The sequence below is a fragment of the Ambystoma mexicanum genome, chromosome 3p, assembly GCF_040938575.1.
Source record: "Ambystoma mexicanum isolate Mex_15411 chromosome 3p, UKY_AmexF1_1, whole genome shotgun sequence".
NCBI classification, from domain to species: Eukaryota; Metazoa; Chordata; class Amphibia; order Caudata; family Ambystomatidae; genus Ambystoma; species Ambystoma mexicanum.
The window spans coordinates 255612795-255684883 of NC_090925.1; the positions used below are offsets into that span (position 1 = coordinate 255612795).

The 72089-nt window shown below is 48.1% G+C and overlaps 1 long non-coding RNA gene, 1 other non-coding gene and 1 pseudogene across 2 annotated transcripts; 2 read left to right on the plus strand and 1 right to left on the minus strand.

Annotated features, from left to right (window-relative positions):
• Nucleotides 1–12248: 12248 nt before the first annotated feature.
• Nucleotides 12249–27102, minus strand: LOC138579526 (uncharacterized). Its single transcript, XR_011304039.1, has 3 exons — nucleotides 27022–27102; nucleotides 26029–26092; nucleotides 12249–12547 (listed from the first exon to the last, which is right to left on the minus strand). It is a non-coding gene; the product is annotated as an uncharacterized lncRNA (long non-coding RNA).
• A 22374-nt stretch (nucleotides 27103–49476) lies between these two features.
• Nucleotides 49477–49629, plus strand: LOC138581501 (5.8S ribosomal RNA). Its single transcript, XR_011304587.1, has one exon. It is a non-coding gene; the product is annotated as a 5.8S ribosomal RNA (ribosomal RNA).
• Nucleotides 49630–50069: 440 nt separating this feature from the next.
• On the plus strand, nucleotides 50070–55715 carry LOC138581768 (28S ribosomal RNA; annotated as a pseudogene).
• The last annotated feature ends 16374 nt before the right edge of the window (nucleotides 55716–72089 follow it).

Sequence of the window (72089 nt, forward strand, 5' to 3'; positions counted from 1 at the left end):
GGAGGGACATTCAGCTTTTTTTTCCTTTCTAACTTGGCAACACTGATGGAGGTAATGCCGGGGAACATCAGCTCAAGCATAGTGCATCCCCGCTGTTTACTCCAGCTCCTGTGCTTCCTCGCTGAATCACTTGGGTTGACAAGTTGCTAGGTTGATTTCCCTAAAGAGATCTATTTATGACTGCATGCGTCCTTTTTTCTACGAAGACACACACCATTGGCACGTGTCGCTTACGCTAAACTCTTTGCCACCGGAAGCTGTTCCCCTACATACTGCCTCTTGACACGAGAACACATCCGGGGCACGGTTTCCTCCTTTTCTCTTCAGCCATTTGTTGCAGGCGGAGGAGAGCTGAACGCGTGGAAGGGAGAGCGTGTACGTTGGGGGGCTGCGGTGGTACCTGGAGATGATCAGGGGACCGAGCAAGATTTGTGGAATAAGGGACTTTGTGATGTGTAGGAAACAGCTGGAGTGCTGGGAAACATTGGCCCCATGTCGCCTCCTCCCCCCCCCATCATGTTTGTATAGCTGAGAACCCTCCCATGAGCCTAGGCTCTGACCTGTCATTGAGTTTCGTGCACACCGACCACCGATGCTCCTTGCACCTGTGGAGTGCCCCCTCTTTAACCGACTCAGTCTTAAGGGCGCTTCGAGAGAAACTGGCACAGTTTGGGAACAATGCCGTTATGAATTAAACACTCCCTCCCCCTTAAACTACCGTCTTGCCGTCCTTTTCTTTTCTTGACATTTTGGGCCTCATTACACGGAAGGCGGTAAGGGTTAACGGTCACCGGTAATGGTGCCGGTGACCGTTAACCCTTCCCGCTTTACTACGAGGTCCCTTAGCGGGTTGGTACTTTAACGCCTGCTTTTAGCAGGTGTTAAAAACCAACCCGCTAAGGGACCTTGGTGCCAATTACGGCACCGCAAATTTGCGGTACCGTAATTAGCACCTTCCCCATTCCCGTTATGCCCTATGGGGCAAAAATGGGAATGGAGAAGGGCAATGGTGGAAGGGGGAATTACCGCCCCGCCAACCTTGGAATGGGGCGGTAATTCCCCTTTCCGCCAAGGCGGTGCCGGTATTTGGTCCACCGCCTACCATGTAATGAGGCCCTTTATCTACCATATTTGCAAAACTCCCTCTTTGCTTGGAGTTTTTTTTGTTTTGTTGCTCAGACCGTTCAGAAAAAAAAGTGCAATCGACCTGCAGGATAAAAAATGACTGATCGTTTGGTAATATGGCTTTCTGCCGTCGTTGAATGCCGCCCTCCTCTTCCGTGCCCTGAATGGGTCTGTTTTCTTCCCATAAACCTGTTAAATGTACTTGGAAGGCTGTCAATGGTTTCGCATTTGCGCTAAGTGAAGTACCGTTCAGACGTAGGGCAAAAATGGACATAGGTTTATGTCCGCATTGTCAGTAAATTGCATGACCCCTATGGCCCTTGAAAATATTGTCCACTGCATTTCATTGGGTAGTTCCCATCAATACGCTATTAGAGCACGCGTTTCTGTTTGAGTTCCCACCCCCAACTTTGTGTTGAGACACATGCGTTAGTTAACTAATGTTACGTGCTGGAACTTTGACAACAAGGCATGCTCTTGGTTTTAGCTTTAACTGGTACACGCATTTTAAAACCTGGGGCCAATAAAATGAGCCCATTGCCTTCCATTGAAATACTTGAAGCACCTCAATTATGGACGGGGGACAAGTAAATGACAGATTTTCTTGAAGGGACTTATGTACCAATTCCCCAACTATCTTATTGTCTGTTCATAGAGCAGCTTGGCTTGTTTTGGCTGAAAGTGGCCCTACTTAGCCGACATATTATATTATTGAATTGAGGTTTTATTTATATCGCGCTCATACACAAGTTTTTCTGAGCGGCAACGGAGGGGAACAAGGGAGAACAAAAACAACAATCTTACTAGGCCCGGTGACATTGAGAACGCGCAAGTGCATGGGAGAGGGACAGGGGGAAAGTGCATGGAAGGGGGAGAAGTGGAAAGTGCAGAGAGAAGGGAAAAACAGATCAATAATAAAAGGCAACAGTTGAAATGCAGCCAGCAAGTGCTGGGTTTAAGGCAGCAGACAGCGTATGTCTGATAAGTGCAGGGGGGAAAAGGTGGCGGGGACTATTTGGTCACAGATACAGACCCCATTGCAAGGGGCGGCCTGGAGGCAGTGCGGGTGGGTGGCATGGTGAGTAGGTACCTGGGCCCGGAAGACAGATGGTGGGCTAGGTGCACAGTGCCGAGAGAATGGGCGAAGGCAGGTCTCGGGAGACGGTGAGCTTCTGGGGGAAGGAGAGGAAAGGCAGAGTACCTCTGAGGAGGTGCAGTAGGAAGTGACTTTTTAGAGAATCTTTTTTATTTTTACTACGTGTAAGGATATGCAGTACTCTGGTTTACTGTAGGGCATTTAACCAGTCCATTTTGACAGTGTCCAGCATGCCCTGGATGGGTGGATACGTGTCGCGCTATTGCAGCAAAGCTACCTTTTGGGTTTTCCTTCCCTCCCCATTAACCTAACCCATCGCCCACCTTTCGTATCTGGTGGAGGTTGAGGGCATCATTGCACATGTATACTAAGTCATCGGAGTTGCCAAACTGGGCTATTTTCCGCATAGCAAGGCTGCAGAAAACCAAATGGTGCGATCAAGTGTGCACAGGTTTGCTGTTTCAAGCTACTTTTTAACATTGCTTCCATGTATAATGCTAATATCTCCAATGAACCTTGCAGTTGATGCTTAGGATGTGGAGCAGTGCGAGGAAAAGAAGTCAAGATTAGGTAGATTAGCCCTTAAACATTGGACTGCCCTGCATCATTAACACTTCTATGGCAGGTCTTGTGCTGGTTAAGAGGTGCATGGGTTAATTACCTCGGGACTGAACCTTTTTATCAAAGCATATAGATTTTTTTTAAAATCTAGAGCAGTGATAATTGGGGGTGGGGTGCATTCAAATCTAAATGGTGATTGTTCTCATTAAGTGGAACAAAGGTGTACAGTAATGCTTAGCATCAAAAATTGAGCATGTGCAGAATTCTCATCGTACCTTGTTGGAAGGATTGGCTTATTCAATCCTGGATTTTGCTGCACAATCACAGACTTTGTCGTGTGTTATTCAGAACAGTCTTGGAATGCTAGTGGATAACCAAACTTGGACTTCAATCACATGAGGTGCAGCACAATCTGAGCTCTGAATGTTGCCTGCTATTGCTTTTGGAATAAAAGGGAGCAGCTACGCCCCCCCCTTAAATATCTGTTCTGCTTATTTACTTAGGACTCCGAGAAACTAGCTTTATGCATGTTCCACTAGGGCCATGTCAATTCGTATTGTGGGCGAAGGAAATGCCAACACTGCCAGAGGGTTCTGTCTGTTTAAAACCCCAACAGTGATATGTTGGTGGTATTTCTGGAGTACTGTGTATGGTATTAAAGAATACCACTTTTAACCATTTGCCCACCCATCTTTGGTGTTAATGGGTCTGCACCACTATTTTCCCACAAAAGTCAATTTTAAACCGCTGTTTAATTACATTTCGAAGCTGGTGGGAGAATCTTACTTATCTGAGACAGTTGGCCTCATTACGAGTCCGGCGGTAACCACGGCGGTAAAACTGCCGGGTTACCGCCGGACTCGTATTAACATTCTGCCTCCGTGACTCCCGGAATTACCAGGGCATTACAGCCCCGGTGTCCCGGGAGTCACGGAGGCAGAATGGTGTTAATCCCCATTCCCATTGTGTCCCATAGGACTCAATGGGAATGGGGAAGTGGAAACACCGGCACCATCTCGTGATGGTGCTGGTGTTTCCACGTCCGCCTGCAGGCAGGAGGTATTCAACCCGCCAGGTCAGACCTGGCGGGAAGATCACCTCCCACCTGCAGGACTCGGGATCGGGCGGTCCGGAATTAGGAGTGGCGGCGGGTTTACCGCCACTGTTAATTCCGGACCGCCCGACCCGTAATGAGGCCCAGTGTTTTTAATGTACTGGCAGCGTGCTTCGTTTCTTTACAGTAAAAGAAATTGCATGACATTTTACAATTGTGGCATATATTATAGCAGAAGGCTTTTACAGCAGCAATGCTGACATACATTTTGGAATCCAGCATCACTAAAATGGTATGAAATAATATGTGCCGTATTGGTGATATGTCTGTTGTATTACAGCACTGTTTGTACATTGTATGATTTTTAACTTTCTGTATTTTATTGAAATGAAATTAATGGGTGTCGCCCTCTTACTTAGTGGTCCATTGTGCTAATTTGGGGGAAATGATCCTTTCTACTAAAATATTCACCACCTGCCACGGACCAGTAGTAATTACATGCCTGTGCTCCCTCCCATGTTTTAACACTTGTTTTAAGTTGTAGCTTTCCTCCCTCCCAGCCTCATTACATTTCTAATATCATAAGCACTCACCATTGGCTAGTTATCATACTTGGCAAATACAAAATTGTGCTGTGTATGTTCAGGTGGCGATTGACTTTATGGCTGGCTAGTAGCTTGCAACTAGAAATGTGTACCTGCCTTAATTGTACAGACTTTACCCAGTTAACATTCAAATCAATCTGTTCATTGCTTAATCTTTATCGGTGGATGTCACATGACCTTCCCTTACTAAACGGAGAAAAGATAGAAATGCGGTAATCGGGCACACTTTCCCATTTCCAGGGACACACCAAGAGCCCCACATTGAGTCAGATTGGCTTGTATCTCAAATAATTTGGGGATCACACACAGCTCACACTAGTTAACCCACATTTGTACACATGCTGTGCATGTAAGGCGTTTGTACAGTGGGTTTCCTTTCTTTCACCATTTTAGTTGCGCCGCCACCTGGCATTCCAGATTCCTTGGAATTCACATTGGTGCCTATTTAAAAGTTGCTTCGTATCAGAACGTGTCCCCCAACTTCTATTCAGTTATTCTCCCTTGCATTTGTTAATCGGTCCCCATTTGTTTTCAACATATGGCCAAGTGTCTGTGTGCGCGAACTCGAATATTTTCATTATATTTCATAGTGTGCTTCAGCAAAGTTTTTCACTCGTTTAAAACATTACACTAGTCGTCCATTTTCTAGTTCATATGAATGTATTCATGAGTAATAACATGCATGGGTAATAAAATAACTGCACACACATTCTCCAATGTGCCCCTATTACACCGTCCCATGAATATTGGACACACTTTTCTCTCAATCAAATTATCTCCCCAACCCCCAGATTTGATTGGGAGTTAGTCAACCATGCCAGAACTTCTGTGCAGTGAGCACTTAAGAATAGTCCATGTCATTTGGGTCTGTGATTAGTCGAACGTATCCTGCCTCGTGTGTTTAAGGGAGGCTTTGCTGTGCGTGTAAGCCGCCTTGCTGATCTGGAACTCTAATCACAGTGAAGTTGGTGGCCAGGACCGTGCATAAGATCTCAATCATGATTCTTTGAGAAAATTCCTCTCGACTCTACCTTGGCCAAGATAGGTGTAGTCCAGTGGGCCAAAATACCTCATTGCCCTCTTAAATATTTGCGCCTTTCCTCCAACCAGTCTCCCTTGTTTTAGTTTGATTCCTGTTAAACCAAATGCGTTTGAAATGTGTTGCCATTGTTGATTAGCCTTGCTGGTCTTGACGATTCCTTTGAGGTATCAGGCATGATAATTACTTTGTAGGACCTGGATTTAGTGTAATCTTTTATGATGGTTTGTAACCTTCAAAATAAAGATTTAGAATGCAAAATAAGGAGAGGGTCTTGCTTATGCTTAAGTTTACAAACTCTAACGTCTCCTATTAATATGATGTTGGTGCTTGAATGGCAAAATGTAGCTCAATCCTACAACAGTATGTTCAACCCTCGCAGATATTTGCTGTAAAAACTGATCCGTCTGATTCATAATTTGTGGTTTCTTGTAGGTCAACTTGACATCCTTCAAAAGAACAATGCAGAACGACGCTGGCGAATTCGTGGATCTGTACCTCCCTCGTAAATGGTAATTATCACTCAATATTTTAGTTTTTTGTTAATGCACTACAACATTATAAGGTATTTCTTATGGAGGTTTTTCATTGTCTGGATATCCTCCCTCCCTAATGTGGAATAGATGAAATCCTAACCTTTCTTTTGGATCTCTTCAGGAATGCCATGTTGCAATAGTTCTACAAAGCTCAGTGGCTCACAGGATTTTTGTTAAAATATGCCTTTTTGGTTGCTACCCACTTTATTTGTAAAAATTAAGACTGCACTGACAGTAGTGCAATTTTGTTCACAATTGGATTTTTTTGTTGTTGTTGCAAAGGGGCAGTTCATCTGAACTTTGTTTGTGTATACTTGTGTGTATACTTGTTGATTGGATGCGAGTGCAAGCTCTTGCATATGCCCTCTGCCCTGCTTCGGTATTATACACTCGATTGTACAATGCTGTAGTCCTTATATACAATTCCACTTCAGGAAAGGTTTAGGAATATGGTTTTGATTAGGATATGGATATGATGCATAACCTCTTTAATGAAATTCAGTAAGCAAAAATGTATCTGCACCCATACGAATTTGAAGATTTATAAGACAGATGTGATAACCAGTTAAGGAAGCAGGATTTAAAGGCAACAAAAATGTATATAATTAAAACTGTAACAGACCATACAACTTGTACTAGTAATTTGTTATCTAATGCTTGGCTAACATTAGGATGCTAAGGAATTATGAATGGGGAATGGCTAAATGTTATATAGCACAAATGCATTTCAATCTTCATTTCGCGTGTTAGCGCCTATGGGGTTCTTCTACTGGTTGCTTGTGAAATGCTAACCCCTGATTATGGCTTGCAGAAATTCACTGTTTTTCCTCCACAGCTCTGCGAGCAACAGAATCATTGGTGCCAAGGACCATGCATCTATCCAGATGAACATTGCAGAGGTAAAATTGAATAAAAATAAAAGCATGTTAGTCTCTCTTTAACCAAAAGCAGGTGTTAACACTCTGCTTCTCTCTTTTCGAGGCTAGGGTGGTTCTAGGTGAACTGCCATGCATAGTAGCGCTAAATGCACTTATTTTGACCTGCAGTCTGAACTTTCATGTCTTGTTTTTCCCTGCAACCGTCACCTGTGGGAATTATTTTTAGGTTGCGCTTTTAGGCGAGCCTGCTCCCTCACCCCCAATGCAGCATCGTAAGAGGCTTCGTGTGGCAGCATGTTTCGCTGCCTATATCTGCAATTTAATCTCTGGTGTTTAAGTTGGCTAGGAAGGCTGTGGTATTTCCTCTGGCTTTTTCACCCTGTGGGTGAAGTATGTGGAAGGAACGGGTGAAGTAGGTATATGGAATGAAGAAAGTGGGTAGATGGAACGGGTGAAGAATGCGTATGGAACGGACGAAGTATGGGGTCAGAACCGGTGGAGTGGGTGGAATGGATGACTTATGTCGATGAACGGATGACTTATGTGGATGGAACGGATCAAGTATGTGGATGGATGACACATGGAGAACGACGAATAACGTGGAAATGAGCAGAACTGAGCGAGTACATGCAACGGATGGACTACACGGAACAGACAGAGGGCACAAAATGGACACTTAAAAAAATGATTCCAGTTCATGGAACGATCAAAGTGCATAAAACGATCAAAGTGCCTGGAATGGTTGGAGTGCATGGAACAGTTTGGAGTGCATGGAACTACTGGAGTGTGCTCGACCTCAAGCACCTAAGGTAAACCACCATAACACATCTCCACGCTTACTCTCTTCCTTACACCACCACTCAACTAGAACACAGTGATACTATGACACCATTCGGTATAGCTGTTCTCATAACAACACTTGCCTCAAACTGCCCATCATCCTAACTGAACACAGCTGGTTACGCACCCTCTAGTCTAGGCGTTCTCCTCAGGCCTAACGCAGCCAGAATCGGTCTGGATAACAACCTGCCAGAACAAACACATACTCTTGATCTCCCAACCAGCACACCTACCGCTAATAAGCAGCTATCACACGAATGCCACACCTGCTGCACATATATATCCGGTGCTCACACGCACCTTATGACTCTCTCTGTCTCTACTGACTTGAACTTCGGTTCTCGAGGGCGTTCAACCTACCACCGCCTTGAGATCATAACAATGGTACATAAGGTGCTATATAAATGCAAAATAACATAACATAACTGTCTGGATTCGTGCTATATACATATTGCTGCTCTTTAATACATTGATTGTGGTGACTTCAGTCACCCTCTGTGTTGGGGGTGGGTATATCTTACCTTTACCGTATTTGTTCATACAATGTAAGGAAATCTGGGAACGCGGTTCAGGAAGTATTTGTTATACTACTCCTTGTTCATATGAAAAAAAGCAACCTGTTTTAAGTGCAACAATGTTCTGTGTTGACGTTTAAGTTTGGCCTGAAGTAAGTTGTGTAGTCCATTATTAGCCCAACATGGACAAGGACAGATTTGAACTGTCATGTGCGGTGTACAGCCATCTTGTATCTTTGTCTGATGGGTTAATCTAAAGAACATCCTTGCAGATGTTCAGCTTCTGCTTTAGTAGTGCTATGCCTCCCTTGAATACCAAACTGTAGTCTCTTCCCTGCTGTTTTCATTTTTTCTTTTGTCCGCCCCACTTCTGAAGATCTAATTAGGTTTAACTCTGTTAACCTTCAAGGCGCAGTGTACGTGAGGAAGGTGCTGCAGCCCAAAGACGTGTTGTGCAAGCTACATAAATATTTGCTGCTTTAGAGGGAGGTGCAATATGTATGGGCAGGTTGGCAGTCTTCTCAATTGCTGAGCAGGAGCCAAAGGCAGTTTCTGGTGTCTCACCCGGGGGTAAAACTAGCTCTGGGGAACTGGGGCCTACTACATGGCACGGCCCCAAGTCTCACTTCAAATGAGATGACTTTCTTTACTTTTTGTCCATTATGTTATGTTGATTTGAAAGACACACCACTGCTATATATGAGCCTTTGTTATAAATGTCCTCACATATATTCCCAATCACATAGAGTTAAAGTTGCTTAAGTATGTTTCTATGGTATGAATTTGGCATGGAGAGTCTCTAGGTAGCTGTTGCTGTGCTGATAACCAGGCTCTGCTAGGCTCCAGGCAAGAGATAATAGCCTCCAGCAATTACTAACCCTGGGATGGTCACGAAGGGCCGCCAGGGAGTATATAAGGAAAATTAGGGTTCTCTTTGGCAAGGTTTTAAAAAAAAACATTTATTTTTGGGCTTCAGGGGCTCTGTGGGGTGGAAGTCAAGAAGTAGCTTAAGGGAGGAAGCAAAGTATTGAGTGTGCCAGTGGGCCTTTAAATTAGCACGGTGAGGCTGTGGGAGCTAGTGGTAACCGGATTGGCAGAGTGGGGGTGGACGGCTGGTGCCTGTGCACATGTTTGGCTCCATGCTGTGGACTATAATCCATCTGAGTGCATACGTCTAATCTGATACATGCTGGGTCCCGGTGGAAGGGAGTGTTGCCAGTGGTTTGTGGTGTAAGATTGAGGTCCTTCCTGACTTTTATGGGTGGTTAGATTTCTACCTAGTTTAGAACCGTGGCAATTATTTAAAATATCATAAATGCATTTGTATTAGATAGCGCTATGTGAAGGGCGGCACTCACGGTGCAATGTCGTAACTAATAAACTTTGTGTAGCTCAGCCTCCCTAACAATTTGCAAACATATTAGCAATTCTTTGCTGGGGCCCCTGTAATTGAGAACCTTATGTGCATGGCATCAGTAATTTGTAAGATGAAAATGCTGGTTACTCAAGCGCTTGGACTCTTGAGGAGGTGGAAGTGACTGGGAGAGGAGGCAATTTGGGGGGGACATACTCCCCTCAGACATTCAGGTCAGTGTACTCTCCAAAGCCCCCAAATGTATTCATGCACTTAGGTCGCCACAAGCAAAGTAATAGTCTATGGGCCTCATTACGACCCTGGCGGAGTGGGTTTACGCCAGCGTTATTCGCGGCGGACCCGTCCGCCCTACTACGAGTTCCCGTAGCGCCATGGAACGTTTTCCGCCTGGTTTTTCCGGGCAGAGAAATCCATGGCGCTACGGGACCTTGATGTTAATTACGCCACCGTATTTTGCGGTGGCGCAATTAACGCCTTCCCCACTCCCATTATACCCTATGGGGCAAAAATGGGAATGGGGAAGGGTAAAATGGGGGATGGGGATTTACCGCCCCGCCAAGGTCGGCATGGGGCGGAAAATCCGCCATCCTCCATGGCGCTATCGGCAGCTTTCCGCCGTGCTCCGCGGTGCATTTAGCACCGCGATTTCCGCCAGGGTCGTAATGAGGCCCTATGTGTGCTACTTAACTTTGAGAGACCATTTAACATAACCTGGAATATCCCCATTCATGTGACCATTCAAAATGGAAATATCCTGTTCTTCTAACTCGGACCCATAGTGCTGTGTTTTTTTTTACATGGACGACGTTTGTAGATTTACCCCACTCTTATCCAAACAGCATATATTTAGATCAGCAAAAATCAGTATGTGTGGATCTTTAATTTCCATCCACCTGCATTTAATTGATTAAGGTGATAACTGAGTCCACAAAGATGTTGTCGCTCAACCCCGTCACCCATGGTGTATTTAAAGAAAAAAATAGGCAATTCTCAATTAAATATCACCATCTGTATATAAGGATTGGGATTTTTTCGTTTCCATAATTTTAAAGTTGCGCCCCAGCTTTCTGAAGATGGTCTCCCCAACGATATGGTTAGGGCTGGATTCGAACAAACTTCGTACCCCTTACAGAGCAGTTTGGTGGACAACCATGTGTCCTGCAGACACAAGATATGAGCCAAGGTCCCCGTCATCTAAGTGTGCCAAGAACCGATACATAGGTCTGATCTACCAGATGTCAATTTTCAGATTTGTGCCAAAGACCTGGCCTGCCAGGATCAGTCTATAGAGGAGGCAGTGATAATGTCTATGTTGACAAATATTAACCTTTCTTTCTATATCCGTTACAGTCAAATGTTGCTTTAAAGTTGGCACCTTTTTTTCTGTTATCCCTCAATCAATCTTTAATCTTCTAGTACAGCAGGTCGTATTACCATAATTGGGGCCTTGCTGACCCAGAAGCCCCTCCCCGACCGCATTTTTTTATTTTAAGGAAGGCATAGGTCAAGACTGTGGAGGCGTAGGACGCACACCCTGCTCCTGTGAGGTATCTGAGGAAGTTAGTTGAAGCCTTCAATAGTGAGTTTTTCACCAAATGAAGATGGAGACTAATCCAGTCCATCCGGGATTCTTTTACAAATTCCACTATCTTGATGTCACCTGGATCATTGAATCTCGGTTTAAGCGAGCAATGCAACGACTTAAACCATTTGTCCTGTTCAAAATTAAGCCATCAGACTCAGGGATCAGTCTTTCAATTGTGACTTGGATTTTGCGAGTAACTGTGTCTGGATGGTCTTGTGATATAGCCCTTTTGAGACCTGTACTTCCAAAAGATGTGAATGAGGAGTTGGTTAATAAGTCGCTGGATTTGATTATCTATGGCGATGAGTCCTTTTTATTTTTTTATATACTTTTTTTTTTTTTCTTGTTTGGTCGCTCTCACTCCTGGTTGTTCCAAATGTTTAGGGGCCGGGATTAGGGGGTGATCCAGTCACCATCTTGGCATTCAACTTTAGAGGAGTGTTGTCGATCAATTCGTAGACTGGGCCCCTCCGATCCTCATCTGCCGCGTTCTCAATGGAGTAGGTAGATTCATTAAAGGAATGGTTCGTTCAGAAATATTATTGTCCCTATGGTTCGGCCATGTGTTTTCAACCATAAATTGATCAATCGTACAACATTTCCTATGCACCTTACCGGAGTTTTCGTCTTTTGAACACAAGCGAAATCAGGCAGCAAGGTGCGGCCATCTTGTGATAATCTCATCAGTTGCTGCATCGCCCTGGGTGGACTGCCTTTGCGGCACTAAATCATATCCCCTGCCCCTGAGCCTGACATCACCAAATCATTGATATTCTCTGCCTCTCTGTGAAGTTACTGGGTAGCATAGCGAAGCGCGCACAGTCGTCACCTACGCGACTTGACGCAGAACCCGGAAAACAATACACATGGCTCACAACACAGCGCGTCACAATTCAAAATATGAAACTGTACTTTAAAAGGAAACAGCAAGACTGTACAATTGCTAAATTACATTTATTTCACATTAAATGCTTCGAGAACATTCGGCGATTGACATATTCAATCAAAACGGAACTTTTTTTCTTTGCTCTCGATCCGCAAATGTTTATCGTGAGTCACACGCTGTTCCTTTTGGGTACACAGTGTGTTTGTTTTGGGTAAAAGAAGCACTTTGGTCGCAGGTGAATTGCAAGGCTGGTGCATCAACTTAGCACTAGACCACCGAAAAGGTTGTTATGTTGCTCCTTATCGGTGGTACAGCATAAGGGCATATCGGCCCTTGGCGATTGTCCCAAAAAAGAGTCATATCCAGTGATTGACATGTAGCTGCAGCTGGCGGTTGAAGAAACCAGCGGTTGGTGTCTGGAATAGATGATATTGCAGAATGGCAGGATGTACCTGTTTGCAAAACATAAAAATAGAAATGTGTCTCAGCCGATCTTTATTACAAATAATCATTTTACTTATTAGCACAGATTTGACACAACGTGAACCGAGAGAACAAAATGTGGAAAGTACTCCGCTATTTGCTTCCGAGGATAGTGCAATGGAGTATGTTCAGCTCTAAACGTAATGCGTAAACTGAGGCAACAATTCAAGGTGCACAACGAGTGGTGGTCTACATGCGTGTCGCTGCTGGACTGCCCACTTGCATGGTAGAAAGACCAGCACACAAATGTTGTACTTGCACTTCATTGCAATATGCCACACAGAAAGTACGAGAATAATGTAACCCAGCAATAAGGGACAGCTTTTGATATTTGAACCAGTTCTGATATAAAATCGTCTAAAGTGAAAATTACATTATATTCAGCATTTCCATTCTCTTGGCGTAATGCAGACCGTAACGCGGACTCCGTTCGTGTCAATGATTTTTCATAAAGTGAACTTACATGTAACTAAGTCCAGTTTTGCAATGGACAACCTTATCATATCTTACGTTATTACACCCCTCCTTCAATTCAATCCCTTTCGGAATGGTCCCTGTCTCTCAAGGTAAAAAAACAATAGAACCTTATACTGTGTGTTTGATGCGTGGGCCTCCTCAGCTCCCAAGCAAAAATTCAAAGCTGGTGACCTTCACTCACAATGAACATACATTCTTAGTTTGCAACATCTCGTGTCAACGCATTCATGAGAACTGGAATTGTGAAGCACAGGCCCGCTGTTCTTGGCGCTGCTGAGGGGTAGGGGAAACTTGCCAATGACAGAATGCGCCCTACTCCAAAATTGTAGTCGAGGAATGGGAGTCAAAGTGTGTCTAGTAATAGCACCACCTCTGATTATCTCACGGCCTCCTACCCCATGGCATGTTTTCACAGTCAGTACTTCTTGCGTGCCTAGTATCTTATGTAGCCTAGGTCTCATCCCTTTTCTGTGACGAGCAGTTATTTAGCTGTTTGGGGAACTGGATGGTAAGGCAACTGCTGAAACCCAAAGATTCTTACAGATTGTTATCTATCGGGCCTTGTCACGATAAATGAAGGTCCCACAGTAGCTCGACGAAACTGTGAAATGTGAAAGCACAGTGTTACATTGTATGGCAATCGTAAAAGTTGTACTATTTTTAAAAGAAAAGGATATAGAGGATAGATTTTAAAAGAGAAATTGCATACTTTATTAGAACACTTTATAGAAACATTTTTGGCAAAAATGAAAACAGATGGTAATCATTTGTAGCAGGATTTGAAATGTTCAACGGGCACTGCTTTGGGTGGACATGGCACGTTGGCAATGTTTTGTGACAATGTATGTGTGCTCTGAACAGATTTGGGTGCAATTCCATGAGTATGCATCTCTACGACATTAATAAGATATTTAACAATCGAATTCCATTTCCTCATATACTAGTTTGACCACCCATTTTTTTGCTTATTTTCATAAAAGGCCATAGTGCAGCGAAGCATCCCTACGTTTCCTGCAGTTCTAGATTGTTCACGTCCCACATTCTCGTTATGCGCTATTACCACTAGTAATGTCCTATATTTCATCCCTCCTTTGTGTGGAGGTGGAGGTGAAAATGGGATCAACCACTTCTTCTTCCGTGCCTGCTCCGGGGCCAAGGGCCATGTCCACATTGGTGGAAATGTTGGTTGTCCTGTCCAGTGGTGAACGTTGGAACAGTGGTGCATTAGTGACCGCCATTTTTCCAGTAGAATTTGCACAGACCCATCACATGTTTTGGAGCTCCACCAAAGATGGTTGCTGAAAGACTGGGACCACTGTGAAATACTTTCCAAACCTTCTTTTTTATTTTTTCCCTGCAGCCAATATTTTTTTGTTGATTGATTTGGCAACTTGCCATACATCAATTTGATGTTTAATATTTGGAAAATGCTCTCTCATTGTCTTGGCTATTGGACCGTGTCTGTCCGTGGCTATGAGGTCGATTTGCATTCCCCTCGATTGTAGATCTTTCAGTGATTTTATAAAACCAAGTTTCTCCATGGCCACTGAGGATTTACATCCGGACACCTGCATGACCACTGAACTCACAATTTCTTTACTTTCCATGTCCTGAAAGTGTTATGTGCAGTACTTAGCAGAAAATCCGGGGCTGTCACACTGTCCATTGTCGGCTAGCCTGAACCGTTTGTCGGAGAATGTAATTTGAACAGACAATTGTTCAATTTTCCAAGCTTCACTAATGGCAGGGAATAGATAATCACGTTGATATTGGTAGTACTGCGTTTTAGAAATGAAATGGAGTCCCACAAACTGACAAATTGGATAACTTCCTGAAACTAGAACCACTGAAAAGTAAATCTGCTGCATACAGTAGATTGCCAGCTGACAGTTTCCCCAGCATTGGTTGAGCGGACCATGAAAATGTTTTATGTAACATGTATTTTGAGGTTACTGCCTTGTGTTAGACGAGTCACATTCACCAATGGCTTCCCACATACTTACCCTCTCACTGAATGCACACATTTCAGCATCTTTATAATCTCCATCAAGCTGCTGTAGAATACTATGTATTTGGCCTCCTTTATTAGACTGTCATCCTGCATTAATATGGTTTCGGACTGGACCGTTGTGGACATGTCAGCCAAACTGGACATACAATAGTTGAGATCTTTGTCTAGTTCGTCAGTCAATTGTGTTGATGCTTCAGTCTCGGTCATTTAAAAATCTGTTACTTGACCGTGAATAGGAGAAAACGTCAATGTCGACTGCTTTTTGGGTGGCATTTTTTTGGCGGGTGTCGATTATGTCAAGTTCTCTGAGACTAATTCAAAAGTATCTTCAATACATTGTTTCATCTTCTGTTGGTGCAGTCGCATTGTAGCAATGGTCCAAAAACCCTTTGCTGGATTCGCCGGTAACATTAAATTCATTTTCTAGCCTTTGGACAAAGGCATCTCGAGTCTGAACACGTCACGCCTCAATTAATATTTACTCCATGGTGAAAACAGTTTGGCAAGCAGCATCTCTCATTTGTGTCGCTGTCTGTGTTTGCATAGTCTGTAGTCCATCGGGCAACTACAGGACAGATGGGAGAAAGGATGTTCAATGTAAATCCAACATACAGTGTCATACAATTTACATTAAAAAAAGCATAGAATGAAGGCCTCAGCACAAAACAATTGCTAAAAATAGAAACTGTTTATAAATAACCTTATTTTTCTTTCTTTTCGTTGAAACCTTCTTTACTCTAACATCACCCACAGCAAGCTGGTGCACCGACTCGATCCACGTGCCTCCCGTTCAATATACGGATCTTGTATACATCCCTAGAAAAGAGTATCCATTTAAAATAAGTCATTTGTATTACAAATAAAATTAGACTGACTTTCTTTCATTAGAGGGTACTGTCAGTAGGCATACGTCTGGCTCCGGATCGACTACAAGGGATGATGTAATTGTAGAGGAAGCTCCAGCAACTCCCTGAAACACAGTACTTGCAGTAATATGGTGAAAATAATGGAAACTGAACACACACTTTGGGACGACAAAGGTACGTATAAATATTAAACCATGAATGAAACGTGTAAAAGAATTACACGATATGTAAATATGATCGGGTTATCGCATTCGATGGAACTGTCAGTACGCATACCTCTGGCTCTGGATCAACTACAAGGGATGATGTAATTGTAGTGGACGCTTCAGCATCTCCCTGAAACACAGTACTTACACTAGTAAGGATGAAAATATTGGAAATTGAACACACACATTGGGGGGGACGACAAAGGTACATATCAATAGCAAGCCACGAATGAAACACAATGCTGTTTAAACATTGTGTAAACAAATGACACGGTATGTAAATATGATCAGATTATCTCAAATTCCATGCATAAAACAATTCTGGAACTAAATAGCTAAGTAAGACTACCTGATACGCGCTCAAAGTGGTTGTTGACTCCAGGCAAGACATGGATGCTGACTCTTGCTCCTTCATATTCAGTGCATAGTCATGAAGTTGTAAAGGGAAAATATTATTTGCTTTAGAAATGCTAATCTTAAAAATTGGCATGTAAGTAGACAGATTACGAAAACATTATGCCTATTTCAAAGGACACTATAGCATAGTTATTAGTGACATTTACACCAAAAATGCCAATCAATCCATTTGGTTACTTGCACACTACCGCAAGGCCTAAAGCTAAATCCGGAAGCGTGACTCACGTGTGGCGGCATGTGAATGATCAAAGTCGGAATAGCGTTTGGGAGCAATTTTCGAGCTGTTCTCAGTTGATTCTTCTTTGTGTACATGGATGTGTCGTACATATTCGGGGTAAAGTGCAGGCTGCAGATGCGGTATCGATCACCCCTCTTGTCCTCCAAGACTTTTTTACTCTACTTTCAAGCTCTGCCGGTGCATATCCGCAATATCTGACCCATTCTCTAATTCGATCTACTGTCTATACATGCATTGTAGTGCCTTCAGATTTGTCGTGGGTCTTCGAAGGGCAACCGAAAATCGAACATGCAGGCATTGTTCTAAATTCTGCAAAGAAAAGGTCAACATTATTCAAATTTTACTTTGCATAAAAATGTGAGAAAGAAGGAATTAGACCATACATTCTTCAATGCAAGCTTTGCTTTGGTCACCAGAGCGAAACCAGTGCAGCGTGGGCGGCTGTATTATAGGATATGTTTCATAAACAATTCATTGATGTGACGAAAATCAGAACATGTTACTCGTCCCTTGAATGTACTATCGTGCATGAAAAGGAAACGTGCTTATATTATAGACACGGTCCGCGAAGGATGCAATTCGATGCCAATTGACACTGATGAAAATTGATATATCGATAACATAACAAATGAAACTCAAGTCAATAGCAATGAGAAGAATGAACATAGCACAACTGAGTACGTTAGTTCAAAATAGATAGAAATTTACAGATGAAGCAGATATGATTAGGATACATGCCCTTACCTTGACCAACAATTAGATTCAGCAAGCAGAGTAGTTAGTGGCAGGAGAACAGGGAGATATTCACAGGTAGCACACTGACGAGTTGACTCGCAGCGGTCACAGAAGTTCACAGATAGCACGTCTAGCAGATTAGCATCCGTCACCGGGGTTCTCAGGTAGCACGTTCACGAGTTGACTTGCAGTGCTCAAAGATGTTCTCATGATAAATATCCAGTGGTTTATAAAGAATTACAAAAAGGGGTGTGTATGTGAATGAATGACATGTATATGTTGTCGTATTACTTGGATTGCGGGGGCGTGGCATGCTTCAAGGGGAGCCCACGCATCAAACACACAGTATAAGGTTCTATTGTTTTCTTACCTTGAGAGACAGGGACCATTCCGAAAGGGATTGAATTGAAGGAGGGGTGTAATAATGTAAGATATGATAAGGTTGTCCATTGCAAAACTGGACTTAGTTACATGTAAGTTCAGTTCATGAAAAATCGTTGACACGAACGGAGTCCGTGTTACGGTCTGCATTACGCCAAGAGAATGGAAATGCTGAATATAACGTAAGTTTCACTTTAGACGATTTTATACCAGAACTGTCCAAATATCAATAGCTGACCCTTGTTGCTGGGTTACATTGTACTTGTTCTTTCTGTGTGGCATATTGCAATGAAGCGCAAGTACAACCTTTGTGTGCTGGTCTTTCTACCAGGCAAGTGGGCAGTCCAGAATCGACACGCATGTAGACCACCACTCGTTGTGCACCTTGAATTGTTGCCTCAGTTTACGCATTACGTTTAGAGCTGAACATACTCCATTGCACTATCCTCGGAAGCAAATAGCGGAGTACTTTCCACATTTTGTTCTCTCGGTTCACATTGTGTCAAATCTGTGCTAATAAGTAAAATTATTATTTGTAATAAAGATCGGCTGAGACACATTTCTATTTTTATGTTTTGCAAACAGGTACATCCTGCCATTCTGTGTTGTCATCTATTCCAGACACCAACCACTGGTTTCTTCAACCGCCAGCTGCAGCTACATGTCAATCACTGGATTTTACTCTTTTTTGGGACGATCGCCAAGGGTCGATATGCCCTTACGCTGTACCAGCGATTAGGAGCAACATAACACCCTTTACGGTGGTCTAGTGCCAAGTTGATGCACCAGCCTTGCAATTCACCCTGCGACCAAAACGAACACCCTGTGTACCCAAAAGGAACAGCGCGTGACTCACGATAAACATTTGTGAATTGAGAGCAAAGAAAAAAAGTTCCGTTTTGATTGAATATGTCAATCGCCAAATGTTCTCGAAGCATTTAATGTGAAATAAATGTACTTTAGCAATTGTACAGTCTTGCTGTTTCCTTTTAAAGTACAGTTTCATATTCCGAATAGTGACACGCTGTGTTGTGAGACCATGTGTGTTATTTTCCGGGTTCTGCGTCAAGTCGCGTAGGTGACGACTGTGCGCGCTGCGCTATGCTACCCAGTAACGTCACGGAGAGGCAGAGAATATCAATGATTTGGTGATGTCAGGCTCAGGGGCAGGGGATATGATTTAGTGCCGCAAAGGCAGTCCACCCAGGGCAATGCAGTAACTGATGAGATTATCACAAGATGGCCGCGCCCTTCTGCCTGATTTCGCTTGTGTTCAAAAGACGAAAACTCTGGTAAGGTGCATAGGAAATGTTTATACGATTGATCAACTTATGGTTGAAAACACATGGCCGAACCATAGGGACAATAATATTTCTGACGAACCATTCCTTTAATGAATCTACCTACTCCATTGAGAATGAGGCAGATGAGGATCGGAGGGGCCCAGTCTACGAATTGATCGACGACTGTTAAGTGACTTCAATTCAGCAATCCCACTGAGTCAGTGCCTCGTCTGGGATGCCCAAGGGAAGCCCTTATTTATATATTTTTATGACAAGTTATACTCTGGATGATAAACCCTTATATAACGCCCCTCTCTTTGAATCCCCCTGACCTCACTGAGCCAAGAAGTAGGTTTGTTTTGCAATTTAAAAGATTTATTGGAAAAATTAAACAATATATATATATCACACTTTTATAATAAATTAATATTTGATATCACACTTAAGAATTTGACAGTGATCAACAATGGATAATATTACAATTGTATGCTTGTTTAATTACTTAGGAGTCGGTATAGGAAGGAAAAGGTAACTGAGAATGCTTTTATGGTTTCAAGGAAAACAATGATGGAAAGAATGCAGTATAGAAATAACTGATAGGGTTTCACAAGAGATAATATGTTCACTTTTACCCTGGTGGCAATTCACTCCCCCCCCCCATGCAATATAAGGAGATGGAAGTGAAGCACACGGTTTTCAGGAATACAATCACAATACAATACGAATTTCAGTTCCACCTAGCAAGTTTAGAGAACAGGGATGATTTTAAAACACAGGCAAAATACTTTAAATGTGGTATGCAAAGAAGGGAAAAATATGCTAAAATGATTTTAATTCCCTGTAGGAGGTTCAGGGTAGGTGATAGCTATTTAAGATTAGTTCACGTCACACTGGCAATGCTCAATGAGGGATTAGCAGGTTGAAAACGAATTTTAGCAGTTCAAGCAAAAGCGGCTATTTTGACAGGAGCTAATTGGACCAAATCGCAAATCGCTGCACTTTTTCCGAGTGGGTCGAGCGCGATTACGGAACAACTATAATGAATAGAAAGTTTTTAGGCTTGCTGGAAAGCACAGAATCTTAGCTTTAAAATGAAAGTTAAATCTCGTTCCTAGCAGACGCTGTCCCAGAGATACAGACGATTTTGTGGAGATAGTTTTTCGAAATGAAAGTAAACTTCAGAATGACAAAATGACACTTTTACAGCTTTGAAATGACAGAATGAACACACGATTCCTATGATGCAGTTCTGGACAGGTTAAAATGGTTTGAATCAGATTATTTTAGACTAAGAGATTGGTTCTGGCACAGTTCTAGCTGAGTACTCACACTATAAATTTGAAATAGGCCGTCAAGGTCTGGTCAGGTTGGCTGGTTCTCTCGCCACGGACGGTCTTTAGTACCGGTTCTGCTCACAGCGATCTGGTCTGGGTCTGGTCTCTGGTTCTGGCAAAAGTTCTTGGTACTGCAGAGCGGTCTGGTCTCTGGTCTCTTGAATTGGATCTGACGGTTCTGGATACACAAGATTCTTAGCAAGCAGCAAACCACGCAGCCCGGCGGTTGAATAGTTTGCAAAGGATTTTGAGGCCTGCTGAAGAGAACTCAGCTTGTGAGTTAGGCCTTTGCTTTAAGTTCTGGAGTCTGAGTTCAAAGTTCTGGTCTCTGTCTGGATTTGAAGTCTAAGTGCTGGATCTGGTGTCTTCTGGCAAAGTGCTCCGCAAGAAATCAGCTTGAAGTGGGAAGTGAATGTCCCTGTCTGGCTTTCAGTTGCTCTTTTTATGTCTTTTGAAAGTGGGTGGGTCGGCTCATTCTGCATGCCCAACCCTCTCGTGATTTGATAGGTCAAGGATTCTCTGTGACCTGATTTGAGAAGGGATAGTGTGTCAGAGTGAGTCATCATTTTACAATCTATTGAAGAAACGCCCCTTTGTGTCCGTGCAACATATCTTCTTTTTCATAAAACCCATATTTGCCATATACCCCACTTGTTAATATTACCTAAATTGCATGACGGATTGCTCAAGGTATATTCTTGCCTAACCCTGATCTTCCTAAGAACTAGGGTTCAAAAATGGCAACATTTTTCGTTTTTTGGTTGGTTTACCAATATTGGATTTTTACCAAAAATTACACAGATGTACACCGCCTCTCTACACCTATTCCAGTATATTTTCATTTTTCTAGCATAAACCCTGTGTCTCCAATCTCCATAATTCATGTGGTTTTGCCTCAGAACATGGTACAGAGTTGAGTCTGGTCTCAAATTGTGGGTACATTTCTCAGATTAAGGCTCTCCAAATTGTACATTTTTGTAAGCTTAATACAATATTTCAGAAACATTTAACTTAAACATATATTTGCTGCAATATGAATCCACTATCCAGTCTGCCCCCCCCCCAGAAGCTTGGTGAGTCAGAGATCACAGACCTCTCCTTTCTCCAGAAGACTGTTTACAGTCCACATCCAAAATCAGCATACCCCATTCAATTGAAAGGGTCTTTTGTGTTGTGCCCTGCAGGCTGCAGGGGAAACTCCTCCCTCTCAATCAACAGGGCCATGTGATATCCTGGGCTGTTGTGTGTGTCTCTGAGGTGTTAATGGTTCTCAGGAAAAGCAAGACTTTGAACTTTTAATTACATAAGACCCCCTTCTGTTCACTGCACAGTTCTGCAAGACAGCTCTCCTGTCAGGATTTATAGAGCGCCAGCGCCGGTCGCTGTCCAATGCCAGTACTGCACCTATTTTTGACAGCTGTCTTTAATTAATACATTTAAAAAAGTAAGGATTTTACTTGATAGTATATGATCCTTGCTTGACATGGCATTGATGTGGATCTGCAGTAGAGTAAAGTAGAACACTCAACCAGAGTTGGATTTTTGTTTGGTGGTTTCTGGGCCATGATCTTAGCAATTTTTGACATTAATAAAAACAGATTTTGAACAGAACCATCTTTCTTTGCACTGGTGGGTGGCAGGTCAGGGGACCATTTTGGTGTGCGCAAAACTGCGCGGTTCTCCTGGATTCTGGCGCAAATGTGGGCTTTTCCGCCATCTTGGATTTTCTAAGCCCACAGCACCAAATGTTGCAGCATAATAACTTGAATGTGGGTCAAGACACCCAACACGACATGCCTCTAAAGTTGAATGCCAAGATGGTGACTGGATCACCCTCTGATCCCGGCCCCTAAACATTTGGAACAACCAGGAGTGAGGGCGACCAAACAAGAAAAAAAAAAAGTATACAAAAAAATAAAAAAGACTCATTGCCAGAGAAAATTAAAACCGGCAACTTATTAACCAACTCCCCACTCATATCCTTAGGAAGTACAGGTCTCAAAAGGGCTATATCACAAGACCATCCAGACACAGTCTCTCCAAAAATCCAAGTCACAATTGAAAGACTGATCCCAGAGTCTGATGGCTTAATTTTGAACAGGACAAATGGTTTAAGTCATTGCATTGCTTGCCTAAACCGAGATTCATTGATCCAGGTAACATCAAGATAGTGGAATTTGTAAAAGAATCTCGGATGAACTGGATTAGTCTCCATCTTCATTTGGTGAAGAACTCACAATTGGAGGCTTCAACTAACTTCCTCAGATACCTCACAGGAGCAGGGTGTGCGGCCTACGCCGCCACAGTCTAGACCTATGCCTTCCTTAAAATAAAAAAATGCGGTCGGGAGGGGCTACTGGGTCAGCAAGGCCCCAATTATGGTAATACGACCTGCTGTACTAGAAGATTAAAGATTGACTGAGGGAGAACAGAAAAAAACTTTAAAACTTTAAAACAACATTTGACTGTAACGGATGTAGAAAGAAAGGTTAATGTTTGTCAACATAGACATTATCACTGCCTCCTCTATAGACTGATCCTGGCAGGCCAGGTCGTTGGCACAGATCTGAAAATTGACATCTGGTAGATCAGACCTATGCATGGGTTCTTGGCACACTTTGATGAGGGGGACCTTGGCTCATATCTTGTGTCTGCAGGAGACATGGTTGTCCTCCAAACCGCTCTGTGAGGGGTACGAAGTTTGTTTGAATCCAGCCCTAACCAGATCTGTGGGGAAAGCTGGGGCGCAACTTTAAAATTATGAAAATGAAAAATCCCAATCCTTATATCCAGATGGTGATATTTAATTGAGAATTGCCTCTTTTTTTCTTTAAATACACAATGGGTGACGGGGTTGAGCGACAACATCTTTGTGGACTCAGTTATTGCCTTAATCGATTAAATGCAGGTGGATGGAAATTAAAGATCCACACAAACTGATTTGTGCTGATCTAAATATATGCTGTTTAGATAAGAGTGGGGTAAATCTACAGACGTCATCCATGTAAAAAAAAAAAACAGCACTATTGATCTGAGTTAGAAGAACGGGATATTTCCATTTTGAATGGTCAGATGAATGGGGGTATTCCAGGTTATGTCAAATGGTCTCTCGTAGGCAAGTAGCACTCCTAGACTATTACTTTGCTTCTGGTGACTTAAGTGCATGAATACATTGGGGGGAGAGGGGGCAGGGGCTTTGGAGAGTACACTGACCTGAATGTCTGAGGGGAGTATGTCCCCCTCAAATTGCCTCCTCTCCCAGTCACTTCCACCTCCTCAAGAGTGCAAGCGCTTGAGTAACCAGCATTTTCAGCTTACAAATTACTGATGCTGTGCACATAAGGTTCTCAATTACAGGGGCCCCAGCAAAGAATTGCTAATATGTTTGCAAATTGTTAGGGAGGCTGAGCTACACAAAGTTTAGTAGTTACGACATTGCGCCGTGAGTGCCGCGCTTCACATAGCGCTATCTAATACAAATGCATTTATAAGATTTAAAATAATAGCCACGGTTCTAAACTAGGTAGAAAACGAACCACCCATAAAAGTCAGGAAGGAGCTCACTCTTACACCAAGAACCACTGGCAACACACCCTTCCACCGGGAGCTGTGCCAGAATTAAACTTGACCCAGCATGTATCAGATTAGACGTGTGCACTCAGATGGATTATAGTCCACAGCATGGAGCCAAACATGTGCACAGGCACCAGCCGTCCACCGCCACTCTGCCAATCCTTTGAATTTACGGTTACCACTAGCTCCCACAGCCTCACCGTGCTAATTTAAAGGCCCACTGGCACACTCAATACTTTGCTGCCTCCCTTACGCTACTTCTTGACTTCCACCCCACAGAGCCCCTGAAGCCCAAAAATAAACGTTTTTTTTTAAAAAAAACCTTGCCAAAGAGAACCCTAATTTTCCTTATATACTCCCCGGCGGCCCTTCATGACCATCCCAGGGTTAGTAATTTCTGGAGGCTACATCTCCTGCCTGGAGCCTAGCAGAGTCTGGTTATCAGCACAGCAACAGCTACCTAGAGACTCTCCATGCCAAATGCATGCCATAGAAACATACTTAAGCAACTTTAACTCAATACGATTGGGAATATACGTGAGGACATTTATAACAAAGGTTCATATATAGCAGTGGTGTGCCGTTCAAATCAACATAACAATGGACAAAAAGTAAAGAAAGTCCTCTCATTTGAAGTGAGACTTGGGGGCGTGCTATTAGTAGGTCCCAGAGCTAGTTTTACCCCCGGGTGAGACAACCAGAAACTGCCTTTGGCTCCTGCTCAGCAAATCTCAATTGAGAAGACTGCCAACCTGCCCATACATATTGCATCTCCCTCTAAAGCACCAAATATTTAAGTAGCTTGCACAACACGTCTTTGGGCTGCAGCACCTTCCTCATGTACACCGCGCCTTGAAGATTAACAGAGTTAAACATAATTAGATCTTCAGATGTGGGGCGAACAAAAGAAAAAATATAAAGAAAATAGCAGGAAGGAGACTACAGCTCGGTATTCAAGGCAGGCATAGCACTACTAAAGCAGAAGCTGCACATCTGCAAGGATGTTCTTTAGATCAACCCATCAGACAACGATACAAGATGGCTGTTGCCAAAAGAAAGTGGCATGCATTTAAAATGTACACCACACATGACAGTTTAAATCTGTCCGTGTCGGGCTAATAATGGACTACACAACTTACTTCAGGCCAAACTTAAACGTCAACACAGAACATTGTTGTGCTTGAAACAGGTTCTCGCTGTTTTTTTTTCGTATAAACAATGAGTATGACAACAAATACTTCCTGAACCACGTTCCCAGATTTCCTTACATTGTATGAACAAATACGGTAAAGGTAAGATATACCCACCGGCAACACAGAGGGTGACTGAAGTCACCACAATCAATGTATTAACCCCTTAAGTGCCAAGGACGAGGTATCTCGTCCTTGGGATTACCTCCCCAGTACCAAGGACGAGATAGCTCGTCCTTGGCACTTAAGGGGTTAATGGAGGAGAAAATGTTAGAAGGCTTTGAATGGTGAAATACCGAAATCATCAAAAAAGGCCTTGGCACTGGCGGGAAAACCCATGGCTTAAAGAGCAGCAATATGTATATAGCACAAATCCACACAGGGTGAAAAAGCCGGAGAAAATACCACAGCCTTCCTAGCCAAGTTAAACACTAGAGATTACATCGCAGATATAGGGAGCGAAACATGCTGCCACACGAAGAAGCCTCTTGCGATGCTGCATTGGGGGTGAGGGAGCAGGCCCGCCTAAAAGCGCAACCTAAAAATAATTCCCACAGCTGACGGTCGCAGGGAAAAACAAGATATGTTCTGACTGCATGTCAAAATAAGTGCATTTAGCGTTAGTACGCATGGCAGTTCACTTAGAACCACCCTAGCCTCGAAAAGAAAAAAGCAGAGCGTGAACACCTGCTTTTGGTTAAAGAGAGACTAACATGCTTTTATTTTTATTCAATCTTACCTCTGCAATGTTCATCTGGATAGATGCATGGTCCTTGGCACCAATGATTCGGTTGCTCGGAGAGCTGTGGAGGAAAAACAGACAATGAATTTCTGCAAGCCTTAATCAGGGGTTAGCATTGAAGATTGAAATGCATTTGTGCTATATAACATTTAGCCATTCCCTATTCATAATTCCTTAGCATCCTATTGTTAGCCAAGCATTAGATAACAAATTACTAGTACAAGTTGTATGGTCCGTTACAGTTTTAAGTATATGCAATGTTGTTGTCTTTAAATCCTGCTTCCTTAACTGGTTATCACATCTGTCTTATAAATCTTCAAATTTGTATGGATGCAGATACATTTTTGCTTACTGAATTTCATTAAAGAGGTTATGCATCCTATCCATATCCCAATCAAAATCATATTTGTAAACCTTTCCTGAAGTGGAATCGTATATAAGGACTACAGCATTGTACAATCGAGTGTATAATACCAAAGCAGGGCAGAGGGCATAAGCAAGAGCTTGCTCTCGCATCCAATCAACAAGTATACACACAAGTATACACAAACAAAGTTTAGATGAACGGCCCCTTTGCAACAACAAACAAAAAAGTCCCAGTGTGGACACAATTACACTACTGTCAGTGCAGTCTTAAGTCTTACAAATAAGGTGGGTAGCAACCAAAAAGGCATATTTTAACAGAAATCCTGTGAGCCACCGAGCTTTGTAGAACTATTGCATCATGGCATTCCTGAAGAGATCCAAAAGAAAGGTTAGGATTTAATCTCTTCCACATTAGGGAGGGAGGATATGCAGACAATGAAAAACCTCCATAAGAAATACCTTGTAATGTTGTAGTGCATTAACAAAAAGCTAAACTATTGAGTGATAATTACCATTTACGAGGGACGTACAAATCCACAAATTCACCAGCGTCGTTCTGCATGGTCTCATTTGAAGGATGTCAAGTTGACCGACAAGAAACCACAAATTATGAGTGATAATTACCATTTACGAGGGACGTACAGATCCACAAATTCACCAGCGTCGTTCTGCATGGTCTCATTTGAAGGATGTCAAGTTGACCGACAAGAAACCACAAATTATGAATCAGACGGATCAGTTTTTACAGCAAATATCTGCGAGGGTTGAAAAAGTACTGTTGTAGGATTGAGCTACATTTTGCCATTCATGCACCAACATCATATTAATAGGAGACGTTTAATGTTTATAAACGTAAGCATAAGCAAGACCCTCTCCTTTTTTTGCATTCTGAATCTTTATTTTGAAGGTTACAAACCATCATAAAAGATTACACTAAATCCAGGTCCTAAAAATTAATTATGATGCCCGATACCCCAAAGGAATCGTCAAGACCAGAAAGGCTATATCAACAATGGCAACACATTTCAAAACTCATTTGGTTTAACAGGAATCAAACTAAAACAAGGGAGACTGGTTGGAGGAAAGGTGCAAATATTTAAGAGGGCAATTACATTTAAGCAAAATGGTGATAAGATAGAGGTATTTGGCCCACTGGAGTTCACCTATCTTGGCCAAGGTAGAGTCGAGAGGAATTTTCTCAAAGAATCATGATTGAGATCTTATGCACGATCCTGGCCACCAACTGCCCCGTGATTAGAGTTCCAGATCAGCAAGGCGGCTTACACGCACAGCAAAGCCTCCCTTAAAACACACAAGGCAAGATACGTTTGACTAATCACAGACCCAATTGACAAGTCATGGACTAGTCTTCAGTGCTCACTGCACAGCAGTTCTGGCATGGTTGACTAACTCCCAATCAAATCTGGGGGTTGGGGAGATAATTTGATTGAGAGAAAAGAGTGTCCAATATTCATGGGACGGTGTAATAGGGGCACATTGGAGAATGTTTGTGCAGTTATTGTATTACCCATGCATGTTATAACTCATGAACACATTCATATGAACTATAAAAATGGACGACTATTGTAATGTTTTAAACGAGTGAAAAGCTTTGCTGAAGCACACTATCAAATATAGTGAAAATATTAGAGTTTGTGCACACAGACACTTGGAAATATGTTGAAGTCAAATGGGGACCGATTAACAACTGCAGGGGAGAATAACTGAATAGAAGTTGGAGGACACGTTCTGATATTAATTGACTTAAAAAAAAAATAGGCACCAATGTGAATTCCAAGGAATCTGGAATGCCTGGTGGCGTTGCAACTAAAAATGGTGAAAGAAAGGAAACCCACTGTACAAACGCCTTACATGCACAGCATATGTACAAATGTGAGTTACCTAGTGTGAGCTGTGTGTGATACCCAAATTATTTGAGATACAAGCCAATCTGACTCCATGTGGGGCTCTTGGTGTGTCCCCGGAAATGGGAAAGTGTGCCCGAGTACCGAATTTCTATCTTTTCTCCGTTTAGTTAGGGAAGGTCACTGACATCCACCGATAAAGATTATTAAACAAGGGCAATGAACAGATTGATTTGAGTGTTAACTGGGTAAATAAAGTCTGTACAGCTAAGGCAGGTACACACTTCTAGTTGCAAGCTACTAGCCAGCCATAAAGTCAATCGCCACCTGAACATACACAGCACAATTTTGTATTTGCCAAGTATGATAACTAGCCAATGGTGAGTGCTTATGATATTAGAAATGTAATGAGGCTGGGAGGGAGGAAAGCTACAACTTAAAACAAGTGTTAAAACATGGGAGGGAGCACAGGCATTTAATTACTCCTGGTCCGTGGCAGCTGGTGAACATTTTAGTAGAAAGGATTATTTCCCCCAAATTAGCACAATGGACCACTAAGTAAGAGGGCGACACCCATTAATTTAATTTCAATAATAGGTGAAAATACTGAAAGTTAAAAATCATACAATGTACAAACAGTGCTGCAATACAACAGACATATCACCAATACGGCACAGAATTATTTCATACCATTTTAGTGATGCTGGATTCCAAAATGTATGTCAGCATTGCTGCTGTAAAAGCCTTCTGCTGTAATATATGCCACAATTGTAAAATGTCATGCAATTTCTTTTACTGTAAAGAAACGAAGCACGCTGCCAGTACATTAAAAACACTCTCAGAAAAGTAAGATTCTCCCACCAGCGTCGAAATGTAATTAAAAAGTGGTTTAAAATTGACTTTTGTGGGAAAATAGTGGTGCAGACCCATTAACACCAAAGATGGGTGGGCAAATGGTTAAAAGTGGTATTCTTTAATACCATACACAGTACTCCAGAAATACCACCAACATATCACTGTTGGGGTTTTAAACAGACAGAACCCTCTGGCAGTGTTGGCATTTCCTTCGCCTAAAAACCAAATTGACATGGCCCTAGTGGAACATGCATAAAGCTAGTTTCTCGGAGTCCTAAGTAAATAAGCAGAACAGATATTTAAGGGGGGTTAGGGGGGACGACATAGCTGCTCCCTTTTATTCCAAAAGCAATAGCAGGCAACATTCAGAGCTCAGAATGTTCTGCACCTCATGTGATTGAAGTCCATCCATTACAGTTTGGTTATCCACTGGCATTCCAAGACTGTTCTAAATAGCACACGGCAAAGTCCCTGATTGCGCAGCAAAATCCAGGATTGAATAAGCCAATCCTTCCGACAAGGTACGATGAGAATTCTGCACATGCTCAATTTTTGATGCTAAGCATTACTGTACACCTTTGTTCCACTTAATGAGAACAATCACCATTTAGATTTGAATGCACCCCACCCCCAATCATCACTGCTCTAGATTTAAAAAAAATCTATATTCTTTGATAAAAAGGTTCAGTCCCGAGGTAATTAACCCATGCACCTCTTAACCAGCATAAGACCTGCCATAGAAGTGTTAATGCTGCAGGGCAGTCCAATGTTTAAGGGCTAATCTGCCTACTCTTTACTTCTTTTCCTCGCACTGCTCAACACCCTAAGCATCAACTGCAAGGTTCATTGGAGATATTAGCATTATACATGGAAGCAATGTTACAAAGTAGCTTGAAACAGCAAACCTGTGGACACTTGATCGCACCATTTGGTTTTCTGAAGCCTTACTATGCGGGAAATAGCCCAGTTTGGCAACTCCGATGACTTAGTATACATGTGCAATGCCGCCCTCAACCCCCACCAGAAACGAAAGGTGGGCGATGGGTTAGGTTAATGGGGAGGGAAGGAAAACCCAAAAGGTAGCTTTGCTGCAATAGCGCGACACGTATCCACCCATCAGGGCATGCTGGACACTGTCAAAATGGACTGGTTAAATGCCCTACAGTAAACTAGAGTACTGCCTATCCTTAAAGAAAGTTAAAAAAAAAGTCGAACTTCCTACTGCACCTCCTCAGAGATACTCTGCCTTTCCTCTCCTCCCTCCAGAAGCTCACCATCTCCTGAGACCTTCTGCCTTAGCCCATTCCCTCGGCACTGTGCACCTAGCCTACCATCTGTCTTCCGGGCCCAGGTACCTACTCACCATGCCACCCACCCACACTGCCTCCAGGCCTCCCCTTGCACTGGGGTCTGTATCTGTGACCAAACAGTCCCGCCCCCTGGTTTCCCCCTGCACTTATCAGCCATACCCTGTCTGCTGCCTTAAACCCAGCACTTGCTGGCTGCACTTCAACTGTTGCCTTTTATTATTGATCTGTTTTTCCCTTCACTCTGCACTTTCCACTTCTCCCCCTTTCATGCACTTTCCCCCTGTCCGTCTCCCATGCACTTGCGTGTTATCAATGTCACCGGGCGGTGGCCTGGTGCTCATGGAGTGAGGAGGCTGAAATCCCGAGCTCCGGCCGAGCCCGTAATCCGATCCCGACTAGTGAGCCCATCCACTAGCAACATCGAAACTCAAGCTGCCCACTCGAAGCCGGGACGATCCCCCCTCTTTGGCAGCTTAGCCCGACGAAAATCGGACAGCGGGGACCGAGCAGGAGCTCTGGCCCGGCGTCCCCCCCGACCCTGAGCGAGACGCGCAAGATGGCGGCCGCGGCGCACTGACGCTGCGGACCCGAGCGGCGAAGGCGGAGCGCCATCAGCAGCTACTGCCTCCCCTGCCGCCTGGAGGAGTTCGGTGGACCGGAGGAGGCGAGATCCGGCGAGACCCGGCGCAGACCTCCTGGAGCTCTCGGCGCCGACTGAGGACCGCGGCATGAGCGCCGGGGACCGTGCGAACCAGCGGCCCACACCCGGGCAGCCTCGGCGGAGGGGCCCCCAGCGCCGCCAGCGCTCTGCAACCCGGCCCATCCAGGCTGCGCAACAGCGGGCGGGACCCCCCCGCGGAGCCTCCGGAGGAAATCAATCGGAGAAGCGGCCGAGACCTGGGGCCCCCGACACACGCTGGTCTTCGGAGGCGGTGAGACGCGTCCCTGGACCGCACGGAGCACGCGTCAAGAACTGCGGCCACCGGCCGGAGCCCCGGGCCCACCTGGGTTGCTGCCTCCCCCGCCCTGGGGGCCCGCGGCTGACTGGCACACTGGGGCTGCGGGCACTGCGCGTCCCCCACCACCGCCTCCACAACCAACGGGGGTGACTCCGAGCGCCCTGCCCACCCGGACATACGGCGACGCCGCCCCTGGCCCGCCATTCCTGCAACGAACAGGCCCTAGGGCGAGGCCTTCCTGGGGGCCGCATCACGCCCCACACACCCGGGAAGGACACGGCCCTGTCCCCGGCGCCACCAAGCTCAAAATACCTGGGACCCTGAGGCAGCACGCACCCCCCAGACCTAGAGGAGCACACTGCAGACGCTCCTTACCACGACAACTTGGAACACCGCAGGCGAAACAGACTGGCGGGGCCCACGCAGCAACCCAGTTCGAAGAGGCGCAACAGCCGAGCAAATAACACCACAATGTCCACCCTGAGGAGCAAGCCCAAATCGGCTACAATGGACCCCTTCCTCACGACCAAGGCCCACCCAGCCGCCCAATCTACCCCAAAGGGGGCGGCGCCGCAGGACACTCAGGGGGAGAACCCCGCAAACAGCCAAGTACTTGAAGCAATAGCGGCCCTAAAGGAATTTATAGACACTAAGATAGGGGAGGTAAAAGTCGATATCCAGCTCATCCGTCAAGATGCTCGCAACCTGACAGAGCGTGTCACCAACATAGAATCCGCCCAGAAAGACACCATGGAGGACACGAAAGATCTTAAAGCCGAGGTGGCAGATCTCAGGAGGAAGGTGGGCATCCTAGAGGCAAGGTCGGAGGAGGCGGAGGGACGAGCCAGGCGAAATAACACCAGGATCCTTGGCGTCCCTGAGGGGACAGAGACTTCCGACCCAACCACATATGTAGAATCCCTAATCCAGCAGGAGATTGGGGCCGAGAAGCTGTCACAGGGTTTTGCCATCGAGAGAGCTCATAGATCACTCCAGAAGAAGCCTCCCCCAGGCTCGTATCCCCGACCCATCATAGCGAAGGTTCTCAACTTCCGAGACAGGGAAGTGATCCTGAGATTCTCCAGGGAGGGTGGTGCGATTGATAGAAACAACTCCAAAATCACCATCTACCCGGACTATACACAATCGGTACAGAGGGCAAGGAACTCCTTTGTCCCAATCAAGGCCAGACTGAGGCAACTAAACCTGAAGTACATGCTGCTGTACCCATCCAGACTGAAGGTGATCTATAAAGGGAGAGCGATATTTCTTGAAACCCCGGACGCGGCCACCATGTGGATGGAACACAACAACCTGGCCGTGGTCCCTGAAGAGCCCATCCCTGAGAACAGCGTCGGAGCTCGCAAAGCACGATAGCCTGGAGCCAGAGCCTTTCTCTCCCGATCCGCACATTGAACCTCAACCTAGCACAATACAACGAGCATGCTGGACACCAGCATGACATGAGAATGCAATATGATTACGGGGCCGGCCGGGCCTCCCACACATGAGCACGCAACGACGACCCCCGAAAGATCAGTGCAGGCCCGTTGCCAGCACGAACCTGCTCGCGCCGGAAACCCTGATGGGGCCAGATAGCGCGAGAGCACCTGAGCACTGCACTTCACCGGCAGGAGCTGGGCGCACCAGTTATAGTTATTTTGTATGTGTTACTGTTGAGACCGCCCCGCTACCCGAAACAACCCAAGTAACGATTGAGTACCTGACACCGAGAGAAGCATTTGGTCGACCCGCAGACGAAGAGCAAGTAACGGCACCCAGCAACACGAGATCAAGTGTTGGAGAGGCAAGGGGCCGCCTAAGACAGAAACTGTATTCAAGCAATGGCACCACAACTTAACATAATCACATGGAACGTCAGGGGGATGGGATCCTATGTAAGGAGGAACCGCGTCCACTCCTACCTGAGGCGCAAGAAGGTATCGATTGCACTGCTCCAAGAGACACACCTACTGGCGGACGCCACACACAAACTAGCAGACTACTGGGGGGGGGGCAGGGCAGTGGCGCATCTTACTCCAAATATGCACGGGGTGTATACACATGGATAAGCCCAGACACACCATTCCACCAAATGGGAACAGAAGTAGACAAGGACGGAAGATATGTAGTGGTGTGGGGCACGATAGAGAACAAACGGATATGTATTGTAAACTCATACTTCCCTCAGCACGGGGTCCCCTCCCACCTGAAACAACTATGCACTAGAATAGTGCACCACAGAGATGACACCTTCCTGTGGGGAGGCGACTTCAACTGTGTCATGAATGAAGAGATGGACAGGTCTAGGACGCCACAAACCAACAACTCTGTCTCAAGGGCACTTCGCAACGCAGTGGAAAACCTGGACCTGGTCGACATTTGGAGAGACCTTCATCCAGCCGATAGGTCCTATTCATTCTTCTCATCCCCGCATGGCCTCCACACCAGGATAGATTACTTCTTCATCAACGGCGAACTTATCCCACAGGTGCACTCCGCGGATTACCTGGGCAGGTCGATCTCGGACCACTCTCCTCTGCTCATGCAACTACGTCTGAAGGGCCCCAGGCCCCCCATCCCGATGTGGCGTATGCCCACGGAGACCCTGATGGATCCTTCTTTCAAGGGCACTCTAGGAGAAAAACTGGAAGAATACGTAAGAATCAACACGGGGTCAGTCGAGAAATGGAGCACGCTCTGGGAGGCAATGAAGGCAGTAACCAGAGGCGAGGTGATAGCAGAAGCAGGCGGAATCAGGAAGCAACTGAAAAGGGAACTTGAGGCCAAGGAAGAGGAGATCAGGCGACTGGAGAACAGCCCGACCCCACCCAGTGAGAGGGAACCCAAGCTAGCAGAAATCAGGGACGAATGCCGACTCGCCTGGGACAGGCTGTCCAAATTCGACTTCTCCACACGCACCGATAAGGCACACAAGGAAGCGGACAAACCGGGCAGGATATTGGCCTGGCTATGCAGGAAAGAGCAACCAAGACAAGCCCCCAAGGAAATCAAGGACGAACACGGAGTGACCCAGAGGACACAACAGGCAATCAACGATGTCTTCTCAAACTTCTATGCCAAGCTCTATGCTCATGATGAGCTGGTCCCAATAGAAGACATCCGAGACACCCTGGACGAAGTGGGTCTCCCCAAACTGAGCTCGGAGCAGCGAGAGATGCTGGGAGAAGCCATCACGAAGGAGGACATCTCGGAGGCAATCAGGTCCCTCTATACATGCAAGACCCCCGGAACCGACGGCCTCACACCAGAATTCTATAAAGCCTACGAGGAGATCTTAGCCCCGGTGTTACACAGAGTATATGTAGAGGCATATGAGACCGGCATATTACCTGGCAGCATGAGAGAGACACTCATAATACCAATGCTTAAACCTGGCAAGCCCATCGATGAGTGCGACTCGTACCGCCCCCTAGCAATGCTGAACTACGATAGCAAAATCCTTACAACCATACTGGCTAAGAGGCTGTCTAGGGTGATCGGGTCTATAATACACGAGGACCAGAACGGCTTTGTCCCGGGGCGCAACACCACAGCCAACCTGAGAAGGCTCCAGCACGTCATAGCACAATCCGCAGGGAGCAATGAAGATCTGGCTGTGCTCTCACTGGACGCCATAAAGGCGTTCGACTCAATATTCTGGGAATGGTTGATTGAGACCCTGAGGGAGTTCGGACTAGGCGAGCGCTTTATACGATGGATCAAGGTGCTCTACAACACCCCAGTGGCGAGGGTAAAGACAGGGGGTGTGGTGTCTGGATCCTGGGACATCCAAAGGGGAACAAGGCAGGGATGCCCACTGTCACCAATGCTGTACGTCCTCGGCCTGGAACCAGTAGCGATCTACTTCAGGAAGCAGTTCTTCGACGCAGGGATCAGAACGGGCGAGACGGACAACATCATCTCGCTGTATGCAGACGATGTCCTCCTCTACCTGCGCAACCCCCGAATGAATGCACCCACAGCGCTAGACATCCTTGACAACTTCGCGAAATACTCCGGGATAAAGTTCAGCAGGCAGAAATCATGCTCCTTCCCCCTGGCCGGGCTTCAAGGGAAGGAAACAGAAGAGCTACCAGACATTGGGATTCAGTGGCAGACGGCAGCGTTTCGCTATCTCGGACTCACCATCATGCACACGCCTGCTTCCACACACGAAAGCAACACGGAAGCAGCAATGCGAGGGGTACGCAAATCCACCAAATTCTGGTCCCGACTCCCACTCTCTGTGATGGGCAGAGCGGCCATCACTAAGATGATAATACTACCGAGATTCCTGTACTACTTCACCAACATAACGCACTATATACCCCCCCCCCCCTTCTTCAGAAAATTGGAATCTCTCCTCAGAGAGTTCCTGTGGGGCCCGGCCAGACATAGGCTTTCGCTGCACACCCTCACTCTCCCGTACAAGGAGGGTGGAATCCAGTTGCCTGAATTCCAAAAATACTACCTCGCAGCGCAACTGACACACGTTGTTAAGTGGTTGTCCGACGAACCAACAGCTGAGACAGGCCTTCTTCACCAACTGATAGCCCCAATGCACCCTAAAGAAGTAGTATGGAACTCACAGGTTGGGCCTCCCGACCCGCCCATGCTGGTGAGGCTGGGGAGACAAGTCTGGAACAAGGCACGCACGTCGCTCGGCCTGGGCCAACCATACATGCCTGAAATCCCCATGCTCGCTGACGTCTGTAAGACACCCATCGATTTACCAGCAATGAGGAAATGGGAGAACTTTGGCCTATACACCTGGGGGGACATGTATGAGGATGGAAGCTTCAGAGAATTTGACTCACTACAGATGAAAGAAGGGCTTGCTGCTGGACAATTCCTATGGTACCAAAGGGTGAAACAGGTCGCTAAGAAGACATGGAGCACATGGCCAGAGGAACCGGAAACCCACCCCCTTGTGCAAGAGATGCACAACTTAAGCGACGGCTGGAAACCCACGGCGAGACTGTATGCCCAACTGAACGACAGGCGCAACCCGAGGAGTGCACTCCTGAAGGAAAGGTGGGAGGCGGACCTGGAGACTGACATCACGGAGAGTGAGTGGGACAGGGCCCTGATGCACCCGAAGGAAGTGTCCCGCAACGCCAGGTTCAGGCTCATCCAGCTGAATGTCCTATATAGGACCTACATGACCCCACAAAGGGTATCCACATTCAGCAGGAAAACCCCACCAGTGTGCCCATGGTGCACCAGCGAGCACGCAGACCTAATCCACTTGTTCTGGACCTGCCCCAAAACCAAGAAACTCTGGTCCGCTGTCGAAAGGACTTGTAGGGGAGCCGGATTGGAAAGGTACGAGTGGACGCCCAAGGAGTGCCTCCTGGGCACATACCCTAGACTGAGTAAAATCAAGCATTTAGTGAAACTAATGGACATGCCGTGCATTCTAACGAAGAGAACGATAGCAATGGCCTGGAAATCCCCAGGAGGCCCTAGATACGAACCGTGGAGCAGGGAAATGGAGAGATGGACCAGCGCTGAAACCAAAGCCTGGGAGGAGGGGAACAACCGAGGAGGCGAAGACGTGAGTGCAACACTGGAGTCCTGGAAGACCCTCCTGAAGGACATGATCTTCCTGACGGACTTTAAGCCCCCTTGAGTGCATCCTCTGCCACGAACTGTCGACCTGAAGCAGGGTTAACAGTTACATCCACAACAACCCTGACCCTGTGACTTTAAGAGACAACCGGATGGTGTCTGGAGTGAGGCCCGAAGCGGGGCCGGCAGGTACCCACGCGGTGGGGGGAGGCGGGACGGTCAAGTTATTGTTTGTTTTTTGTTCTTTTGTTACTGTTCTGTAATGTTCATCGGGCGACCTTGTGACAAACCGTATGTTGCTATGCATCCATGTTTAACTGTTCTTTGTCGATATAAATGCCAATAAAAACATTTAAAAATAAATCAATGTCACCGGGCCTAGTAAGATCGTTGTTTTTGTTCTCCCTTGTTCCCCTCCGTTGCCGCTCAGAAAAACTTCTGTGTGAGCGCGATATAAATAAAACCTCAATTCAATACTATAATATAATATGTTGGCTAAGTGGGGCCACTTTCAGCCAAAACAAACCAAGCTGCTCTATGGACAGACAATAAGATAGTTGGGGAATTGGTACATAAGTCCCTTCAAGAAAATCTGTCATTTACTTGTCCCCCGTCCATCATTCAGTTGCTTCAAGTATTTCAATGGAACGGCAATGGGCTCATTTTATTGGCCCCAGGTTTTTAACTTCAAAATGCGTGTAACAGTTAAAGCTAAAACCAAAAGCATACCTTGTTGTCAAAAGTTCCGGCACCTAATATTAGTTAACTAACGCATGTGTCTCAACGCAAAGTTGGGGGGTGAGGAAACTCAAACAGAAACGCGTGCTCTAATAGCGTATTTATGGGAACTACCCAATGAAATGCAGTGGACAATATTTTCAAGGGCCATAGGGGTCGTGCAATTTACTAACAATGCGGACATAAATCGAGGGTCACTTCAGGGGCCCGATGTCCATGTTTGCCCTACGTCTGAACGGTACTTCACTTAGCGCAAATGCAAAACCATTGACAGCCTGCCAAGTACCTTTAACAGGTTATGGGAGGAAAACAGACCCATTCAGGGCACGGAAGAGGAGGGCGGCATTCAACAAAGGCTTTCAGTGGAAGCCGTATTACCAAACGATCAGATCGATTGCACTTTTTTTTAACGGTCTGAGCAACAACAACAAAAAACCAAAATAACACTCCAAGCAAAGAGGGGGTTTTGCAAATATGGTAGATGAAATGTTATCAAACGAAAAGCACGGCAAGACGGTAGCTTAAGGTGGAGGGAGTGTAAAATTAATCGCAGCATTGTACCCAAACTCTGCTACTTTCTCTCGAAGTGCCCATATGACAGAGTCGGTTAAAGAGGGGGTACTCCACGGGTGCAAGGACCATCGGCAGCAAAACTAAATGACAGGTCAGAGCCTAGGCTCATGGGAGGGTTCTCAGCTATTCAAACATGATGGGGGGTGGGCTATTGTGCCAATCTTTCCTAGCACTCCAGCTGTTTCCTACAGACCACCAAGGGGCTCTTGTTCCACAAATCTTGCTTGGCCTCCGTGTCATCTCCAGGTACCACCGCAGCCCCCAACGTACACGCTCTCCCTTCCAGGCGTTCAGCTCACCTCTCCCTGCTACAAAGGTAGCAACTAGTTCCCATCCGAGAAAAGGCCCATAGCAACGGCCCGCCCCCTCTTCTTCACGTGACTTCTGATGTCATCCGTGTGATTTCCAGAGCAGTGAAGCGCTTCCAGAACACGTTCAGTGAGCGGGCCGGGGCCGGGGCTGAGCGGGCATTCTGAACGCTCTTGCTGCCGGTGCAAGTGCAAGTGCAAGTGCAACGGGACCCTGCCAGCCTTTGGCTTGCAGCGTTTGGGGTCGGCATTTTCATTGGGACTGTGGAACGTTTCTGCGAAACCCTGGAGCGTCCTGAGCGGCAAGGCTCTGGCTGCCAGGTTGCAGGAACAGCAGCAACCCGTGTGCTCTTGGCTGGCTGTAAATACAATTGGCATTTTCTTCCGGATACCGTGAACATTCCTACAAGACAACCGATTTCGATAGGGGAGCGGGAAATTACATTTACTCTAAAAATCATGCTCAGTTTTTCAACATGAAAGTATGGAGGGCTAAGAAAAGGAACAGAGAGACAGTGTATGATGGTGTTTAAGTGATCAAAGGGGGCTAATAGAGTGATTTAATGTTTCATGAGGGTGTGATTATTAGGATGGGTGGTTTTAGAGGGGGTTGGCTGGGGCTATCTGCGTGTGATTCGGGAATGGCACACAGGCGTCTGTTACAAGGGGAAGGGGCATCTTGCTATTTGGAGGGAGGATCGGGCATTATGGTATTGAACTAGGGTTGGGAAGTGGGGCGGGGCATCTTGGTGTGGTTCTGGAGGGAGGTGGTGGGGGCACATTGGTGTGGATCTGGGCGGAGTGATGGTGCACATGGGTGTGTTTCTGGAGGGAGAGATGGGGCACAGTGGAAGTGGGTCTGGAGGGTAGCATGGGTCATCTAGGTGTGGGTTGGGAAGTTGGACGAGGCATCTGGTGTGGCTCTGGAGGGTGGTGGTGGGGGCACATTTGTGTGGCTCTGGAGGGAGGTGGTGGGGGCTCATTGGTGTGGACCTGGGTGGAGGGATGGTGCACATGGGTGTGTTTCTGGAGGGAGAGATGGGGCACAGTGGGTCTGGAGGGTGGCATGGGTCATCTAGGTGTGGGTTGGGAAGTTGGACAGGGAATCTTGGTGTGGCTCTGGAGGGAGGTGGTGGGGGCACATGGGTGTGGCTCTGGAGGGAGGTGGTGGGGGCATATTGGTGTGGATCTGGGTGGAGGGATGGTGCACGTGGGTGTGTTTCTGGAGGGAGAGATGGGGCACAGTGGGTCTGGAGGGTAGTATCGGTCATCTAGGTGTGGGTTGGGAAGTGGGACGGGGCATCTTGATGTCGCTCTGGAGGGAGGTGGTGGGGACACATTGGTGTGGGTTTGATGGGAGGGACGGGGACATTGGCCTGGGGGGATGGCTGCATATTGGTGTGGGTCTGGAAGGAGGGGGTGGGGCTGTTACGCTCACCTGGTTCCCGCAGGGGCGTTGAACGGAATTGAACAGCAGTGGTTTCCACCAGCGTGACTCATAGGGCGGAGATGGCTGACTGGACTGGCCCTCCTAGTTTTGTCTGCTTGACCCGTAGGAGTAGTTTCCTGAAAACAATAGAAGGGAGTTAGCCACCCGTGGATTGCAAGGATACCTGCACCCAATTCGTTCCCACTGAACACCTCCGATATTCCCTTTATGTCCTCACCTTAGTGCTTGAAATGATGAGCTCTCCATCCTGCGCTGATTGCAGGGGCGCGTAGAATGCCAGTTTCTCCACTGGATCGAAGGAATAGGGTGAGTTCCAGGCGAAATAGGGCTCTGGGGAATGTGGCGTGGAGCCGTAATTATATAGTTTTAAGAGGTCCAATGTCTGCTATTCACTCATTTCCCTTTTCCGTTATTTATCTTGCAGCTTGGTCCAAAAGGAATTCTCCTGATTGGCAGCAGGTCACGCTAAGATAGGAGTCTGTATTACCCAGCACTGTCCGGTAGAAAATAATGATGCTAAATGTCTCTAACCAAGTGCTTTTGTCCTTTTACAGGTGCGGCGTAAGAAGATGCTGGATGCCGAAGAATTATGCCTCGGGCGGTGTAGAAATCAGGACAGGAGCCGATGTGGAGTTTTGTAGACCTTTATTACACACTGGTTAAATGCAATGTCTTAACCACGGTAGTTGAACTCCAGGATTGACCCCACAGTTACTTCACTGTGAGTAAAAGGCACCAGGAGTCCCTCTTCTCTGGTAGTGTCTCCTATTTTCCCGGACCCGGATAGGCCCACCAGTTGCTCTCACTCTCCTCTCCTTCTCCCTGCAAAAAGCAACCAAAATGCCATTAGGCCAGTCCCTTTTATACCTGGTGCTTGGAGGGAAAAAGGGCCAATCAGGGACAACTGCCCTCCCCCCCTTTCCGATTGGTGGGGACTCTAGGCACCCACCCTCTATAAATAGAGCTGCCTCCTCCTCTCCTCCTCCTCCCTTACTCTGGCTGCCTGGTTCCGGCTCCCCCTACCCTTTGTCAGCCACGCCCTCTCCTTTGGCCCCGCCCCCTCCCCATGGCGTCTCCCCTGAGGCATGCCTCCCGGAGGCCCGTAGGGTCTGCCCTGCTTGAGGTAAGGAGGGGGCTCTATTCTGTTCCCCTTGTTGTGCTCCTGTCCAGCTGTCTGGCGCACCTCCGACGCCGAGCGGTCGGCACACGCCGGGCTCTCCAATTCCCGAGCCTCGCCGCCGCTCGCCGCCGGAGGCCGCCGAGTCCTGTCGGGTTCGCGGGTCTCCCAGCCGCAGCGCCAGTGTACCAGGTCCTCGTGGACACACGCGGCGCTGCGGCTGCGGGGACCCGCGGCGCCGCGGCCGCCACGCCGGCACTGTCGCGGGCCGCCCACAAGGCTCTCCCTTCAACAGGGACGCCTCCCCGGCGGCCGCCCCCAGCATCGCACACGCCCGCGGCATAGCGGGCTCCCTCAGCCGTGCGTCCCGCTCCTCCCCGTCCACCCTCACCTCCTCACATACCCCCACCACGGATCCAGGCCGGTCGGGCCGGATCGAACTCCTGGATAAGTAATCTGCCACCAGCTGGAAGCTGGCAGGTCTATGCAAGGTAACGAAGTCGAAGGGCTGGAGGGACAGGAACCATCGCAGAACTCGTTGGTTGGAGTCCTTGTGTCTCGCCAACCACTGCAGTGGTGCATGGTCGGTATACAACGTAAACTTCCTCCCCAGTAGGTAGTATCGCAAAGAGTCCACCGCCCATTTAATGGCGAGACATTCCTTCTCAATAGTGGAATACGCTAACTCATGTGGAAGGAGCTTCCGACTCACAAAACAGATCGGTCTTAGGAACCCGTCTACCTCCTGCGTCAGGACTGCCCCCAACCCCATGCCAGAGGCATCCGTCTGCAGGAAGAAGTGCTTCCGGAAGTCCGGGCATACCAACACCGGGTGGGACGATATACTGCGCTTCAACCCTTCGACGGCCAGTATGGCTGCGTGATTGGTTGACAGGTCCGGGGAACCCCCGATTTTCAACGCCTCGGTCAGTGGCGCAGCCAGGGAAGAAAAACCAGGAATAAAGCGCCTATAGTACCCTATAAACCCCAAGAAGGCCCTGATTTGTTTTCTGTTAGTTGGTACTGGGATCCCCTGAATAGCCTCGATTTTGGACACCTGTGGCCGAATCACGCCGCCACCGACTATATGTCCGAGGTACTTGGTTTCCTGGGTCCCTAGCACCGATTTCACTGGGTTGATGTGGAGTCCGCCCCGGGTCAGGGTGCCGACCACCTCGCGTAGATGGGTCAGGTGGTCATTCCATGATGCGCTGTATATCACGATGTCGTCCAGGTAGGCTGCAGCGTACTGGTCGTGGGGCTGTAGGAGGACGTCCATCAGCCTCTGAAAGGTGGCCGGAGCCCCATGCAACCCGAATGGTAGTACTTTATACTGAAAGAGCCCCTGGGGTGTAGCAAATGCGGTTTTTTCTTTGTCAGCTTCCCGTAGGGGGATCTGCCAGTATCCCTTGGTGAGGTCCAAGGTACTGAGGTACCGGGCAGCACCCAGCCTTTCCAGTAGTTCGTCCATCCTGGCCATGGGATAGGCTTCGTAGTGGGATATCATGTTGAGCTGCCTAAAGTCCATACAAAATCGTACAGCCCCGTCTGGCTTGGGTACGAGTACGATCGAAGAACACCACGCACTGGTTGATGGTTCAATAATATCCAACCTAATCATTTCTTCGATCTCCTTCTTAATGATCGACCTTCGGGCCTCTGGGATCCTGTAGGGTCTCAGCCGGACTGTCTGTCCGTTTAGGGTTTCGATACGATGCTCCATTAGGCCGGTCCTTCCAGGTAAATGGGAAAAGGTGTTGCTATGTGGTTTGAGGGTCTCCAGGATCTCGTTCTTCATGTGTTCAGTGAGCGTTTCACCCCATTGTACCGCATCCAATTGGCCGGTTGCGTGGATCAACCCCGTATCCTGGGTGGCTAGAATATCGACCGGGGCAGGCTCAGTCCATTTCTTCAGCAGGTTTATGTGGTAGACCTTATGTGATGGGCTCCGGTCAGGTTGGTGTATCCGGTAATTCACTGGCCCCACCACGTCCTTCACTACATAAGGACCTCTCCACCGAGCCAACATTTTGTTCGTACTGGTGGGTAGTAACACCAGTACCTTATCCCCGGTTTCTAGTTTTCTTAGGCGACAGCCCTTGTTGTATGTCTTCTCCTGACGGTCTTGGGCTATATTTAGATGGGATTCTGCTAGTCCCCTCAAAGTAGACAGATGGTTCTTAAGGTCCTCAGCGTACTCGGTGAGAGACGTTTCCTTAGTGTTTTCCCAGTCCTCCTTAACCAGATCTAGGATTGTTCTGGGCTGTCTTCCAAACAGCAGCTCGAATGGGGAGAATCCTGTTGAGGACTGGGGGGTGTCCCTTAATACCATCAGGATCAGGGGTATGACTCGGTCCCAGTCCTTCCCCTCCGGACCTGTTACCCTCTTCATCATTTTCTTTATCGTTTGGTTGTACCTCTCCACCAATCCATCCGTTTGGGGGTGGTAGACGGAGGTACGCAGCCGTCTGATTTGTAGTCTTTCACAGACTTGTCGCATAACCGCCGACATGAAGTTTGTACCCTGATCGGTGAGGATTTCGGTGGGTAGGCCTACCCGTGCGAAGTAGGGGATGAGTTGGTCACATATTTGGTTAGCCGACGTCCCCTTTAGGGGAAAGGCCTCGGGGTACCGGGTGGCATAATCCACAATGACTAGCAGGTATCGATATCCACGACTGACTGGCTCGAGCGGGCCTACCAGGTCTATACCTATCCTTTGAAAGGGTATGGTGATCAAGGGCATCCGCTGAAGAGGCGCCTTGGCTGGCTTTTCCCCACTCGTCAACTGACAGATTTTGCATTCCTTACAGAATTTCGCCACCTCCCCATAGACCCCTGGCCAGTAGAAACGTTTTAGAATGTTTTGCTGTGTCTTTAGGGAGGCCATGTGGCCGCCACACGGGTGGTTATGTGCCAACTGGAGGACGATGCCCCTGTGTGTTTTGGGGAGGAGTAGTTGTTCCCTCCGTGCTCCTCCCTCCTCTTGGTAGACCCGATAGAGCAGGCCCTGTCTAGATGTAAAACCAGCTCCCTTGGTCAGGTCGGGGTCCCCATTTGTGATGGCTCTTTCGCGGGCCAATGTTAAGGTAGGGTCCGTCAAGGTTTCTCCCCAGATGGAATCCTCATGGTCCTCTGGGTTCCAGGCTATCCGTTGGGTGGCATACATGGAGGCGCATTGAGCAAGGCGAGCTTCCCTTCTTTTTCTGGCGGGTTTCTCTCGTCTCTGGGTGTTCGGGGGGATGGGCTCCCTGGCAAAGGGTGCTTCTTCCCACCATCCCTGGTCTAGGGCTTTGATGGTCTGGTGGAAGTGGGGCAGATCGGTCCCAATCACCACTGGGGCGGGTAAGGAGGGGAGGACGGCAGCTCTTATCTCTGTAATGTTAGGGCCCACCTCTACTGTTATGGATTTCATGGGGTAGGTTCTCACATCCCCGTGTATACATCGAATTGGGATACTAACATTGGTGAGATAAGGAGAATCACTTACGGTTGGTAGCACCGCTGTTTGCCTGCTTCCACTGTCGAGTAGGGCCCTGGCTTGGTTCCCGTCTACCCGGACGTCCATCTCGTAGAGACCTTGGCATCGTGGTCCTTGCTCGGTCCGCATAAATCCGATCTCCATCGGCTCGGTGCCTCTCTTCCGGGGACAGAACCGGGCTATATGGCCCCACTCACCACAGTCATAACATTGCGGTTGCCGGTACCCTGTGGACAACGGGGTGGACCGTGGGTCGGGTCCGCTCCTCTTCTCCTCGGATCCAGAAGGGCGTCCTTCCATGGCTCTCCATTTGGAAGGCCCTACTCGCAGGCTCTTGGTTGTGAGGGGTTCCAATGGTGGTATCGGGTTGCGAATGGGAGATCCGACTCCAAAAGGTTTACCCGTTCCCTCTGCCTTTTGGTAGGCTGACGCGATGTCGACAGCCTCAGATAAGGTGGGCCTGTGATGTTGTCGGACCCATCTTTGCATCGGAGGCGGTAGGGCCTCAATGAATTGCTCGAGGGTGACCTTTTCTAAGACTTCTGGGAGGCCGGTTCCCAGTACTTGTAACCACTTCTCGGTGAGGTCCTTAACCCGGTAGAAGAGTTGTCGTGGGTTCTCCCCTGGTCTGAGTTTAGTGTCGCGCAGCCTCATTCTGTAGGCATCTTCATCAAGTCCCAACCGGTCCAATACAGCCTTTTTGATTTCAGCGTAAGGCGTGGTTCCGTTTGGGTTAACGGCCTGGTAGGCACCTTGCATGATGCCAGACAAAAGGGGAGCAACATACTGCCCCCAGCGGTCCACCGGCCACTGAGCGTTTCGGGCGATCCTCTCGAATGTGGTAAAAAAGAAAGCCGGGTCTTCGCCTTCCTTGAACTTCTGCAACACTGCGGAAGGGACCATGGGCTGGTTCCGGGTGCCGGTGACAGCATCCGTCAGGTGTTTTATCGTCTCTTGATGTTGGTCCTGAGAGGTGGACTGCAGGTTACCCTGTAATTGTATTGCCTGCTGAAAGGCTTGGCGATCAGCGGCCGCCTGCTGGGCCTGAAGTTGGAAGAGCTGCTGTAACTGTTGTTGCCCCTCGGACAATGTCTGTATTATTTTCTCCATTGCGTTCTCTTAATCCTGCCGACTACGCCAGTTGTAGAAATCAGGACAGGAGCCGATGTGGAGTTTTGTAGACCTTTATTACACACTGGTTAAATGTAATGTCTTAACCACGGTAGTTGAACTCCAGGATTGACCCCACAGTTACTTCACTGTGAGTAAAAGGCACCAGGAGTCCCTCTTCTCTGGTAGTGTCTCCTATTTTCCCGGACCCGGATAGGCCCACCAGTTGCTCTCACTCTCCTCTCCTTCTCCCTGCAAAAAGCAACCAAAATGCCATTAGGCCAGTCCCTTTTATACCTGGTGCTTGGAGGGAAAAAGGGCCAATCAGGGACAACTGCCCTCCCCCCCTTTCCGATTGGTGGGGACTCTAGGCACCCACCCTCTATAAATAGAGCTGCCTCCTCCTTTACTCCTCCTCCCTTACTCTGGCTGCCTGGTTCCGGCTCCCCCTCCCCTTTGTCAGCCACGCCCTCTCCTTTGGCCCCGCCCCCTCCCCATGGCGTCTCCCCTGAGGCATGCCTCCCGGAGGCCCGTAGGGTCTGCCCTGCTTGAGGTAAGGAGGGGGCTCTATTCTGTTCCCCTTGTTGTGCTCCTGTCCAGCTGTCTGGCGCACCTCCGACGCCGAGCGGTCGGCACACGCCGGGCTCTCCAATTCCCGAGCCTCGCCGCCGCTCGCCGCCGGAGGCCGCCGAGTCCTGTCGGGTTCGCGGGTCTCCCAGCCGCAGCGCCAGTGTACCAGGTCCTCGTGGACACACGCGGCGCTGCGGCTGCGGGGACCCGCGGCGCCGCGGCCGCCACGCCGGCACTGTCGCGGGCCGCCCACAAGGCTCTCCCTTCAACAGGGACGCCTCCCCGGCGGCCGCCCCCAGCGTCGCACACGCCCGCGGCATAGCGGGCTCCCTCAGCCGTGCGTCCCGCTCCTCCCCGTCCACCCTCACCTCCTCACAGGCGGCAAATCAAGTAAGTGCCTGGCGGTAACCAAGATTGTCTATGTTTGCTCTCGGCTCACCTTGTTTTTTCTTGTCTTCTTCTAGGTGCCGAGAATGCAGCTACGAAGAGATGTAAGCTGCGCCGGATCGTGTAGATGCTGTGAAGACTGGTAAGTATGGCGCGGCGCAGCTGCTAGCGGTGTAACACGTTTATTTTTTCAAAGTCTTTCTTCCTTGTGCAGGAATGTGGTGGATTCAGGAGCCGATGAAGATTAGAAGGTAGGTTCTTGCTCTAACCTCTTCTTCTTCCTTTCTTCCCAGGATGCGGTCCGGATTCGGAGCGGGTGTGGCAGGTAACAGGATGCTGGCTGTAGGCACGGTGAGCGTTATGCTGCTGAATGCAGAATAACGTGAAGCATGTTCTGCTCTTCGGGCATGGTTTAAATAGCTTCCAAAGTAGTCCCAGGTAAATAGTTCCAAGCACCACACCCAAGTAAAAAATAGTCCCTGAAGAAAAGTAGTCCTTCCATGGCCTCAAAAAGGCCAATGCTTGAGTTCCTTGTGGCATGGTCTGCATGAGGTAAGTTTGACTGTATGAGCTGGCGCCTACGGCGCCTGGACTGATCCCATAAATGAGCCTGGCGCCCTCGGCGCCAGGACTGAATCCATAGAGCCCCTAGCCGGGGCTTTGTGGGTTCCAATAAGGGGCTGGATGTCTGCCCTCTCGACTGATGGACTTGATCCGGAAATCCGGGGGTAGGCATCATGACAGGGGCACATTGGTGTGGGTCTGGGCGGATGGGGGCATACTAGGATGGGTGGTTTTAGAGGGGGTTGGATGGGGCTATCTGTATGTGATTCAGGATCGGCACATGGGCATCTGATGCAAGGGGAAGGGGTATCTTGCTTTGTGGAGGGAGCATGGGGCATTGTGGTATTGGTCTAGAGGGAGGGATGGGGCATCTTGGTGTGGTTCTGAGAGGGAGGGATGGGTCATATTGGTGTGGGTGTGAGAGGAGGGGATGGTGGGTGTGGGTCTGGAGGGAGGGATGGGGCATATTGGTGTGGGTGTGAGAGGAGGGGATGGTGCATATGGGTGTGGGTCTGGGGGAGGGATGGGGACATTGCTGTGGGTATGAAGGGAGGCAAAGGACACATTGGTGTGCATCTAGAGGGAATGATGGGGCACATTGGTGTGGGTCTGCAGGGAGGGATTGGGGCACATTGGTCAGAGGACAGATATGGGCATCTTTCTGTGTGGAGAGAGCATGGGCCATCATGGTATGGGTCTTGAGGAAGGCATTGGGCATCTTGATGTCTGGATCGGAGGGGGCATTGTTGATCTGGAATGGAGGGACAGGGCATATGATGGGGGCATGTCAGGGAATGGTGGAGCATGTGGGTCAGGGCTGGAGCACTCTGGTGGGAAGGAAGGAGGCATCTGGGTGTGAATGGAGGGATGGGGTATGTTTGTCTTGAGAGAAGGATGTTGGTTTATTGGAGTGGTGGGAGCATGTGTGTGTCGAAGGGATGGGGTAATCTGGTTTGGGTATAGAGAGAGGGCGAATGGCGCCATCTGAGTGTGAGAAGGGGTGGACTGGGAAGCAAAAGATGGCTTGGAAATAATTTTCAAAGTGGCCCCATTCTACACATTTTCAGCAAGCCCAGCCCTTTTCCTATAGGAAAATTCGAAAATACCACACAAAAGAGGTCCAGGGTGCAGAGGCCCACCGGGAAAACTCCAGAGTTCCCTGTGGGACAGTCCACCCCTGAGTGTGAGTCTGGAGGTAGAGGTGTAGCATATGGGTGTGGCTCTGAGGGGTGGAGCTTCTTGTGTAGGTATGGAGGGATGGATGTTGGTGTATGTGTGGGTTCGGATGGAGGGATGGTGGCATGTAGGTCAGGAGGGTGGTGGCATTTGAATCTGGAACGTGTTTGGAAGGAGAAATGGGGCATTTGAGTGTGAATGGTATCTGCTTGTGGGTGGGGGCATGAAGGATCATTAACGACCCAGCAGATGGCCGTGGATGCCTGGCAGGGTTGGGTTAACCTGCTGGGGATGTCTCCAACCACGCACCGGAAAGGGAGCCCTGCGCAGCCCCCTCTCCTCACTGAGCCCGCCTCTGCTCTGGCCGGGAGCGCGCACTCCTCTCTCTGACCTGCCAACGGGTGTGCATTGGTGGGCACACCCCGGTCAGCAGGGAAGCCCCGAGTGGGGGCAGCCGGGAGCTGAGGGAAACCTGACTGCTTTCGAAGGGCGCCTGCCCAGGCAGACAGGGGCCCGGCACACCAGGCATGAGAACTGAGCCATGGTGCAGCTGGCTTACTTGACGGTGGGCGCCAAGGTTCCAGCCACCCACATCTGTGGGCGAGCAATGGCCAATCCCACTGGCACAGTGGGTGACCTTCCCTCTTGCCCAGGTAACTGGGGCTGGGCCCTATGCGGCCGGGCTGGGGTTTGAAGACTCTAGCAGTCAACCCGACCCCCTGTCTGTGCTGTCTCTGGCTGCCTCCTCCCAGCCCCTGCCCCCCAAAAGGGAAGCGGAAGGGGTCGGGGAAGGATGAGTGGATCGGGCAGGGTGGGTAGGTGGCGCAACGGCCTACCTCCATCCCTCTGGGAAGCCCTGTGCTGCTGCAGGTGGCGGTCAGGCTGAGCACCTGGAATTTTTTCTTTCTTTTTTTAAACCACAATGGTTTCGGCTTGCTAGACAGGGCACTGGGCTGTCCTGCCTCAGGCGGCGCTGCCTCCCCAGACCTTTCCTGCACCGACAGGGTCAGCCCGATATCTGGAACAAAAAAAAGTTGCCTGTGACTCTTGGCGGTGGATCACTCGACTCGTGCATAGATGAAGAACGCAGCTAGCTGCGAGAATTAGTGTGAATTGCAGGACACAATGATCAACACGTCGAACGCACCATTTGTGGCCCTGGGTTTTTCCCGGGGCTACGCCTGTCTGAGGGTCGCTTGTACATCAATCGCCCCGGTGTTCCCTCCAAGGGGCGTTGCTGGGGCTGTCGCAGGGACCCCATTCCATTCATCCCACTAAGGTCAGCCCCCGATCAGCATCGTCGCTGGATCCTTGGATCTGGCGCGCAAGCTCATTGCCAACACGTCCTGGCCTCCCCAGTTTCCCCGCCTCATGCTGGTTTCGGGAGGGCCAGGTGGCTGACGCGCCCCGGATGTGGTGGTGGTGGTGGCAGCAGGCTTTAAAAAAGCCCGGCGCTGTCTTTGGTGTCCCACGGCTGCCGGCGCAGGATGACCATGGAGCGCGGACCTCGTGACCATGTGGGCTTCGGTCACAGATTGGGACAGAGCACACTCACCTGCACCAGAGGCACAGGGCTGGGGCAACCCCCCGTACGGGCCCGATGCCAGCTGCCCTGAGCTTTGTGCTCCCCGACCACGGCCCCAGATCAGACGTGTTGACCTGCTGAATTTAAGCATATTACTAAGCAGAGGAAAAGAAACTAACCAGGATTCTCTCAGTAACGGCCTGTGAAAAGGGAAGAGCCCAGGGCCGAATCCCCATTCAGCAGCAGGCATGGGAAATGTGGCGTACAGAAGAGACTCCCCGGCATCGCTCAGGGGGCTCAAGTCCTTCTGATCGAGTCTCACCACGCGGATGGTGTTAGGCCGATAGCGGCCTTTTGCACACTGGGATCAGGTCTTCTTGGAGTCAGGTTGCTTGGGAATGCAGCCCAAAGCGTGTAGTAAACTCTGTCTAAGGCTAAATACGGGCGCGAGACTGGTGGCCAACAAGTACTGTAAGGGAAAGTTGAAAAAAAGTTTGAAGAGAGTTCAAGAGGGCGTGAAATGGTTGAGCGTGAAACGGTTGAGCGGTAAACTGGTGGGGTCTGTGCAGTCCGCCCACAGGATTCAACACAGCAGGCAGGTTGGTCACCTGGAACGGTGGAGATCCTTGCGGGTCTGCGGCCCGGGCACATCCAGCCCCAGCAGGGCGCATTTCCTCTGTAGCGGTGCACCATGACCGGCTGGGTAGGCCCCAGGGGGCATGTGGCTCTCTGCTCCAGCAGAGAGTGTTTCAGCCCACTGACAGCAGTTTTGCTGTGTCCACGGGGCTGAGGGAGATAGACCGCCACCGTGCCCTTATCCGCCAACCGTCATGGCCCCTCTTGGGGGTCGCTAGAGTGGCAACAGGAGACGGGGCTCCCGATGTGACTGTGGTGGACTGCCCTCCATACGCCCCAACCACGTCGTGCTGCCAGGCGGGGAGGCCCACAAAGGGCGCCAGGGGTCTGAGGTGATGTTGGTTGACCACCCGACCTGTCTGGAAACACTGACCAAGGAGTATAATACGTGCCCGAGTCAGAGGGCCGAATGAAACACTGTGATGTAATGATGTTGCGGGCCGGTGCTCACCGTTTGCAGTGGCATCCTGTCGCGGTGGGCCCTCCACCGACCCGTCTCGGCCGCTCTGTCAGAGAGATGATGCATGAGCGTGTGTGATAGGACCCGAAAGATGGTGAACTCGGCCTTGTGGAGGTCCGTAGCAGTCCTGATGTGTAAATCGTTCATCCGACCAGGGTATAGGGGCAAAAGACTAATCTAACAATATAGTAGCTGGCGCACGGAAACCCCAGTTTTATCTAGCAAAGCAAATGATTAGAGGTCTTGGGGCCAAAAGTATCTCAACCCACTCTCAAACTTTAAATGGGTATGAAGTCCGGCTTGCTGCCGTGGAGCCGGGTATTGTATGAAAGTACTCAGTGGGCAACTTCTGGTAAGCAGAATTGGCGCTGCAGGATGAACCACACACAGGGTTAAGGCGCGTGATGCAGATGCTCATCAGACCCCAGAAACGGTGTTGGTTGATATAGACAGCAGGATGGTGGCCATGGAAGTTGGAATCCGCTAAGGAGTGTGTAACAACTCACCTGCCGAATCAACTAGCCCTGAAAATGGATGGCGCTGGAGCGTCCGGCCCATACCCAACCAGCACCGGGAGCAGCAGGGGCCAAGGTGAGTAGGAGGGCTGCTGCGGTACACACAGAAGCCTGGGGCGAGGGCTCGGGTGGAGTCGCCGCAGGTGCAGATCTTGGTTGTAGTATCAAATATTCAAACTAGAACTTTGAAGGATGAAGTGGAGAAGGGTTCCATGTGAACAGAAGTTGAACATGGGTCAGTCGGTCCTAAGAGATGGGCGAGCACCATTCAGACAGGGACGTCATTTAGGGGTCGCAGCTGCGACCTCCGTGGTCACACTTGCGACCTCTAGAAAAAAAAAGGAAAAAAAACATTCTTTTTTTTTGTAATGTAAGCTCTTGGGCTGTGGCCAGCACCATGTGACTCTTTAGTTCTGGAGTGGCTGGCTTTCTCGTTAAAGCCCCTTAAGAAAAAGAAGAAAAGGAGTGACACAAGTCTAACACTTTCAGCACTGACCCTAAATAAGAAAGATTATGAATACCAAATAATGTGTCTTTCTGGAATTCTATACAATAATTGCTAGACTCATTAAAGGTTTATTTCAGGCACACTTCAGGGGTTGAGTCACTGATTTAGTCTGTTCTTAAACGACTCAACTCAGCCTTTCATCCTTCTGAGGTCGATAAATGAGTACCAACACAGGTTGGGTGATATTGGTTGTAATATTTTTTCTATATAATGCGCTTAATATAAAGCACTTATAATAACACATCATTATCATTTGGTCATGGACGTCTGCTTGCATTCACAGTAATTTGGTAATATTGGCCTATATACACTGATCTTAACGATACATATGGCGATCCATTCTTGTATGAAATGTACATCACATTATAACGATATCGTAACCATATTTTTTGTAGTGTACAATGCTATGTGATAGCACTTCCTGTTTTGTCAACGGGTGAAAGGTCGTGTTGCATCGCATCCCGCAATATCACTTCGGGGTGGGGTCAAATGACATCACTTCCTGTGATGTCACCAGGGGGTCAAGGGTTGTGTGATGTCACTTCCGCTACCCCTGGCATTTTGGTGAAATGACATCCCTGCGTTCGGAAGGGATGGGCTATGGTCTCCGTTGCCCTCAGCCGATCGACAGGGAGTTGGCTTTAGATCCCCGAACTCAGAGTGGCATAGATGGGCACCCTTGCGGCGTCCAGTGCGGTAACGCAAATGATCCCAGAGAAGCCGGCGGGAGCTGCACAGACTTTTCTTTGTGAAGGGCAGGGCACCCTGGAATGGGTTTGCCCCAAGAAAGGGGCCTGAGCCTTGGAAAGCGTTGCGGTTCCGGCAGCGTTCGGTGAGCTCTCGCTGGTCCTTGAAAATCTGGGTAAGATGTAAATCTCGCGCCAGGCCGTACCCATATCTCCAAGGCGGACAACGCTGGCATGTCAGAACAATGTAGGTACAGGAAGTTGGCAAGTTAGATCCGTAACTTCAGGATAAGGATTGGCTCTAAGGGCTGGGTCGGTCGGGCTGGGGCGCAAAGCAGGGCTGGGTGCGCACCATGGCTGGATGAGGCGTCTTCCCCCCCCACCCGGGGGGCGGCTCTGCCTCTGGATGCGAGCCAGGCCCTTCCTGGGGATCACCCCAGCTGCAGTGTTCGCCTCTCTCGTTCCCCCTCGGGTGTTCAGAGCTGGAATTTTGCCTCGGCCGACACCGAGCAGCTGACTTGGAACTGGTGCAGTCTTTACACACAAAAAGGAAGCTGAGGGAGTGCCACTGCCCACTACTAACCAGCCCTCATTAAGGTTCTGCACCTTTTTCAATAAACATTAAGGTTAGGTGGGCTATTGAAAACTGTCTCCACAGTAAAGAACCATAGATGACACCAGAAACCAACAATACCGGGTAGTGCTATCGCTATATTAAATTCAGAAGCACACAACCGGTTAAACTTCAAAAATTAGACCATTTTATTAACATATAAAAGATAAAAAGTTTTGAACACTGCCAATTGTCCCCATAAAATGATTCGACACAATATAGCAATACACAATAATGCTTACTCAAATCAGTAAGGAACAGCGCAGGGGGTGTTACAGACAGTAAAACAAAAGGACAAGGTATTAAATCACAATGGCCTAAAAGGGTCAGTGGTGTAAATGAAAGTGTCATGTGCTCTGCAAATTGCGCTTGTAAACTTAATCTAACACTCCATTCAAACTCGCCATTGCTCATACATCCACTTACATACAATGTATACCAACATGTTTCTTTCCAAAAATGTAACAGGTGCAAAGGTTTGTACAAGGAAATTCATTACGGACTGTCAACAAATACAGAACACTGTTGTGCAGATGCAGCTAATGCAAGACAACATAAAAGTTTATCTCTATACCGATGATGATATTAGTATATTGTCAACACTCATAAGAGTGTTACTTAGAACACATTTCGCAAGCCTCCAGATGCTAAATATCGGATTGGTAAAGAGTCCACAATGTGGCTGCTAGTTTCACCATGGATTACATGAGAACAGTAAGGAAATGGGAAAAATTACCATTTATCGGGTGCAATCATGTTCAACAATCAACATAAGATTGCTAATACGGTCTTCATACTGTGCCTATATAAAAGAGGGCAGGTTAGTGGCCCAAAAGGCTGTTATTTGGAGGAAGTAGGTGCGCAGGAAGAGAGGGGGAAGCACAAGCCCACAGGCGGGGAACCGTAGCAAAATGAATAGAAAGATGTGTGCCGGCACCGGCCTATTATTGTGCAAGTTTCCTTGGAACAAAAGAAAGGGGTGGCCGCAGTACCATTTGTAAGTAAAGAGGTCCAGACCTGAGAACATGCCCTGAAAAACTGGTGCGGACCAGGGGAATCTGACTGTTTAATTAAAACAAAGCATTGCGAAGGCCTGTGGAGGGTGTTGACGCAATGTGATTTCTGCCAAGTGCTCTGAATGTCAAAGTGAAGAAATTCAACGAAGCGTGGGTAAATGGCTGGGGTAACTATGACCTTTAAGGTAGCCAAATGCCTCGTCATTTAATTAGTGATGTTCATGAATGGATGAATGAGATTTCCACTGTCCCTACCTACTATCTAGCGAAACCACAGCCAAGGGAACAAGCTTGGCAGAATCGTCGGGGAAAAAAGACCTGGTTAAGTTTGACTCTAGTCTGGCACTGTGAAGAGACATGAGAGGTAAGATAAGTGGGAGGCCCTCTGGCTGCTGGTGAAATACCACTACTCTTATTGTTTTTCCACTTACCCGCTGAGGCGGCGGCGAGCCCCGTGGGGCTCTTGCTTCTGGCTCCAAGCGCCCGGCACATGCCCGGCATGACCCGCTCCGGAGACAGTGGCAGGTGGGGAGTTTGACTGGGGTGGTACACCTGTCAAAGGATAACACAGGTCTCCTAAGGCGAACACAGGGAGGACAGAAACCTCCCGCGGAGCAGAAGGGCAAAAGCTAGCTTGATCTCGATTTTTCAGTATGAATACAGACTGTGAAAGCGGAGCTTCACGATCCTGCTGACTTTTTGGGTTTCAAGCAGGAGGTGTCAGGAAAGTTACCACAGGGATAACTGGCTTGTGGCGGCCAAGCATTCATAGCAACGTCTCTTTTTGATCCTTCAATGTCGACTCTTCCTATCATTGTGAAACAGAATTCACCAAGCATCAGATTGTTCACCAACTAATAAGGAACGTGAGGTGGATTTAGACCGTTGTGAGACAGGTTAGTTTTACCCTACTGATTATGTGTTGTTGCAATTGTAATCCTGCTCAGTACGAGTGGAACCGCAGGTTCAGACATTTGGCGTGCATGCTTGGCTGAGGAGCCAATGGGGTGAAGCTACCATCTGTGGGATTATGACTGAATGCCTCTAAGTCGGAAATCCGCCCCACCCCCAGACCGTGATACCACAGCGCTGTCGAGCATCGGTTGGCTTAGGATAGCCGGCCGTGTAGAGCTGCTCGCCTCGGGACTTGAGTGTGGACAGAAGGGGGCCACCTCTCTCACCCGTAGAGCACTGAATGTTCGTTTGGAATCTGGTGCTAAATCAGTCGTAGACAACCTGATTCTGGTTCAGGGTTTCATAAGTAGCAGAACAGCTACCTCGCTGCAATCTATTGGAAGTCATCCTCTGAGCCAAACTTTTGTCGCAAGGCGGCACTGCCGCCAAGGTTCTCCATCCTTCCTCCTGGGGCCCGTGGGGTGCACAGGAAAATACCACCCACCCTAGCGGTGCACTCATAGGGGTGTCCCGGCTGGGCGAGGAGCACTCTTCTCACCTTTCCTGGTCAGCCTGGCAGACCAGATGACCTTGGGCCGGGGCCTTCGAGGTGGTGCCTTAAGCCCCCGGACAGGGAAGGGGAAGAGAGGGTGCAAGCCATCCCAGGGCGCACCGGTGGTACTTAAAGCATGTGCCCCTGGACATGGGTCGGGGCAGGCCCGGCTGGCCACTGGGCCAACTGGCCTGGTAGTAGGCCCAGATGGCCCAAGTTATGGCTGGTGGACCAGATGGCCGAGTTGCGGCTGACTTCTGCATTTGTCTCCGGTCGGGTTCCGTAAGCTTAATAGTCGGCTTGGAAGTGTCTCCCCAGCCCGAGTGCGCGGAGGTGGTGCCTTAAACCCAGGGCGGGGAAGAGAGGCAGCAGCTTAAGCACCCACCCCATAGCACGGGGAGTGGTACCTTAAGCCTGTGCCCCTGGACGGTGGGGGCAGGCACGGCCGACGGGCCATCTGGCCCGGGGAGTAGGCCCAGATGGTCCGAGTTGTGGTTGCCGTGGCTGACTCCTGCATTTGTCTACGGTTGGCTTGGAAGTGCCACGCAGCAGCCTCTAGGGCGGCCGTGGTGCACCTACCGGCTTTAGTTCAAAGGCGTTCGTGGGTTGCTCCCGGTCCTCGGGCAAGTATCAACCACGTGTGGTCGGGTCCAAGACAAGGTGCGTGTGACAAGGGGCGCCCTGAGCAGGTCCCTTTCCTCCGTGTGGCGGTAAATGCGCTCGTAGTGGACGGCCCTGAGTTCAACAGTGTTTGTGGGTTAGTCCTGCAGGGAAAGGCTCTAATGTGGTGGGAGGAGCTCTGAGGGGGGCCTGGCCAGAGCTCCAGGGTGAAAGCCCCCGAACCCAGTGGTAGTCGCAGGGAGCCCTGGTGGGGTTCCCATCGCCCCCACAGGGAAAAGCTCTAAAGGGGCCCTGCCAAAGCTCAAGGGTGGCTGGCGAGGGGTGGGGGGTGAGTCCTGGCCTTGGGCGCCTGTCTCACTTCTGGGTTGACTGTCTCCAAGCCCGGTGGTGATCGTGGGGAGCCCTGTCCCTCTCTGGAGGGTAAAGCTCTAATGTGGCGGGAGAAGCTCTAAGGCAGCCTGGGCCAGAGCTCCAGATTGGCCAGGGCTGCTGCCCCAACTGGCCTTGGGTGCCAGCCTTGTGCGTGTGGGTCGAGTCCCCAAGCCTTGCGGCAGTCGCGTGGAGCCCTGGAGGGAGAAACTCTAAAGGGGCCCTGCTAAAGCTCCAAGATGGCTGGGGGGTGTGCTGGTCCCCCCAAGCACCTAGCCTTGGGTACCTGTCTCAGATGTGGGTCGACTGTCCCTCCCGGAGGGATAAGCTCCAAGATGGATCAAAAACCTCTTACGTGGAGGGGGGTAGAAAAACTCTAAGGTGGCCTGGCCAGAGCTCGAGGATGACGGTTGGTGCTGGCCCATGCCTTTGGGCACCTGCCGGTCCCCTGTCCTTTGTCAGGTTGGGGGGGGCCAAAGGCCCTTCCTATCCAGGCCCATTGGAATGCATTGACCCACCAGATGGTCGCTCTCCGTCTCCGAGCCCGGCCATCTGGTCATTGGCCAGAGGAATGTCTCCAAGAACCAGACGGCTGGGCTGCTCTGGAAGTCCCGATGGGCGTGAAATTTTTCTCCATTTGGGTCTATAAGGAGCCCAACGCTTTTGCCGAGAGGTCCCACTCTGTCACTCTGGGTACACAGATGACAAAACTTAGTCACCTTCCTCTGGACTACTATAGACTTGGTGAGAGGGACCTGTTTGCGCTCCTCTTGGTTCTCGCTGCCCAACCCGGGTTCCGTGGGGCGTGCCCCACGCAATGTCCCAGCAGAGACTGGCCTGCTGGGGGTGCTCGTCCGAGCACTCCATGGGATCGATTTGGTGCACTTGGTCCGTCTAGGGTTGAAATGCTTGGCCAGCCTCGGCTGTTTCAAGCAATTTGCTTCCACCCGCCTTGGGACCTGTGTCTAGGGTGTGCTTCCCTCGGGGAGGGCCCCCTCGTGTGGGTGGCTCTAGAGTGAAGGCCGAGCAGCCCAGCAACTCCCCAGTGGTCAGATCAGACAGGATCCCCTCGCAAACCACGACGCAGCCCCCTCCTCCACCAAGCACGATTCTCCAGCAGTTCGGAACACAAGTTGGCTGCTGACCCCCTCTGTCGTCATACCAGTGGCAGCGTGCTGGCAAACCCCCCTACCGGTTCAAGTTGTGCCTGGGCCTGGCCTCTCCCTCCCACCCACCCTGTGGCATGGCGGAGCAGGCCCGGCCGCCGGCGCCCGCATGACCAACCTGTCCACCTGACCTGCACACGACCAGGGATGCTCTTTGGCGCTCGGGTCCTGCAGACAGCCCCAGAGAGTGTGAAGGTTGACTCCGAGGCAGTCGCACGGCTCCCCCCGTTGCCACCCTCCAGCCGGTGCAGCTACCTCATTTATTCTGCCAGTAGCATATGCGTGTCTCAAAGATTAAGCCATGCACGTGTAAGTACAAACAACTGGTACAGTGAAACTGCAAATGGCTCATTAAATCAGTTATGGTTCCATTGATCGCTCCATCTGTTATTTGGATAACTGTGGTAATTCTAGAGCTAATACATGGCGACGAGCGCGGACCTCCCGGGATGCGTGCATTTATCAGACCAAGACCAATCCGTGCTCGCCCGGCCGCTTTGGTGACTCTAGATAACCTCAGGCCGATCGCACATCCATGTGACTGCGATGATGCATTCAGATGTCTGCCCTATCAACTTTCGATGGTACTTTCTGTGCCTACCTTGGTGACCACGGGTAATGAGGAATCAGGGTTTGATTCTGTAGAGGGAGCCTGAGAAACGGCTACCACATCAAGGAATGCAGCAGGCGCCCAAATTACCCAATCCCGACTCTGGGAGGTAGTGACGAAAAATAACAGTACAGGACTCTTTCGAGGCACTGTAATTGGAATGAGTACACTTGAAATCCTTTAACGAGTACCCATTGGAGGGCAAGTTTGGTGCCAGCAGCCGCGGTAATTCCAGCTCCAATAGCATATATTAAAGTTGCTGCAGTTAAAAAGCTTGTAGTTGGATCTTGGGATTGAGCTGGCGGTCCGCCGCGAGGCGAGCTACCACAGCCTGTCCCAGCCCCTGCTTCTTGGATCCCCTTTGATGCTCTTGACTGAGTGTCCTGGGGGTCTGAAGTGTTTACTTTGAAAAAGTACAGTGTTAAAAGCAGGCTGGTCGCCTGAATACTTAAGCTAGGAATAATGGAATAGGACATTGGTTCTATTTTGTTGTTTTTCTGAACTGGGGCCGTGATTAAGAGGGACGGCTGAGGGCATTCGTATTGTGCCGCTAGAGGTGAGATTCTTGGGCCAGCGCAAGACGAACCAAAGTGAAAGCATTAGCCAATAATGTTTTCATTAATCTACTGTCGTTTTTGGTTGTTGGTCTTCAGGTCTGCCACTCTGCCAAATTCCCCTAGGGGTGCTGTTAACCTCCGGAGGGAAGTGTCCATGTCTGTTAGTACGACTAGGAGGTTGTCGGCAAAGGCCAGTGCCTTATGGTCTTCCCCACCAAATGTAATCCCCTTTTTTCCCCTCTCCTGTCTAATTCTAGCTAGGAAGGGTTCGAGAAAGTTTGTGTACAGGAATGGTGACATGGGAAGCCCTGCTTAGTACCCCTAGTGATCCTTATCGTCTGGGAGACATGCCCATTGATAGCTATCCTGATAAGTGGTGCTCCATAGTTGGCTATGACTAGGTGGAGAAGGCCCGGGCCAAACCCCATAACCACCAGGGTAGCAAACAAGAATGACCATTTGACTCGGTCGAATGCCTTCTCTGCATCTAGTGCTAACACCCCCTGCCCTCAGGCCTGCCCTGTTTTGACTTCTCTGTCAGGTGGGATATTCGCCTAATGTTGTCAAACGTTTGTCTCCCCTTGACAAAGCCTGCTTGATCTGGGTGGATCAGGTCGGTGATTACTTTATCCATTCTAGATGTTAGAATTTTTGGTAAAGATTTTGGCATCGAGGTTTATTAGGGTTTAGGGCAGTAGGAGCTACAGAGGGTTTGTTTCTTGTTTTGGATTACCTTGGCCTCCTCCATGGACTGGGAGATGCAGCCCGTATCGGAGCTCTGGCTGACCTCTGTTACAGGTTTCCCCCACCACGGAGCCTCGGCATTGTGCCAATACCGCCACAAAAGGAAAAGCTGTAATGTAGCCCAGCCAAAACTCAAGGACGGCTGGAAGTGATGTCCCCGGCCTTCGGCATCTGTCTCCCATGTGAGTCCACCATCCCCAACTGCAGTGGCAGCCGAAGGGGACATGGCAGGGTCCCCCTCAATGAGAGAAATTGTATAATGCAGGTCAGCCCAGAGCTCCAGGATGGTCAGTGGTGCTGACCCTGGCGTTGGGTGGCTGTCCCTCGTGTGGTTTGACTGTCCACAAACCCAGCAACGGTTCAGGGAGCCTCCGCACTGTCCACGTCCTTCCCATAGGGTGAAGCTGTAACGAAACCCAGCCAGAGCTCCAGCACGGTTGGGGGTGCTGTCTCTGGCCATGGGCATTCGTTTCCCATTTGGGTCTACCGTCCTCAAGCACAGCGGCTGTCCCAGGGAGCGCTGGCAGGGTCCCTTCCCGGAGGGAGAAGCTGTAATGCAGGCCAGCCAGAGCTCCAGGAAGGTGGTGGTGATGCCCCTGGACTTGGGTGGCTATCTCCCATCTGGGTTGACAGTCTTCAAGTCCAGTTGCAGTTCTGGGTAGCCCTGTCAGGGTATCCATTCCTCCTCCGAGGCGAAGGGTCCCCATTCTTCCCCGGAGGTGAAATCTGTAACACAACACACCCAGCGGTGCAGCCTGGGCTTGCGGACAGTCATCCCACATGGGAGACAGCCGCTCCCAGGGAAACACCAATGTTTTGCTGGCTTGGTGGGAATTTGTGGCCTGACCCTGCACTTGTGTCCCAGCCCACCAAAATACCTCCCCAGACTGCCCAATCCCGTAGTATAAAAAAACGACTCGCATAACGTTGGAGCTCCTTGCGTAAAGAAACCTGTAAACAGAACAAAAAACATTTCTTACCTATGTTCAGCCCAGCAAAAACAAATCATAACTATCATGCTCTGATCACCGCCCCCCCTTTCAAGCCACCCCGGTGGTCTAGTTACCCTCATACCCCAGTAAAAACACATTTGCCTCTTCCTAGGGGCCGATTTTTATTAAGACTATTAGTGACCATAATACCATTTAACAGTATAATTATAGGTTTATGGATTTTGTTGACGCCTCCACCCCCCCAAACTGGTTGAAATCCCCAGCCCCCTCCCCTCAATTTCTTTACATTTTTTATACCACTGATGGTAGATGGTGGGTTGAGGTCAGGCCATATTGGATTGTGTAAGGGGTTGGAGAGGGTGGGTGGTGGCAGGGCGGCCTACCCCCAAAATCTGACATTTAAAAAAATTAGGTACAAAACATTTGGAAAAAATTCAACTACTTCAGGTTCAATTTCAACACATAGGTCCATGATTATGCCAATGACTAAGATATTTCACACATTGGTCCAATTAAATGGTTATAATAAATCTTGAATATGATAAATATGTAAGAACCATGAACTGATAACTCTAGTAATATAATAAATGGAAATACGGCCTACTTTAACAATATAAATACTTTCATGGAATATAAATGACTGAAAATATGAAACTGTCAATGAAAAGAATTACATATTGAGTATAACAATGAACTGAGTTACAGCATAAAAAAAGGCGAGAACTGTGACCATATTTCTAGGTGGACATATGGGAATGGAGCTACGAGACCCTGGGGGGGGCCTGTACCTTCAGAAAGATAATATCCAGTAAATAAGGTATTCCCAAGGCGTCTACCCTATCTACTTTATCCTTTGCCAGGTACCAGTCTGTAATTCAAGACCTGGCAGAGTTTTGAAGAATGAACAACTCTGCATTAGAAGGCCAAAGGATCTGTGGGTATCGTCTTTGATCCCACTAAAAGTACTTTTGAATACACAGTCTGCAGGATGGACTGTGGAGAAGACCTACTTGAGATTGGGTATGCAATGAAGTTGGCAGATGAGGAGGTTCAAGGTTGGCAGAGTTATTGTGCAGCTGCCTGCAGGAGACTCCATGGTGGGGTCATGCAGCTACCATGATAACGCTGCTTGACTTTAAGTTGGCAGCAGACAATTTATAACTGATACGAATCACTAGATCTGAAGATGGTGAGTTACTCAGAAGAGCCAATCACGTTGTCAAGTACACACAAGGAGTTGGGCACATTAATTAACACCCTTCCTTTTCCAGTATCAAAAGGGGCAGGACTATACAGGGAGGCTTTGGTAGAAGGCCTAGTACGGGAGTTTGGAAACAAGTGTTGCAGAGTAAAAGAGGAAGAAGGGAGTTGGAGGAGAGTAAGACTTGAGGTGGATGGGAGAAGAAGGTGAAGATGCGTCAAAAGAAGGGAGAGGCGAGAGCAGCGTAAAGAGGGGAAAATTAGCAAGGGGGAAAAGGAGAGATGGAAGGTGAGACACAAGAGAAAGGATGAAATTACTTGAAGAACAGTTTAAAAGGTACAGACAAAATCAGTGTAGGTAGATGAGGGCCACCGATGGAGCAACATTTTTGGAAAGGAAGGTGGAGGAAGGAAGAAGTGCAGAAGGTGGACCCTGAAAATAAGTTAAATGCTGTGGACGAAGGCCTGTGTCCATTAAGTAGTATGCTAGCTGGTGCCTGGTTGTACATCTTAACCTAATAACTAGCCCATCAAAAGTACAGAGGGGTATTGGAAAGACGAGGAGGAGTGCAGTACCCTGGGTAAACCAACTTGACCGTGGTTTAACACCAAGCTTCATGGGCCTCTCTTCGGTTTCTAGCCCTGCCAATGCATCACCTCATCAGTTTCTGGCCCCTGGAAGGGCCTATCTTTGTCTTCAAACCCAGGAGTGCCAGCGCATCTTCAAGCCCAGAACAGACAAATGGTCGTTCTTGCCAGGAGAGCAAACAAATCTTCATGGCCAATAGGGCCAATGCATTGTCAATCCAAGGAGGGTCAACCCATGCTCATAAAGAGCACTAGAAGGGGACTAACTGAACTGTTCCCACTTGGGTGTGGAATGTGAACAGAGAACACTAGAAGAGAATGCAAGGCAAGTTGTATGGTGGTTGGTGTAAGGGTGAGGACAGAGAGAGTTGTTGCAGCATAAAGATGAACTTAAAAGAAATTAAGTCACACATACTGGCTGTGTTCTGGTTCACTTCCTTAACTGGTGATGATTTGCGGCAATGTCAAAAGCCTGCACTTGCCATTGAGTGTGGTTGCCCTGGCTGAGCAGGTACAGGGTTAGTTGCACAGTCGAATGGTGGCTCAGTGGGACTCTCCAGGCATGTATTGGGGATTATCTGTGCTGCACGTGAGCCTATGAAGACACAGGAAGCACCCTAGCAGCATAGCCATGCATGCAGATGACAGAACACGTGATCAAAGGATGCATCGTCCGGTGTTGCAAGTTGTTACCTGACAATTTTAGACATGATAAGGAGTTGACATGTCTGTTGCTTAGCTATGTAACAAGCTGAAGGCCTTCATTGAGGGCACTGCGCTCCGTGCTGTGCCTGTCCCACATGCACTGTAGCGACCAAAAGAAACACTTGCACACATAAAGAAGGGAGCATGCCATAGAACAATTGGCTATTACTCTAAGAGGTTTTTTTTCATTGCACCTTAAAAGGGAGATTACAGACATTTGTCCCTGTAAACAAGGTGACAAATACCAAGAGCACGAAAATAGGGAAGCAACAGAAACGAATTCAAAGATTATGGCACATATACCAGGCACTGGGTTATTCCTAGGTTATTAAATCGAAAGAAAGATTCCAGAAGTATATGTTAGCAGTATATGGTTCTAATTATTTGAGTAAAAAGAAAGAGGCACTGTTTCTTTGTTGAGGTCGGGCTCGACAACAATTTCTTAAAACTAGCTGAATGCATCAAGATGGGCAACCAGTTTGATATATGCATCGCCAAGATGGACAAACATTACGAGGTGAAGGGAAATAACATTTTGGCTTGTTATCAATTTGCCATCAGACAACAGAAATATTGTGAGACCATTGAGGAGTTTGTTACAGCACTGTGAGGGTTGGCTATAAAGTGTTGTTTTGAACATTATCAGAAAGAGTACATTTGGGACAAGTTGATGATCAACAGGAGATCAAGCGGTCCCCTCGTCTAATGGGAACTAGCCCAATCACACTGAAGCAGCTATTTCCCATTAGAGAAACATCTCTCCGACCTTGAGAGGCAGACAAGTTGGAGGGCCGTTTCTCTAATGGGAAATAGCTGCTTCAGTGTGAGTGGGCTAGTTCCCATTAGACGAGAGGACCTTTCTGCCTCTGCAAGTCAGAAGGCTGTTTCTCTAATGGGAAATAGCTGCTTTAGTGTGAGTGGGCTAGTTCCCATTAGACGAGAGGGCCTTTCTGCCTCTACAGGTCAGAGGGCCGTTTCTCTAATGGGAAATAGCTGCTTCAGTGTGAGTGGGCTAGTTCCCATTAGACGAGAGGACCTTTCTGCCTCTGCAGGTAAGAGGGCCGTTTCTCTAATGGGAAATAGCTGCTTCAGTGTGAGTGGGCTAGTTCCCATTAGACGAGAGGACCTTTCTGCCTCTGTATGTCAGAGGGCCGGTTCTCTAATGGGAAATAGCTGCTTCAGTGTGAATGGGCTAGTTTCCATTAGACGAGAGGACCTCTCTGCCTTTCCAGGTTGGAGGGCCGTTTCTCTAATGGGAAATAGCTGCTTCAGTGTGAGTGGACTAGTTCCCATAAGACAAGAGGACCTTTCTGCCTCTGCAGGTCAGAGGGCAGTTCCTCTAATGGGAACAAGCCTTCTCTGTGTGAGTGGGCTAGTTCCCATTATTATGCAGGACTTGGCCACTAGGGGGCAAAAAGGGCCATTTCTCTAATGGGCCCTAGCCCACTCACACTGAAGCAGCTATTTCCCATCTGAGAAATGGCCCTAACAACCGATGGTCCATTTCTCGGATGGGAACTAGTATCAACCCTGCTACAAATGGCTGAAGAGAAAAGGAGGAAACCGTGCCCCGGAAGTGTTCTCGTGTCGAGAGGCAGTATGAAGGGGAACAGCTTCCGGTGGCAACGAGGTTAGCGTAAGTGACACGTGACCCCGATTGCCAATGGTGTGTGTCTTCGTAGAAAGAAGGATGCATGCAGTCATAAATAGATCTCTTTAGGGAAATCAACCTAGCAACTTGCCAACCCAAGTGATTGAGCGGGGCGGCACAGGGGCTGGAGTAAACAGTGGGGATGCATTATGATTGAACTGATGTTCCCCGGCATTACCTCCACCAGTGTTGTCAAGTCAGAAACGAAAAGTAAGCTGAATGTCCCTCTAAAAGAAGCCCAAAACAAGTGTACTCCCAACCAAATATGTTATGTTATGGGTACGTGTATAGCTCACCATCACCAACGGAATTGGTCCCCAGGCGCTCTGGCGGATCTGTAAACAGGAAGGGTAGGTAGGGTTAGTCGGGAAGAGGGGAGAAGGAGAGTGGGAGAAGTGGTGCGCTGTTGGCAGTGTCAGCTCGGTATACACGAGTGCTGGGCTTTGGTGCTAGTATCGGATTGGGTGAAGGCCTCAAGTCCTGTGGGTGAAGTTTATCTGTTGTTGATGCAGTGTGGTAAAGTGCGTGCGGATTGCTGGGAGAGAGATGGTTGTGTGGTTTTGTGTGGGTTTAAGTATGCAGAAGATTGAGGGTTGGGTTAGTGAGGTCTGTATCCTGATTCAGGTACTTATGGTTCCGTTAGAGTTGTATACATGTGGGTTGGGATGTTGTTGGTTCCTCGTGAGCCGATTCACTTTGGTGGTGTTGCACTGATCCAACTGTATCCTATTGAGTATAGTTTGGATTGGTGGGTGCGTCTGAACCTAATGTTCAGGTGTGGGACTGGGTGGGTGATATCTATTCTTAGGTGATAGAGTGTGATCCTGGTCGGTTAAGGATTCGAATGGTTCAGGGTCTGTGTGGATCCGTCTAGGTGAGCCTGTGTATTCAGACATTCGTATCCTTCTGTCCTGACTGGCTCTTTGGTTTCCGTGGAGTGAACATCCTTGGGACTGTTGTTTAGTTGTAGTTTTGTGTGGTGGGGCATTGTGCTTCCTGCTTTGTATTGGTGGACAGTGTGTAGTGATGAAACATTCTGTTTCTCACCCATTGCATTGGGGCCCGAAGTACTTCCTTTCCCTCTCTATGTTTTGTCCTTAGGGCTGTAGGGGAAGGTAATAGTTAAGGTCATGGTCCTCTTGATGATTCGTTCTAGTCTCTCTGTCTTAGTTTGCTATGTCTACTGTCTTTGGTCGTATTGCGACTGTGTCCCATTTGGTCCTTTAGTATGTTGTGGGTTATTTACCTCGGCTTTTCCCATTGATTGATCGGTGTGTATCAAGGTCGCTCTAGGTTCATTGATGTTTTTAGTTATGTTGGTGCCCCTGTGGCCAGTCTTTCTAGTTATGACGTGAAGAGCCAGGTTTTGAGTAATTTCATGAATAATAGCTGCTTTCTTGTGTTACGTATGTACTTTGGAAGGTCGTTCCAGGTTTTCGAGGCTTGGTGAGAGAAGGAGGATCCTCCAAGTTTTCTTTTGTTGTAGGGCTTCGGTTCCAGGCGGATGTCCATGCTTGATCTGAGCGGTCTTGTTGGTTGATGTAGGCGCAGTTTGTCTCTTAGGAACTCAGCGTTTCGTTGTGTACTGCTCTGTGCGTAATGCACATTGTTTTGAATTTGATTAATTGTTTTATTGGTAGCCGATGTAGTGTTTTCAGCGCTGGTGTGGTGTGTTCTCTTCGGGGTACTTTCAGAAGTAGTCTGGCTGCCGCGTTTTGAATGCGTTGTCGTATTTTTAGGAGTCGTTCAGGCATGCCTAGGTATAATCTATTGACGTAGTCTACTTTGGACATGACGAGGGCGATGATGGTGGTTGTTTTGTTGGTGAACGATAGGAACGGTAAGATTCTCTTTGCCGCTCGCAGGAGGAAGAAGCATTTCTTGAGGAGAGCGTTTACTTGTGGCTCTAGCGTGAGATTATTATCCATCAGAACCCCCACGTTTTTTACAATCGGCGAGGGTGCTGGGGTTGTCCTGAGTTCCCTTGGCCAAGGGATGAATTGGCTTTCTCTTCCATTTTTTGTGACAATCGTTATTTCAGTTTTGCCTGGGTTGATTTTGAGGGAATTGGAGTTCATCCAGAAGAATACATCGCAGAGGCAGTTTTCTAGCATTGAGTTTCTTTCCGAGTTGTCTTGTATTTTGAAGATTATTTGTGTATCGTCAGCGTAGTTGTAGCAGGTGAGGCCGTGGCTTTTGATGATTCTGATAAGTAGGTGCAGGTAGATGTTGAATAGTAGCGAGGAAAAGGATCATCCTTGTGGTACTCCACAGGTGGAATCTCTCGGGCTGGATCTAAAGGATATGCTGGAAAAAAATACACTTCTAAAACACAGTGGATAGGTCTCAAAAGAAAAAGAACAGTAATGGAAACATACAGAAAGAGAACACAACGTATGGTAGAAATAAAAACAATCATTAAAATTGCATTTTATTTTCTCGAAAATGTGTGTCTGAATGGGACTTCTAAAAGCACTTTGGGAATTGCACTACGAAGGTGCAGGAGGCAGCATTCTACAGCTTTTAAACTTTCTTTATTGTGGACTCACCAGCCGGCTCCCCCTTCGCACAGCACTGCAAGCACTGGGCTCTTGTTGCCCACGGGAGGCGGGCCGCTGGGAATCACGTGCCATGGTCACGTGATTGTGCATGGACCTTCAAATCTGCTCTGAAACCACCCCCTTGCGGCAGAAGGGCTGGTACTGTTTGGCTGTTCGGCGTGGTCGGCTGCCGGATGCTGCATTCTAGTAAACTCTTAATTCACTGTGATAACTGTGATTGACTATGCACCTGGCTTACTTATTAGGCCCAGACTATCTTTTAAGCTGCTGACTTGTTATTATACTTGCAGTGTGCTGCCAGAGACTGTGGAGTCGCAGACTAATCTCAATTACTGCAATCTCTTTGATCTGGTTACACGCTCACTCAGGTCAAGCTGAACTGCATCAAGTACGGATTTGCATTTCTCTATTCCCTGATCCTAACTGGTTTTAAAACATCAATCACTTTTTCTACCCTAAGGCTCGTGGTTCCATTTGTACACCGGGGTCAATTATGAGATCTGGTCTACGTAGCCAAAAAGGCTCCTCTATGCTACCAGATGCTGTTTTAGTGGACCCTGTTGACTGCACCAAACCACTCTGCACAACATCCAAGTGTTGCCCACTTACTAATGAACAATTAATTACTTCCAAGTCACTTTGTGCAATCCATCCTCCCTCTAAGAAATGTTACGTCATGTAGCCTCTTATCAGTGAAGCCTACAAGTTCAAATTTTAAGGAATCCTCCACTGCTGCAGCAACTCACAAAGTTCTGATTCATAATCCTGAGGCTGCAGATGTTACTATTAATTTACCTATTGTCAATGACAAATTACATCATAAAACCCCTAGTAAACTGAAACCAAATCAACTAGCATCAGGACAGACATTTATGGACAAATACATCCTGAAAGCAACCTCTACTAGCACTGAAATTAAACTACCTAAAGCTTTTAGAGGCAATGCTATGCTAGATCACTCAGCAACGACTACACAAGTTGTTTTTTGGAGGAAATAATAATATCACTGATGTTAGTATAATTGAATGTGCGGATAAAGTGATGAATCCCGGTAAATTCCTTCTCAACTTCCCAAGTGGGCTTGGCTGACAATACACCCGCAGCCCTGACTAATATTATTGAAGGTATTGACTCTAATAAAGGTGGCCTTGCAGCGGAAGCAAGCTCTTAGTTCTCCAACCCGAACCATACAAATTCACCACATCTACATCATACGTTGAAAGATCTGGATGAAATGTTTGGAGAGATTTCGGGGCTAAAAATAAATAGGCAGAAATCGGAGATATTGATCCTGGCTGGTGATAGGGAAGAAATCAGAGCAATTGCAACGGATTGCCAACTGAAAATAGAGAAAACTGGTATCAAATATCTGGGAATCACTCTCACCGGGAAAGTATAAGAATTATATGCCCACAATTACCCTCAACTTTTGGAAAATGTCAAAAATGATCTGCTAAAATGGAATCCATTAGCAACTTCCTGGTGGGGTAGAATTACAGCGGTAAAAATGACGATACTCCCAAAACCTATGTACATATTTCAGGCCCTCCCGATAAGACCTCCCCAGGCTTTCTTTAAGGCACTTAGGAAGGCGGTATCAAAATACGTTTGGCAGAACAAAACTCCTAGAGCCTCAAATGCGGTCCTGACAGCACATAGAAGGGAGGGGGGATGTGCCATGCCACACTTTAAGAAGTACTACGAAGCTGCCCAGCTCTGGGTATTGAGGGAATGGTAGCAACAACCTCCACTAGGCATTTGTTATGGATTAACAGACGATTTCGACACATTGACACGCACATTAGCAAAATGATGAAGACAACATTGGGGGTGTGGGATGCGGCTACAAAAAGAGAAACCTTAACTAAAGATCCAGCCCCGTTCATGCCACTGTTTGGTAATCCAGAATTCCCACCAGGAATGGAAAAGGGAGCCTTCCGAAAATGGGAAGAGGCGGGGTGCAAGATGGTGGGGGATATGCAACAAGACCAACAGATAAGGTCATTCGTGAACTGCACTGCACTATTGACCTTAGCACCGAAAGACCGATATAAATATGAACAACTACATCACTGGTTGAGCACTCCCCGCATAAAAGAAGCAGCGTTCAGAGACCTTACCCCCTTTGAAACTTATATCATGACGCATACAGGCACCCGCAAATTCGTCTCCAATACATACAAATGTATAAATGCACAAACTGAACCAACCACATGGCTTTACATGAAAAGGTGGGAGAAAACCCTAGGCTACACACTTCCCAGGGATCGATGGGAATACATATGGTGCCTGATGCCAAAATTGACGAGAGCCATCCAAACCAGAGAAATGTGGGTGAGAATAATGATGCAATGGCACTATACCCCAGAGAGACTGCACTCGATGTCACCAACTCCCCAAACAAATGCTGGAGAGAATGCGGCAGGCAGGGGGTCTGGCGACATATTTGGTGGGATTGCCCGAATTTAAGTCCCTACTGGAAGGAGATCAAGACCCAAATGCATAAAATGTTCCCGGGGACGGAGCACCTGGGAGACGAAATATGGTTAGGGGGCCTATGGGATCCCAGAGATAAAGTTCTAAACAACACGCAGAAGAGGAACTTTATGGGCCTTCTAATAGGGGCATGGCTGGAAATTGCACACAACTGGAAACATAAATCCCCACCATTGGCAGTAGACTGGACGCGAAGGGTTTGTACACATTTGGCTAGGGAAATGTTAACCTACAACATCCAAGGGGAGCACGGAAGGTTTAGAAATTATTGGGGACTAGTGCTGGAGTTCCTACAATCGGACTATAAAGAACAATGGTGTCCACACAAAATAAGGATATTGGACTTATTCATGTGAAAGGTGAAATGAACTTCCTAGAGCAGATCTACACGGACGGAGACTATCCCGGTGGGGGTAGGGCGGGGGAATGTTATTGGTATTTTTTATGGTTGAAGTTTTGCAATGTAATGACCTTGATATATTACACTGAAAATAATAAAAATATGTTTTAAAGAATAAAAAAAATTTAAAAAAAGAAAGATCCGGATGAACGGATTCGATTGACTCACCGGACAGTCTCCGCCTTAAACGTGGTCCTTAGCTCTTTTGTTGAGCTGTACGACAACGTTTGGTCTGAGCTTAAATCTGTCCAAAGATCAATGACAGAACCTAACTTAAAAATTGACTGCATAGGCACCGAAAAATTGGTAGACCTAAATAACAAAGTGGACTGGATCGGTACCGAATTATCTCAGAAGCTGGCTGTGCAAGTTCCTTTATTGGTCCCACAGGGTGAATGTTCCACCTCAGCACCTATGCAAGAAGCTATAGTCACAACAAATATTATAGAGATTTCTGATAATATTCCTATATTGGAAGCTACCAATAATCCCATTGCTCAGGATCAAGTTTTGCCAGCACCACTTGCTGGCTTCTGCTTCTCTGCTGCTCCTGCAGCCTGGATAGTCAACCCTATACAGAGCCCTTCCAACTTGATCTCTAAACTAAGTCAGCCCTTGCCCACTCTGATCTTAGCTACAAAGGAAAGCGTTCCTAATAATGACACTGCCCATGGACAGGCTAAGTTGGTACTACCAGCTGGTCACTGTTACACTGCTGGTCCCCTACCTGGTATAACCAATTCAATACAGATCATTTCCAACTCTACTTCTAATTTAAGCCAGCTTCCATCTACTGTGATTCTAGCTATACAAGAAAGTGCTTCCAAGCGTTCTGGCCAAAAAGAAATCTTTGCACCACGTAAATCGTGCCTTATCAAGCGGAAACTGGCTACAAAACAAACCAATCTACTATTTGCCAAAATCCCTGCATCTACCCCTTTAAATTTGAATTTAGGGTCTACCTTTGAGGGGAAGCACTTATGTGCTTTTACTCTACCTAGGGCCAAAACGGTTGACTCTACTGCCCAAAATGATAGCTGTAAACTACCAACTACTCAGGCTCCTGCTATGCTGGAGAGCAGTCCTTTACAGAATCGCTTGGCCCCCTTGAAAATGATTGTACGAGAAACCCTAACTGCTCCCTCAACTGCGAACTTTCGTCCTACATCGGTTTCACACCAAGGATGTGGAACCGGTAAATTTAGGACCTGTGAAGAAGTTCCTAGGTGTCCTGTTGAGCCTCAGGCTACAAATACAACTAAGGTACAGGGTCCCTCGGAAACAAGGATCGACCAAATTTCAATATGGGGGCCCATCCAACTTCAACCACCTACGAATAAATATCCAAATCAGTTTCTGATCCCTGTTCCTCCATTGGACTTAGGAGCGGAGTGGGGGCAGATTCAGGGTGATAATATCCTGCCAGTTTCCACACATCCAACAATTTCAGCAGGTATTCGAGCCTTGGTGGATCGCCTGCACAAACCAACTACGAGGCCTCAGTTCTCTGATGCAGATAAAAGGCACGACATTGATCTAAAGGGTCTTCAAAGCTTACCAGTGGGTTCTCTAAAACGCCAAGAGGGTACTAACGCTCCTAAACTGAAACCGTTACATTTGATGAAAAT